Source organism: Dipteris shenzhenensis, chromosome 20 (assembly GCF_047967505.1).
Source record: "Dipteris shenzhenensis isolate YYH24624 ecotype China chromosome 20, Dip_SZ_1.0, whole genome shotgun sequence".
Taxonomy (NCBI): Eukaryota; Viridiplantae; Streptophyta; class Polypodiopsida; order Gleicheniales; family Dipteridaceae; genus Dipteris; species Dipteris shenzhenensis.
In genome coordinates, this window is record NC_141615.1 from 49,497,445 (window position 1) to 49,558,392 (window position 60,948).

Consider the following 60,948-nt stretch of genomic DNA (forward strand, 5'->3'; position numbering starts at 1 on the left):
ATAGCACAGCGTTTCACGCAGACAATACTTAGATGTGAAACTTTATTTAGCATGCTTGAAAATAAAAATGATTTCAATGAGATATCATTGTTTGTAGAGTATTTATAAGTATATAAAACACATAAGAGTGATAAAATTTTATTAAAAAATCATTTTGGCAAGATTGACTTAGCAATTAACAAGAGTGGTTAGCCTAGCGAGTTGCATTGTAAGTCGCATTTCATAAAGAAGCATCGTTATATACTACACATAATAGCTACAATGTGTCATACCTTAACTATAACAATATTATATCCTAATGAAAGCCACCACATCATAGTAAAGGCTAAAACTAAAATAGATTATGTGCTCCTAATCTCAACTACCAAAACAGGCTCCATATTAAACCTCGCTTTTATAGTTTTGAATTATCTTGCATATAAGTATTCTGAATTATCTTGCATATAAGTATTCTGCACATAATTTTTTTTAATTAGTATCACTCATTTCTGATTAAAGGAACCCTATAAGTATAATTTAAAGTCTTAAAGGTTCTTATGATACCCTTAACCCTTGTACCTTGAATTTAGCATGAATTACCACAATGAACAATCAAAATACGGTTTGAATTTGGTGCTCTACATGATATTAGCTCCCCTTAAAACTCACGCTACTCCCTAATATCCTATTCAAGACATATACAAAGAATGGTTGAGTTTGGAGGTTGTTATACGTGTCAAAGAATTTGCAAAAGATCAAATCTTGCCTCGCTATCAGCATTCTCTAAAATTATGATTGAGGCCATAAATCATAATAAGTATGATTATCTAGCTCAAAAGCAATGTAAACATATGTGTTATAGTTACCCTTAGACTCTAGAACTTACAAAATCTAAAAAAACTCATTCTAATGAAGAAGTATGGCAATTTTTTCGAAAACCTAAGAAAATAGCTTGAGATTTTGGTGTTAGGTTGACCTTCAAACTTTTGGTAGAACTCAAAAGTAATAGGTGCAAGTTCCAATCCATAATAATTCCAAGTTTTTTTTAGCATATAAGTTATTATGGTAGATAATAAAAACCCCACAAATGCCAAATGGCAAAGAATTGATTTTATTTCAAAAGGATTTGATTACAAGAAGTTTGACACTTGGGATCTCAGTAAATACAAGACCAATCAAAAGAGCTATGATGCTAGCCTAAGTGGGAGGGTCATCTCCTCCAAGGGCTGCATGGATAGTTGCCCATCATATCCTACTCTCCTCAGTATATTGTTGGTGTTTGGAGGCGAGACCATCGCATTCGGGGGTGGGATTCATCATATGCTCCCTTGCATGCCTTTTAACTTGCCATAACAAGCTCGAACCATGGCATCACTCGATCTTCTCGAGATATTTCCTTGCATCTTCATAAAACTGGATCATTTCAATGATGATCCATCCTAGCATGTACGTGTGATGCATCTACCTTTTAATGCTACATATTGTAGCTCGGGTGCAAGCCACTTTTTCCACAAATGCTCTTGCTCTTTCTTTTGAACTCTCTCAGCAAGGTCGACATCTGTCTCCCCATATTGTCGACATCTGTCTCCCCATATTGCTTCTTTAATTTCTTGAATGCCTTTCAAGTCTCCATGAATTCCATGTCCATCCACCAGTCTATGATGCCTATGGGACATCTAGAATTTCCAACAAAATCTAAGAGAATGGTTGCTCGGATGCGAGTCCCCATGTGCATCCAATTTTTAGCATGCAGTCAGGCTGATCCATCTACCAGGGCATGGATGATATGGATAAGATTCTTGCAAAATACATTGACTCAATCTTTCCCTTCCTTGTCCTATGTAACTTGGAGTCCCCCCCATTGTTGTGGCCATTAAATCTGCCCCTCCCCTTAGAACGAGCTTAGAACTTGGTAGACATAGCGTGTGAACCTGCCCTGATGCATTGGAAGGATTTGAAGAAACTACATCAAACTACCACCATTGAAATATGGCATGATAGTCCACATTGTTGCTTCTGCAGTTACTACGTGATCACATGGACAAGTATTGGATGTCAGATCTACATCTGTGCTTCCCTCCTTGACTCTCATGTGTGAGCCCCAATCTTTCCCTTGTACTTCTTGCTGGCATATTCCACATGATATGGAAATCCTGGGGATCCTACCAACGCGCACTCAAAATATGTTTCCATATGCCCCTGAGCCCACCTCTCACCCAATTCTATCTCTTTCTCAGTGAGGTACATCAAGAAAGGCACATGGCTTATGTTACTTGCCAGGTGTTTGGCTCTTTGAGGTCATCTCCCCTCAACAATGGCTGAGAGGATCCAGAGGTTACATGCTCTTCACCTATGGCTAGGGATGTGTGCAATGTACATGAGTCTTGTTTAATTATTTTGTTATCTATAATTAAAGATTGCAATTTACTTAAAACTATTCCTCTTTATTGTTAATTCATTGCATGTGCATTGTGCATAGTACATGTATGGAGACTGCATGCAACATTCACATCAAGCATCTAGCATCACATGTGGGGATCTCATGAACACTAAATTTGATGCATGCAAAACTTGCATACAACTAGGTCCTAAAGCATCCAATCACTCTATTGCCATAATGTCATAAGAACAAGGATCTTCTCCCTCACCTAGGGAACTAGAAGGTTCCACAAGAGTAGGTAAGTGTCCCTTGATGCAAGAGGAGGCCAAAGAGGAGCATCAATGTGTTGAGCAACAACATGTGCACTTCAAGTGATTGCATAAAGTATCAAGTGCAATGCCCAAACACGTGCCATAGACAATCGCACACACATCAAGATATGCTGACCTTGAAGATCTGGATGTTAATATTTTTGCACATATTGATATTAGAGTTATTATTTTTGCTGGCCTTTTCTAAGTAATATCACCTATGAACTAGTAATCAACACCATATGTACTACTTTTCTAGGTCTGCAATGGAAGGAGGTGAATAAACTCATCTCAAAACAAGAGCTATTGCAACTTTGGCCCTTAGAGGACAATGAAGGTGAAGCCAGCATAGGAGTTGTAGAAGAACGACAGCAAAAGGTGAGACCACCCCTACCTAAGGGCTTGACCAGCATGGCTGTTGGAAGATTGCACACTACCAAGATGAGCGGATTTGGTCAAATGCCAGAGATATTCATATCAGGTATATGAAAAGCCACCTCATCACAACAAGCTAGGCCAGTACTTTGCAAAGTCTCTCTCTGTGGAGTTCATCAAAGGCTTCCGGGTGGACTTATCCTCTTATTGTGACAAGCATACACGTGGTCGCACAGAAATCACAATTATCAGAGGCATGAGAGGGCCACTAGAGCAATATGTGGCACAACTCCATGAGAAGAACATGGCCTAGCTCAAGCATTTTCAACGCCTAGAAAATGAAAGATTGCATATTCATCCTGAGCTATAGAACCGAATAGTAGCTCTTCATGCTCAATTAAAGAGCCTTCAAGAGCTCAACACCCAGTTGCCACAAGAGAACCATGACGCACGTGCATCATTGATTGGTGACATGGGTGCAGAGGTGTGGTTGGCTACTATCTGTCGGCACCCATCTAGCCAACCATATGCCATGCATCCACTTCCCACAAAGCATCCAGGTGCATGTTTATGCACTAATGCTAGTGGCTATTTGATGACTAAACTAGCCACTATGTTTTGCCTTGCCATCGTAGGTTTCATGTTTATTGTTTAGTAGATTACTTGCCAAGACAATCTATATGCCTAGTTTGTAAAGTTTAAATATCAAAGGCATTGTATATTGTCCTAGGCTTAGGAGATGTGTGTCTAGGACCCTGATAATTATCTTAGCATGACACTATGATCTATGATTGTGGATGTACATGGTATTATGTGACTGAAATATATGTTCTTTTAAATTTTTGTTCTTTCAAGTTTACTTGCATCTATTTATAATCATTTCATCATCCTTGTTGTTTAATTTTATCTTAATTAATTTAAGTTTCATCATCCTTGTCCTTTACTCTTATTCTGTAAAGTATCCTAACACTTGCAAAAATTGCGAATAGAATGTAAATTAAAATTGAAATTAAATCTAAACATAATGCAAATTAAATTCAAAGTAGACCATTTGCATCCCATCCTAATACTTAAAACCTAAACCCATGCATCAATTCAAATTTAAAATACTATGATCTATGATGGATGTACATGGTTTCAAGTTTACCTACATCTATTTATACTCATTTCATTTTCCTTGTTGTTTACTTTTATAGTAATTTTAGTTTAAGTTTCATCATCCTTGTTATTTACTCTTATTCTCTAAATTATCATAACACTTCCAAAAATTTCTAACAGAATGCAAATTGAAATTAAATCTTAAACATAATGCAAACTAAATTCAAAGTAGACCATTTTCATCCCATCCTATTACTTAAAACCCTAAACCCATGCATCAATTCAACTTTAAAACACTATGATCTATGATGGATGTACATGGTATTATGTGACTAAAATATCTGTGTTCTTTCAAGTTTATCTGCATGACAATACATAGTTTCAACCATAAGAAACATCTGTGGCAGCTTTTGCAATATGTAAATTGAGAAAAATGTGCAAAATAATGGATATTGCCTCTCAACATACATCATTAAAATCTTTGCTTTACAACACTCTTTGTTATCCTACTTTTACAAATTGTACTATATAGACACTAATAATTTGTTTTCTCATCTTTTTGTAGCCATTTTATTAACATCAAAGAATCATTTAAGAAAGACTAAACATCACACTGCAAATTGAGACAAATAACTATGTAAATTTTCCGATGGCTCCCTAATTCCCTTCACAAAGTAATAAATGCATAGACACCCACTTGGCCATGTGAACTAGATGTGAAGTTGTTCGATGTAGCCATGAAGATGTGATCCGATAGTTTGTGACATACAAGAGTGTCACCAACCCAAAAGAACCAATAGCAATGTGTGAGGTATGCTTTGGTATATCTATAATCTCTATCGAATGATGCGCAGTCAAAGAAGACCACATAGTCGATGTGGTTAGAGGGATCTAGGGGCTACATAGAAGCTAGGGCCAAAGGTGCAGGTGTGATATAGTGCTCTATTGATGGAGAGGCCCATACAAATGATAAGGTATAGAAACCTATCTGACATGTATGCTCAATTTCCATGAGTTGAAGGTCATCTGATGTCTACATGGCTAAACATCCATCGGCATAGGATGTAGCATATGTCGTAGACTCAAGGTGGAGCTGATAGAAAAGGCTTAGAAGCTTGAAATACAACTAAGAATGCGTAAGATATCCTTGATGCATATGCGATGTCGAATGCTGATGTTAGGATAGAACTGTAGGGTGATAGTAAGGCAAGGTCTCCAAAATAGTTGTGTCCCAGACACAAGTTATGAAAGCACAAAAAGCACAAAAGCAAAGGATATTTTTTAAAGAAGTTATGTGACGTGCAAGCAAAATGTAGGCATCTACTATAACTACAAACCATGTCAATGGGACCCATACAGTATTTTTGATGTTCTCCCACTGTGTTTCTGTTTGTCTCACAATTTGAAGCTACTACAATCTTATGTCATGTCTCTCTTGTTGTCTCTCTGAACCTCGACGTCAATATTCTATGCTCTTCTTGTCTACACATCCTCCTCTTTGCCCAAGCACAATATGGAATCACTCGTTAATCTTCCCTGCAACCATGGCCTCGTTGATGAGGTATGCATAGTTTTGAACCTGTAATGTGGAAGATTTTACAGTATCTTCCCCTCTCTCCCAGTCTTCTACATCTATTCTTGCCTGCGCATCTCTAGCTCACACGGTTTATGGAACCTAGCAATGTTCTACATACTATTCATTGCAATCAGAGCCTTGCCAAAGATATCTCGCCAAAATTATAGATTATACAAAAATATGAAGTTGGGAGAAGGAAAAGAAAACTAGTAGCACAAACCAATGACCTTTCAATGGACATTGAAGCAAATAGTCAATAGTATTTTGTAGTTGTCACTTGCTTTTGGTAGGAGAGACAGGTCAGAAATCATTCAATCAGTGATGAATGACGAATGCATTCTGAAATGTCTTGGTGACCAGCACCGATAATTTCACAGTTCTATCAGCATTAAAGAGGTCCTTATTTACAAGAACTGTGAAGAGTCCCAAATTTCTATTCCAAGGGCTTTGAGAGACCCTAGGAATTTATACTCACCACTTAATAGGTTTTCAAATGATGAGGATGGAAGAAAGTTGTCTTTCGATCTTTGCAAATGAAAATCCCATAATGATGTGTTGAGCTCTAAAGCAAGGGAACTCGTCGTCAAATTTTGGAGAGCACAAACAAGGGTAACACCAAACAAGGACATTTTTCATTCATCAAATTGTAAAAAATGAATATGAGAAGCACCCAATACATTTCCTTGATGATTCCCAGGTAATATCAATTTCTATATGTATGGTCTGCTATGAATTGTGGCTGTGTGCTCTATAGTAGTTTTTAATATGCTACATGAGAAGAAATGATGCAAATATGTGTTATATGGATAGCATGTATATACATCTGCTACATATAGCAATAAAATAGGTTGCAAAAAAAAATTTCATAGCATGCACAATCTACCACATAGCATGCATAGTGTGTTGTTTAGCATACTAGGGCACGACAATGTGAGGCACATAGCATACTTGGTGTGCTATATGCCAAGCATTATGTTGTATGCTATACTTGGTGAGCTGAATAGCATAAACCATGTGCTATGTAGCATACATAGTGTGCCCCATCTACGTATACTTAAAGAGTGTGCTATATAGAAGATTCAGTGGGCTAAAGTGCACAAATAGTGTGCTGGGTAGCATATTCAAGAGCTTGAATAGCACAAACAGTGTGCTATATAGCATACACATTGTGCCATGTCTATGTGTAATGAGATTGCCTGCTTTATATAGGTAATTTCATGATTTCAATAGCACAAACAGTGCACTATAGAACATACATATTCCACATCTATGTGTACACTCAAACTATGTGCTACATAACATATTATGTGGGGTGTATGGTACACATAATGTGCCATATAGTAGACCTAGGAGGGTGCCATGACTATGTATACTATAACTGTGTGCTATATAGATGATTTTGTGGTTTGAATAGCTCCCTATTTGAGCTATGCAGCATGCAAACTTCCACATATCTATCTCTGTGCTACATAACATATTTTGTGGGTTGTATAGCATACACAATTTGTTATATAGCATATCTGGTGTGCCACGAGTATATATACTCAAACTATGTGCTATATAGCTAATTTTGTGGTTTGAATAGCACAAACAGTGAGCTAGATAGCATGCAAAGCTCCACATCTTTGTTTGTGTTCTACATAGCATATTTTGTGGGTTTTTTAGCACACATAATGTGCTATATAGTATACCTGGTGTGCCACGACTATGTATACTCAAACTATGTACTCTATTGTTGATTCTATGGTTTGAATAGAAGAAACAATTAGCTATATAGCATGCAAAGTTCCACACCTTTATCTATGTGCTACATAGCATATTCTGTGGGTTGTATAGCACACACAATGTGCTATATAGTATACTTGGTGTGCCACGACTATGTATACTCAAACTACGTGCTATATAGTTGATTCTATGGTTTGAATAGTAGAAACAGTGAGCTATATAGTATGCAAAGCTAAGTAGTAGATTTTGTGGGGTGTATAGCCTTGTATAGCACAAATGATGTTATATAGTCTGTGACCCATCTCCACGTATTGAAATTTTCTGCTATGTTGTTGTAGTGTGCTACATAGCGTCAATGTTAGGTTGAACAAGAAAGGGGGTGAAAAGGTGCAAAGATTGATCAGTCAAGGAGATTCCAGTCAATGGCATGTTATCCATGTTAAAGAAATTCACAACCACTTTCATCAAACACAACTTCATATACAAATGGCAGGCGGACAAGTTTAGGGATTCTTTGAAGAGTTTCCCTTCAAATATCATTGTGTCTGTTATAGATTTTGTAGAGAATTTCTCATTCAAATTCCAAAATGAAATTCATTCCATGCATTGGCATTCAGATCAATGTACAATCCTTGTTCATATTAATTATCACCACAACTTTGTGGATGACCAAATTATCAAGGAGTTCCATTTCTACATTTTTTATGATAAAACACACGACACTCTTTTTGTACAGCATTACCTTTTGCTTCACTGCAAGTGGCTTGAAGAACAAGGGGTACAAGGTGTTGTACTATATATACTAAGTACTTGTATTGTTTCATTTGAACATTTCTACTGGAGCTTTCTTGTGTGTGCACTCTTGCTCACTTGTGTTCACAACCTGTCTCCACTTTGTTCCTACATTTGTTATCAGAGCACTTCTGTCTCTAGAGCCCATTCCAGTGCTTGCTTCCAAACTCCCGCAAGCTTGGTGCTCCAATGCACGTTCCTAGTTCTCACATTCATCTCTCTAGCTTTTGTTTGAGGTGGTTCGGGCCAAGGTGCACTTTCAGTAAGTGTTTTGAGCTATGTATTTTGCTTTGGGACTGTTTTTGTAGCCCATACTCTTGCACTCTCGTGTGCATTTGCAGATACTCTGCATTGTTGGGTGCATTTGCAGTAGTTACTTTCCAGTTGTGGATGCCTTTAAGCTCCATTGGATGCATTTGAGCACTCGTGGGTGCACTATTTCAGATTTGGGTTGTGCATTTTCAGTTTGGGATTGCACTTCAGATTGCAGCAGAATGCAGTGATTGGTTTATGCCATTTTTGCAGTGATTGCTGTGCAGTCAGTGGCATTTTAGAGCAACCAGTCGTACTTTGCTTTGCAGCAAGCATTTGTTTGGGATTTGCAGGCACATTTATAGCCAGTTGCACTGTTGGGACTTGGAGTTCTTTTTGCAGGTACATTTGTAGCTTGTGGGTATCCGATTTTGCATCATGTCGACTCTTTTAGATAGTTTTGGCAATTTGTCCGAGGGTGACAAGCTGGATGGACCAAACTATGCCTTGTGGCCATTCATGCTTAAGGACATCTTGGTTGGTAAGGGCTTGTGGGATATTGTTAGTGGGGATGAGGTGAGGCTAGTAGGCTCATCTACATCTAGCACAGCTTCTTCGAGTCAAGACAACAAACTGCTACAGCCCCTCCTGCTAGTCCCATAGCATCGACGAAGGAGCAGAAGAAGTTTGACTGCCGCAGTGCCCAAGTGATGTTTTTGATTGCCACAAATGTGAAGAGGCACATTATGACAGCTATCAAGTCATGCAAGGATGCAAAGGCAGCATGGGAAAGATTGGCAAACATGTATCATGTTAAGAATGAGGCAAGGGCCATTGCCTTGACAAATCAGGTCAAGGATCTCGAGATGCAAGAAGGCCAGGCCATCACTGATCATATTTCCGGGATCACTGATCTATGTGATTAGCTCGCAAGTATTGATGAGGAAATAGAAGACAAGAAGCTCATCTCTATCACTCTCAATAGCTTAGTGCCCTCATAGGGCACATTCGTCACTTCATTGAACATTGTTCTCAGGGGAGCCCCAATCTTGTTCAATGAGTTGGTTGGGCTTTTGCTGTAGGAAGAGAAGAGATGCTCAAATTTTGCCAAAGCCTCTCGTCAAGGTGAGCAAGCACTTGCCATCGGTGGAATGGGCAAATTTCAAAAAAAGTTTGAGTCAAAACACAGCCATACAACTCAACCCAAGGAGGGGAATGCAAGCTGTTCAAGCAAAATTCAGAAAAAGGGCAAATACAACTATTGCAAGAAGCCAGGACATTACATCGCAGAGTGTCAGAAAAGGATTGCCAATGAAAAGAAAAAGCAAAGGGATAGCTCTAGCAGTAATCTTGTTGCCCCCATTGAAACTCATGCTTCAAATGCACATGGTGAAGCTCATCTTGCCCAAAGTGATAGAGATTTTGTGTTTGCTGCATTTAAGGAGAAGATGGATGCCACGGGGGATTTGAATGTTGAAAATCAATCAAGGGATGCTTCCCTTGTTGCAAGTGATACATGGTATATCGACAGTGGTGCTACTAAGCACATGACTCCTCGCCAGGAGTGGTTTGAGAGCATCACACCTGTTCATGGCAGATAGGTTACATGTGCCAATGATGCTTCTCAAGTCATCATTGAAGTTGGGCACATTCCCATTCAGCTTGATAATGGGAAAGTTAAGTATATCCGAGATGTTTGGTATGTTCCAGATTTGAGGCAAAATCTAATTTTAGTTTCAAACATTGCCCATGATCAACATATGCTGGTCGAATTTCAGGATAACCAATGCAAGATCAAGGATCCAAAGAAAGGGTATGAGGTTGTAGCAATAGGCACATATGACAGAGGCTTATACAAGCTTGATGCTCAATGACATTGTTTTCATGTACTCCCATAGGTTGCATATCCATCTAGATGAATTTGTGTAACCATAGTACTTTAGGTACTGCAAGGTACACCTGAAGCGTTTCCAGGATACTTTCAGCCATATCTTTGAGGGGGGATTTGTAAGACATTACAAAGATATGGTGTTGTAGGCATAAATTCAACCCTATGGTTGAGCAGTAGTACTTGGGTACTATATATACCAAGTACTTGTATTGTTTCATTTGAACATTTCTATTGGAGCTGTGAAGTGATTCACAATGACATTGTTTTCATGTACTCCCATAGGTTGCATATCCATCAGGATGAATTTGTGCAACCATGGTACTTTAGGTACTGCAGGGTACACCAAAGGCGTTTCCAGGGTACTTTCAGTCATATCTTTGAGGGGGGATTTGTAAGACATTACAAAGATAAGATATGGTGTTGTAGGCATAAAGTCAACCCTATGATTGACCAATAGTACTTGGGTACTATATATACCAAGTACTTGTATTGTTTCATTTGAACATTTCTATTGGAGCTTTCTTGTGTGTGCACTCTTGCTCACTTGTGTTCACAACCTGTCTCCACTTTGTTCCTACACCAGATTCTTTGCAGTAACCAATGTTAAGATGACTTGGAACTTCTTTGGATCAGGCCATGACAAAGGAGAACACGATGGTGTAGTTGCAGTGATTAAAAGGGCCCTTATACGTGAGAATCTCAAGACTAATAGTGTGGTATTGAAGGAGGTAGCTGATGTATTGCATTTTTAACAAATTCATTGAGTACTACTGCATCTACTGATTCCAAGCATAAGGAAGGACCATCCAAAAGAGTGTTTTGGGAGATCAAGTTGGCTGAAGTGGATAGAACCAAGACATGGGGTTGTGCAAGGGTGGAGGGGTTGTGAGGATTGCATAGCATTTGAGGATTTTGCAAGCATGATGCAACACAATTCAAGAAAAAGGAATTGTCCTGCTATTGCCATGCATGCATGCACAAAAGGTGGAGATCATGTGAGGACAAGTCCTATGTTCAAGCTTGGGCATCGGGCATTCTCGGATGAGGTATCAAGTGAAGAAAACGTAGTGGAAGAACCTATCTATGAGGGCTGTGAGAACTTGCTGAGTGATCTTCTTGTAGAGGGAGACAATTTTGCACTGAAATGTTGAGGAGGGAAACGACGAGGGTGTGGACTTCTTCATTTTGAAATGTAGCCATGCAAAGCAAACAACTGGCAAAGTGCTTAGAGACAAGTGGGGCACTAAGTGTGGCAAAGGCTCACGCTATGTCACTGGATGGTACTATGACAATGCAGTGACCAGCATTATTGTTTGCTCGAAAACAAGCCAGTTGGCCATTATCTTTTCTCATCTTCTTAGAGCCATGAAATTTGACATGGAATTGGTGGATCCGAAAAAGTAACATATTCTACCTATCCTTGCAAGTGCACAAATTGATCTAAAATGCATTACCCTATGAGGTGTGAATGTGAGGCGAATGTGACCTGTGAACTCTGAAACATTTCATCAACCTTTTTAGTAACAACCAATCCAAACCCTTTTTTGAGCATGGCTCACAGGATTGTGCAAAATACTGTCAAAAGATGATCTGTTGTGTTTTATTTTAGACCTATTTTGTTCTACTGTTATGTTCCATCTCTTCTACTCAATGCACACAAAGCTAGAAAAAATAATAGAACCAATGTAAAAAAAATCAACAATATTGTCATCCTCCAATTTCATTGCTCTTCTTTTCTAAAGACAACCATCCACACAATAGCCATGAACATATCTTAGTCTACGTGATCATAAGGTCAATCAACATGAGCAGGAGCATTACTCCCAAAGTCCCGCATGAACAACCGGTAAAATCGCAGAGTCTGCAACTCAACACATGTATATCCTTAAAGAAAAAATACCAACCAAGCCCACTATTGCAACCAAAATTTTTGGGCTTCTTATATTTGATTGTGGGTTCAACATGTTTGGGCAGCACAAAGGAAGAAAGTGTTTTAATCATGGTGCAACATAATCATGAAATCAAATAGTCAAAAGGAGCGACCAATTCAGTGCTATATATACTAACTGATTTGTTGCTATATAGCTAATATATGGACAAATAGTAACTGATTTCGTGCTATATGGCACAGACAATAACCAATTTAGTGCTATCTAGAAGATATACTAATTGTTTTGGTGCCATATAGATTATCTATTAACAGACAGTAACCAATTTAGTACTATATAGCACAGACAATAGCTAGTGTAGTGCTATGTAGCTTTATTGACAAAGACTAACTGATTTAGTGCTACATAGCTGATTCATATAGCTGATGTGGTGCTATATAGCACATAGAGTAACTTTTATCCATGTGAAAGAGAACTCATACAACTGCATAACATTAAGAGAGAACTTGTGGATGTGCAATGTACTTTACAGCATAGACAAACAACATCAAAAGATAACAATTGAATATAGGTTTAATTACAAAAAATTATTTGGTAGGTACATTGGTCTTACAAAAGCTCTTGCTCCTTCACAATGTAGTTTTTTACATCATGTGAACCATAATATATGTACAAGACTAATGACGAGAGTGCCCCTCACGTTGTGTACTCACAAATAGATGCTAGAATTACGATGACTGATACCTATACGATCCATGAGCGAATCCATAGCTTTATTTAGGAATGAACTCCCATGATCAGACACTATCTCCATAGGTGTTCCAAACTGTGTGCACATGTGCTCAAAAATGAAATTAGATACTACCTTACCGTTTGCTACTGAAAGAGCTATGGCCTCAACCCACTTGGTGACATATTGCATGGCCACCAAAAGCTAGTCTACATTGAAATACAAGGTAGCATGCATGTACATCTATGCAACAAGACATGAGGGAAATTTTTTGCGGTCTGAAAATTGCTTCTAAAGTTCTTCTCATTTTCATAGTAACCATGTTTTTGAGTTGGAGATTTAGAAGCCTCACAAGAGAGGTTCGTTTTATATTGCCATCTTTTGAAATTAATGAATGTGGAGTTGCATTTCCTCCTTTACGTTCTTGAAACACAAGGGGTCACCTTCTAGGTGCATGGCTCAAGATTTTCATACTTATAGTGAGGAAAATATAGTCTATTGAATCTCTCTTACATTTTGGTCAAATCAATTACATGGCTAGTCATTGCATTACGTCTAATATCGCATGTGGGAACTTTGACTCTGAACATTAAGAAATTAATATTGAAAGTTACTTAGAGATCAAACCAAATCAAACACATTCACCAAAACATTGCATGGGAATATCAAACATGAAAAATATCCCCTACTTTGTAATGCACAATAAACATCGTCCTGACACTCCATAGAAAATGTATCAAGAAAAATATTTATGCATTTAAACTCATCAAGAATGAGTACCAAAATTTTTACATACAAAGGACCAAAGCAAAATATAAAGAAAGTATTTTGCATTTCACTTCGTTAAGTGAAGCACAAACATCGTGCAATAAAATTCAAGATATAAACACCTCTAAAATCACAACTAACTTAATACATTTGTGAACATTTTGCCAAAAAGAGGAGCAAAGGGCCAAATACAAGATACACATACAAAAATGGACAAAGAACTTATTACATTTTGCCCAAAAGAGGAGAATGCACCAACTAAGAGATATAAACACACAAAAATAAGCAAATGAACCAATGCAACAATGTGGAAAGACATGCAAGCATTGACAACATATCTCACCAACACATGACTAGCCTTGGGCGAGGGAGATGATTGCAATAGCAAAGAAGCCATTGGGAGTGTATAAAACATGTAGGAAATGACAAAAACTGTAACCTTTAGGTTTTAAAAAGTTTTGATTGAAAGGGTTTTTTATCATACATTATTATAGCAAGTTTTCCCTATTTTTGGGTATATTTTTAAACAAATACAAAAACTGATTTGGGTCATTTTATATGCAATTAAAAGGCTATTTAATGCTATGTAGATGACAAGTCTAAGACCCCATTTTTCTCCTTTTAGTAGATCAAAAGGTGGGGAACAAAATAAACCATTTGATGGTAAAAAGGCTATTTAATGTTACGTAGATGACAAGTTTAAGATCCCATTTTTCTCCTATTAGTAGATCAAAAGGTGGGGAAGAAAATAAACCATTTCCATAAAAAAACAAGCATGTATTTATTTCTTGTATGTTTTTATTGGGCGTTGTTCTTTTTATTAAGTGCCAAGCAATGCCCCATACGGGCTGTGACCAAGACGAGGTCTTGAGCTGTCCCTGGGGCTTGAACTCAAAACTCACCCAAACACACCCACACATTTTTGCCACTTGGTCTACATATTATTGGTGTTCGTGTTTCTTGTGTTGAAACAAATATAAATTGAATCGAATAGAACATTGCAAGGAAGTTCCACTCCAATCCGTTTTTATCTCCCCTAACCCCTTCTTTGCCTCCTACCATCACTCCCACCTACTTACCTTGTTTCTCTTACAAGTAATAAAAGTAATCATCATCGTGTAGATTGAGGCGATGCCTCTATACTCTCCCCAAATAGCCAAAGGAGGGCACCAATCACTCCATGGCACTCTATTAAGCATGGGACCTTGTTGGAGCAATTCTCCTCTTTTTGGCCAAGCAGATATGTTTGTTGTATGAGCACCCTTCCGTCTCGCTACAATGCACAGCAAAACAAGGATGTTTGCTACCTTCTTCCTTCCAACTGAAGGTTTCTCAAATGAGCTTTAGCATGGCATGCTCTATGTTCCTCTCAGACCTAGTTTTGGCTCCTATATTTCATTATTAGTGGAACATTGGTCTTCTACAACACATTGAACCTCAGGTTCATGCAACTCCTTATGCAAATTACTTTAAGGAGCTCAATTTTCAAGTCTATTGGATAGAACTTCTACAAACGATCAAAGATTATTCTCATGTTCTTGACTAAGCTTTGAGAGGATAGGGATTGAGATTGCTCTCCCACCTCTGTCATATGAATTGGTTTTTAAAATTTTATTTGGGATGACATCATTTTGTGTTCTTCATTACCCGTTCTACAAGAATAAGGATAAATCTTAGTCTCTCACCTCATGAGCAAGCTTTGAGAGGTTAGTTTTTTGGGGAAGATTGGGATGGAGATAGGTGCTTTTTCTTTTTAAACAAATAAAGCTCTATTTTGATCATTTTGTACACATTAAAAATTGACCATTTAATGCTACTTAAATGACAAGTTGGTGAATCTTTGCTACATGAGATTTGATCTCAAGGATATATGCAAACCCGACTTAGAAGCTGTAACAGAGGTAGTATAAGAATAATTTTTATTTAACTTAATTGAATCAAGCAATAAAATTGAATCAATTTTAACCTAATCGAATCAAGCAATAAAATTTTACACAATACACAATTCCAATACTTGTGCAAATTTATAACATAAAGGATCCATTGTAAAAAGTAATCGCATGTTCTCATGAAGGTGAGTGAAAAGAAATTGTAGGGAAAGACACCTATTCCAATCCTTGGTTTTCAATTTCTAAAACATCATCATCCTCGCATGTTTCCTCTATAGAAGATCTTAAAGCTTGAACCACAATGAGTGTAAATTGTGCCTCATCTAGAATAACAATTTCATGAATTTGACTCCTTATGCGCAACATATGCAATTCATTTTGGCTATCAAGATCGCGAATAGCACTTCTTGCCATGGTTGCCAAGCTTGGAAGTTGTCTCGCATACAGTAGAGCAAGTTTTTCCTAGAAACATATTGTCATTAGAATTTATAAAAGTGAAGAATGCTCATATAGATGGTATTTTCTCAAGTAAAATAAATGGATAAGTCAAGAAGTTCAATACTTACCAAAAAAAGGTGATATGTTCACAAAACGTTTTTATAAAGCAGGCTACTTCATGAGTGACAACTGGACTAGTGCGAAAGATGAGCCTTCAACTATGAGATCAGATCAATCCTAAAACCCTTTAAAACTCTTAACTTTATAAGATGATCATCATTACATGTGTCTATGTCTATGTGTGTTTGTATGTGAGTGCGTGCACATGTATGTTAGGTGTGGGCTAAGCCCCTTGGTGTACTACACTTGTGGCTTGTAAGGTTTAAAGGATAATGGGGCTCATGTGTGTGCTATGTGACATGTGTGTGCAATGGGAAAATTGTCCCATAAATCAATATTTTCTTGACAAGGCCTTGGATATAAGGCCTAATTGGAAGACCTCCTTCCACCCCTGGTCAACCCTTTTCGGGTGCAAGGAAGGAGGCACAAATATGGGGCGGATTGGGACCTACACCCAGCGCATTTAGCCGCGAGAGCCTACTTTGAACAGATTGAACATGTCTATCCCAAGCAAGTGTGATCTACACGTGGCAACACCTGACTCTAACAGACTTTGACTACAATGAAGTGTCATGATTCACAACACACGTCTTAAGTGCACTTTGCGTTGTTGACGACCATTTTCGACCGGCATCTAACTATCTCAAGTTGGCGTGGACTTTGAGACATGGCAACTTTGGTTTGTCATATCCATGCATTGTCTTGCACACCTCAAGTTTGTGGGCTAGTCTTTGATTTGACTAAGCTCACCTTTCAAGGTGCTTAACCCACAAGGGGTGAGGTATGGACTAAGCCCCTTGGTGTAACCCCCTTGTGGCTTGTAAGGCTTAAACGACAGTGGGCACTTGTGTGCGCTGTACGACACCTGCGTGCAGTGGGAAAATAGTCCCAAAAATCAACCTACACTTGATGGGGCCTTGGATTTTATGACATGGATGTTCTAAAAAGGGGAAGTATCTTAGGTACAAGATCACATTAAGGAAACTTGGAGACTTGGGTATGAACAACAGTCGAAGAACTTGAAGGCATAAGGAATAATGATCATTGTAACTAAACAAGTTGAGGTGTATCTTGTTGGTAGGGATGCCAAGGCTTAGTGCATGAAGCTTGAAACCAAATGAGCCTCTTTCCAAGTTTGGGGTGAGCTTGTATGATTTCTATAGTTGGGTGGTGAGTACAATGCCATGGACATCATACTAAGTCTCATTGCCAATTTGTGATAGCCATGATACTTACTACAAAATGGCAGTGCAATGTATGGCTAACATGTCAATATGTGACATGAAAGGATGGATGCATGGTTCAGGAGGTTGATAAGATTAGCTTTGCCGATCTTATCCATGTATTTGCTTGATGATAAAATTTTGAAGTTTTGGATTTTCGGCTGTTAGTATAACACTCAACAAGGGTCCTAGTGAGCCCTTGATTCATCCCATGGTGGCTTGTATGAGAAGCTATTTTTGGGTATACTTCGTCTCATAGGCCCGTGAGGCCCCCGGAGGACTTGTCGGATATAGAGAGGGCTCGTGTGGAGCGGCTATAGGTTCTCGTGCTATCACGAATGATTCACCGTAATCCATCCGTTCCTCACCAGATCATTCAGGCTAAGTTTGGGTCATCCCCATTACAACTAGATGCTGCATTTCAAGTCATCATTTTTCTGTACCGAGCCAAGGAGTATGGGGATTACATTTTTGAGCGCAGCAGGCTACCATTGCTAGCATTGTCCTCCTCTATGGCTCTTTCAACAGGAGGTGACCAAAGATGCTGGTATGCACACACACAGAGATGGTTTGAGTGACTGGGGTTCGACATGGATAGACTCCCTCCCTTCCAGTACAGTATGGACGCTCTGTTTTCTCCCATCCTGTCACACGAGATCAACCAAGTCATCTGTGAGGATCTCTTACAGCTACACACATTCCAGACCTAGCTAGGACCAAAGGAGCTTCCAGTGAAGCCCATCTTCTACAGGGATCACTACCTGCATATCACAGAGGAGGGGTTCATTGACCCACCAGGATACACGCAAATCCACTTACCCCACTCACTCAGGATCTCTATTGGGCAGTTTCGAGTCTCTTCACATATACTCCGTCTCGAGAGCAGCAGAGCGGAGGGCTTACCCAGGGAGAGGCACATATGCATGTTATGTAACATATAGGAGGTTGAGACGGAGGAGCACTTCATCTTCAGGTGTCATGTTTACTATGAGATCCGAGGGCGTTTCTACTATCTCTTTAGAGATAGCTCTAGGGTTTTGTCCCCAATTACTCTCCTATCCAAACCAGAGATACTTTGCGGCTTTGATTCATGAGGCAATCAGACACCGCAAGAGGCTACTTCGACACGGAGACAAGAGCAGACTTCTTCCTTGGCAGATCCCTCTCAGAGCTCTATCACAGAGTTCTTCCTGCCATATCACATGGACCCCCACAAGACGAAGCCTCGACATGATCGTGACCCAGAGCCAGTGACTCGACAGCTCAGACAAAGGGTTGACGCAAAGATTACACTTGGGGATAACCCCTCCCTGTTCAGAGTCGGAACTCGGCCGACATGGGTTATTGTAGCCCTTGTTAGGCACAAAGTTATGACCATGAGACATCACAGGGCCGCACTCGTGAGCGACCGACAATACTCTATTGCCGCTTTCATGCCTCCATTGCCTCATCCACCCTGATGTCCTGATGATGATGATGATGAGATTGATATGTAGTCGACCACTGACATGACTATGTTGTACTTAGTACTTAGTACTACTATTTTGCATTTTTTCATTCTGCATTGGTGAACTCCACCCTCACAGCTCGTTTGTACGAGGATTTCACAATCTCATAGACCCATCGGTCTTCCCAACACTTTAATAAACTCTCTCTCTCTCTCTCTCTCTCTCTCTGTCAACCCCCGCCGCCACCTACCTGACACGGGTGCCAACAACACCATAGCCCTCCTGCTGCCCACCTTCCAAGCTCCCGTCTCGCGGCTCCCAGACCCCCGTGTGGGCTGCCTTCTCTCCCGCTACCTGTGCGCCAGCCCAGCTAGGGGCTGTGTGGATGCACCAGGTCTCATTGAGGGGCAGCTGTCCTGGCGACCACCCCTAAGGGGTCGCTGCTGCTCACCAAGCCGCACCCCCTCTGGCAGCGCGTCTAGGCCTCCCCCGCCCTCCCCACACTCCCCCTTTGTGTCGCGGGACTACACCAGGACACAGAGGCCTCCAGCTCGCCCCCAAAAACAGCCCCAATCGCTCCTGAACCTACACTTGCGACAAGAAAGCACCACGAAAATGAAGAAAATCAAGAAGCGTCATGAAAAGTAACCACAGGAGGCTTGGCACTCAGAAAATACCTCTTTCGAAGTCCTTTTTATATCCAGGCACTAGCTGCAAGCAGACATATAAACATGTGAAGAGGAAAACAACATGGAAGGCATGGAAGGCATGGAAGGCAGTGGTAAATACAGGACAAACGAGAAAATCAATACAAAAACAGCAAACACAATATGCCGGGCAGGTATGTGGGAAGAAAAGGGTTCTATTGCACTCAAAAACAGTGAGGATTTGCAGAAGTATTTGACACAATGCCTACACGAGGTTGTGTGGAAAAAGCAAGCTTTGGAAGCTGCAATAAATGCCTACACAGCAGGAGGAACACCCAAAGGTGGGAGCTCTGATGTCATCTCTCACCTTCACAAGATGTGCCTAGTGTTGATTGAGAAGGTCGATGGTCTGGAAGCCACTAGTGGCATTGCTAAATGAAAAAGCGCACGTAGACAAAGCATTGGCTGAAAGCAAGAAGCAAAGAGGACGAATGCAGGAGGAATGGCAGAGGAACAAGAACAAGAAGAATGAATGGGAGAAGGAAAGAGCAATATTGGAATCAGAGAAGACCAGCCTCAAAGACGAAATGCAAGCTATGAGGACCGAGCTACGACAGCTTAGAGATGCTAGCACAAAGAGCCCCGGAGGGAGCATACAAAGTAATGGAAGAGCTGAAATCTGAGAACGAATAACTCAGGAAAGACCTGGCATCCTTGCAAGCCAGCATGCAAGGTAAACACACTTAATTCACATACAAAATCACCAAAGGGTAAGCTGCAATCCAAGAATGGAAAGAGTTTATTTCAGATGCTTTGGAGGAGGACAAAAGGAGTAACAGCAAGGCTCTAAACATTTTTGTTCGAGGCCTCACAATGGGAGACACTCCTATGGTGTATGTCAAGGCTCTTTTCACCAAAATGAGTGTAAACCTCATGCACGAGCCAGCTTGGAGAGTGGGCAATCCTGAGGCACCGGCAAGGCCACCAGTGATAAAACTCTGGACAGCTATGGATAGGACTACCCTCATGAGCATGAGGGCAACATTGAAAGGAACCCGGATCTATTTGGATGATGACCTCACTCTCCTACAGCAAGAGCACTGGAGGGAAGGTATGCTGCACGTGATGGTAGCAAGGGAAGCAGGGAAATGGGCTGCCTATAGGGATGGTAAAGTAATCATTTGAGACACAGTAGATAGGGAAGAGAAGGAAGACGGGGAGTTGGTCTCTAGAGAAGACCATCATCTAGCAAGCTCACTTGCTTCCCACACGGTGGAGGGACCAATACAGTGATTTATCTAATGGGTCCTTTGGCCTTTGTACCACTGATACACGCTTTCACTGTATCTCCCCCCCCTCCCCCCGCTCGGGTGAGTGGGGCTGACCACTTATACCTAGCCTTTAGCATTTTGGTTACCATGCAAGAAGCAAGGAGAGCCCCCCCCACATGCGCCCGTTATCTACTTTGACCTTGCTGTTGATCCAATCTACGTGAGTCATTTAGCTCGTGAGCTCCCAGATCGACTTGGAGATGGTGCAGACCTACCTCACCCGTGCTTCGGATATCCTTGTCTCAGTGGTACTGGATGTAGCAGGGCTAGATCCCCTTCCCCACAACTGATCTGTAGCACATGCCCCAACTGAGACGATGCCTCAAAATCCTTGGTGTGATGTGACGAGTGCAAAGAGATGAGATCTCACCTTACACGTGAGCGAGACTTGGGCCATCTTACGACACATGAGGCGCAGCAGATTGCACGACGATTGAGACATCGTAAGTGCCTTCCTCACACATGGGACAAAGGAGTGATCCGATCATTTCGAGGGCGGGACCCTACCATTGGATGGGGACTTATGTCTGAGGGGAAGCCGCCTATTCCCTGTGAGAAGTGCAGCAGAAATGAACAGAAGAGAGAGAGAGATAGCACGCCTCACACACACAACACACTGACAAGGAGAGAAAGGAGAGAAAAGCACAGGAAAACTGCAAGTGATCTCTGGAGAAAACCCCGCTACAACTGGGGGAAAACCTCGAAAACAACGAGCTGCTCAAGAGCTCGGAACCAAGTGAAGGGAGCACTAGGGAGTGGATGAACTGCTCACACGTGCAAGACTGGGCTGGCTCTGCTCCTCTGCCAGGCCCTAGAATGTGTGATGAAATGATCAAGTCGGGGGAGAAAGGGGGGGGGGGGGGCGCTATAAATAGCCCCCAACCCCCTACTTGGCCAGCAAGGGGCTGGGCCGACCCAACAGCCTTCTATATAGGGTTGTACAAGGTCCTAAAGTGTGGGCCTGCTAGCCGACAGGCAGGGCCCTAGGGCCAACTTCCCCTAGCCCTCCATAGGGAGCTGCACCAGCCAACCGCCCTCTGCCCTCCTGCTCATAAGGGACCTGCACCGAGCCTGCTTTGTTTCCTCGTGGCAGCCCCTATTGAGGCACCTAGGGAGTTGGCTAGGAAGGCCCTGAACATCCTCCACATGGCCGGCACGCTCTCCCACACTAAGCATCCTGCCAAACCCTACTCTACCTATACCTATACCTATGTCTCTCTACGGTGACATCAGGAGATTTTGACCTCCAACACCCCCTCTCAGCTCTTGGATGGAATAGAGACGCCAGGGAGCTAGGTGTGCCGTTGGAACAACTGAAGGAATCCATCTTGTGATGCTCCACCGCTGAAGACCACCACATGTATTGTTGAAGAAGCCCCCTTGTGGCACAAACCACCTCAACACGATCACTAGAAACCTAGAACTGGTGTTTCCAGGCCACAGGTGCTAGGTACACTTCTCTGGTCTGGTACTGGGTAATCTGGTAGAATAATCCAACTGCTGGTACTAGGACATCATGTCAATAGAGGATCCTGGAACAATAATCCAATTGATACTACCTCCGGTGCAAGGTCTGCATCCCTACATGGGCACTTCTATCTCAAAGCTAGATAGCCCCCTCTCAAGTCCAAACTGGTACACTGTCGCCAAATCGATGAACTTCAGTGCTTTAAGGACAATGGGCATATAACAACTTACAAGGATCAATCAACTGTGTCTGGGCTCCCGCACTGGCAACCTACTGACCCATCCGGATCTCTAGCAGCATCAGACAATAGATGCAGTAGAACACTAGGAGACCCCCTCTGGATTTGCAAGGTCATAACATCCAAACAAAATAGAAATTGGTAACAAATTGCCACCTGAGTCAGCGGGAACAACTCCTCGTGGCTCGAGGTCCTACCTAATACCTCAAAGACACCTCCAAACAGCACCCTAATCCTCCTCTTTGTGTGTTGGCTCAGCACTCCCTCCGCTCCTCGGGTCTCAAGCCAACCATGGCTCTGATACCATGTGAGAAGTGCAGAGGAAATGAACGGAAGAGAAGAGAGAGAGAGAGAGAGAGAGAGAGAGAGAGAGAGAGAGAGAGAGAGCATGCTTCACACACACGCCACACTGAGAAGGAGAGAGAGGAGAGAAAAGCACAGGAGAACTGCAAGTGATCTCTCGAGAAAAACCCGCTACAACTAGGGGGAAACCTCGGAAGCAACGGGCTGCTCGAGAGCTCAGAACACACAGCTCAACAACCAAGTGAAGGGAGCACCACAGAGTGGATGAACTGCTCCACTACCCTGCTCCACACGTGCAAGACTGGGCTGGCTCTACTCCTCTGGCATGCCCTTAAAGGCTTAAGCAGGGGAGGGGGGGGGAGGGGGGGGGGGGGGGGGCTATAAATAGCCCCCAGCCCCCTAGTCGGCCAGCAAGGGGCTGGGCCAACCCAACAGACCTACAACGCAGACCCAACAGCCTCCTATATAGGGCTGTACAAGGCCCTAAAGTGGGGGCCTGCTAGCCGACAGGTAGGGGCCTTGGGCCCGACTACCCCTAGCCCTCCATAGGGAGCTGCACCAGCCAACCGCGCCCTCTGCCAACCTGCTAATAAGGGACCTGCACCAGCCGACTCCCTAGGTGCCTCAATAGGGGCTGCCACGCAGCAACAAAACAGGCCTCAGGAAGGCCCTGAACAGCCTCCACATGGCCGGCACACTCTCTCGCACTGAACATCCTGAAAAACCCTATTCTACCTATGCCTCACAAGAGGGGCAAGCACACCCACAACACTGGCCCTCACTCATCTACCCTAGCCTTACGGGTGGGCACACCCACAAGCAAGGCCCTCTCTCTCTACGGTGACATCAGGAGCTGTTGACCTCCAACATTCCCATCACGGATCCAAGGGTTTGGCACACTTATGCGAGTTCACATTATGATGTTTCGATGCAGACGGCACCAAACATGTCCTCCGTGCCCAAGCCCACCACACGCTGCTTGTTCACTACACAAAATGTATGAGGCGGGCTCCGCCGGCTCCATAACCGGAGAGCACAAGATCGCAAGGGACTACGGACTGAGCACTTCGCACATGGGCAGGAGGCCCTAGCCCCGATTTTAGCAGAGATGTTCAACTATGTTGTATGCCCAACTTCCCCTTGGAGCACTACCACTACTTCTTCCCATACACAAAGTAGGAGAACCCGAAGGACACTAGAAATTACCCCACTCTTATGATTGGCCATACTCTAGCCAAGATCTACAGGTCACTACTAGAGAAGGAGATCAGCAATCACACAAAGGCACACAGGCAGCGTGCACTAGGATAGGTAGGTTTCCGACGACAGCACTCCACACTTGACCACATCTTCACTCTGAGGGCCATCATTGAGGGGGCACCAGAAAGTCTACGCTTTCTTTGTAGACTTTTGGAAGGCTTTTGACACTATACCATGCTCCCGCATGATCAAAGAGGCTTCAAGAGATGCAAATTCCAAACGTTTTGATTTGGGCAGTGATGAGCCTATACGAGTCCGTCAAAGGGAGAGTTCGGGTCTATCAAACTGGGTTGAGAGCACCATTGGGGTGAGCAAGGATGCCCTCTTTCACCAAAATTCTTTGGGCTCTACTCTAAAGAGATCATATCCTTCATTGATTGCTTAGGAGGCGAGGGGGCACTGTTGGCCGATTGATGATACAGATATTGCTATATGTGGATGACATAGTCCTTATATCATCTTCAGCAGAGGGGCTGCAGAGACATCTGGAGGCACTAGAGATATTTTGCAAGGAGAGAGACTTGGTAGTCAACCTTGGGAAGACCAAGCTCAAGATCTTCAACACCTCATGTATTGTACTACACCGACATAGTTTCACTTACCAAGGTGAGTCAGTAGAGATAGTGCAATCATACACATACTTGGGGGCAGTTTCACACGGCCAGTTAATAGGATGGTACACGCAGCTAGAGCATGATCACATGTGGACAAGGGGCTTTAGCCCAACTATAGAGGTAGTGCTTTCAAACGCACTTTCAGGACCAGCCAATGAAGGGCTAGCTTTTTAACACCCTAGTGAGGCCAGCTGCCATGTACACAACACCTTGGGGAGCGACACACTAGATAGTGCAGGCAAAGGTGGCCATGACACCTCTCCAAGCTCATATCATCTTTTCAGACAATGACTTTCCTCCATAGAATATGACCCCTACCCCACTAGAGACTACCGAGGCTGTCACTAGAGTCTTCCATATGGCTAGCAGAGAGCCGGGCTCACATATGGTATGCATGCGTATCCACATGGTTTGCCAGTCACGGTAGCCAGATGGACCGCCGGCTGCCCCCTTTCAGTACAGCATGGACGTACCTCGTGAGTCAATCCCCCAAGATGAGATTAACCGTATCACAAGGTTAGATCTCCTCCAACTCTATACATCTCGGACTTGGGGGGGGGGGGGGGGGGGACCAGGAGCTTCCCACCAAGTTCCAGTTCTATCACGATCACTTCTTGAGAGTGTCGGAGAATGGACTCATCATCAAATCCCAATACCTTGAGGATCAAGGAGTCTCACATGCACTGAGGATTGCCATTGGATAGATGCGGGTCTCATCACATCAGCTAGGGATCGAGGCAGGGAGAGCTACTGGTATACCCAAAGAGCAGCAGATCTGCAGGTTATGCACACTAGGGGCAGTTGAGACAGAGGAGCTTTTCTTATATGTCTGCCCAGCCTATTATGAGATCCGGGGAAACTATCATTGCCTCTTTCATGAGGGGCATGGTTTTGGTCCACTCTCCAGACTGATCCATTTCCATGATTAGGTTTGCATTGGGCTCTATCTGATCGAGAAGCGACGACATAGAGAGACGCTACTATGACAGATTAGAAAGCAGTAGACATTGATAGCACCAACAAGATGCTAAGGTAGACCGATCACAGCGACATTTCATGGACTTCTATGCATTCGAGTCGGTCCGGGCCATAGAGGAGTGGAGGAGGAATTAGAAGGCATGCGAGCAGCATGGATCAGCGGAGAGAGACGACCTGGTACTAACGAGCAAGGGATGCAGAGTCCATGCATGACACGAGTGTAGTGACCAGAGCGCACACACAATTGAGGTCCCACCCATCTCCACCTTCCTTAGAGGAGACTACGCCCTCTACCACAGCGGGAGACAGCCTGATAGACGCATATCCGAGATATCTTTGCAGCCCACCGGAGAGCCACCACGGTGCCGTGCTTTGGCTACTAAGTTCCAACTTCTCGATTCTTCAGCTCCAGTTTTGTGTTTTTGAGATTTTGAGCTACATACATAGTTTAGCTTAGCAAAGCACTCGGCAAGGGCCCTAGCGCGCCCTTTGCTTCAGCCCTCTGTGGCTTGTATGAGTATCTTTCCAGCTGTGGTACTTTGTCCCATAGGCCCGTGAGCCCATCCGAGGACGCTAATCTCTCTCTCTCTCCATTATGTGAGCCTTTCCATTATGTCTTGATTTGAGTATCATTTCCTTTCCCCCCCCCGCCCCCTCCTCTCTCTCTCTCTCTCTCTCTCTCTCTCTCTCTCTCTTTGGTACAAGCCTTGTACTCTCTCTCTCTCTCTCTCTCTCTCTCTCTCTCTCTCTCTCTCTCTCTCTCGTCAGATAGTCTACGCATCGCTGTATGGAACTGCAATGGTTCTTTTACAGCACAGCCAGGCAATCTACGGGGGGCATTCTTTGGGAGATATATCATCTTTTTCACGGAGACACACGAGAGTCCAGAGAGACCTTTGCCACGAGTGACAGGGTATACATGGAGATCTGCCTTCAGGCAGCACACTCGGACATTTGGAGTGAGAGGATCTGGAGGAGCGGCCATTTTGTACAGAGAGCATCTCAATCGGATCATCACAGTGGAGAGAGCGGATTCACATGCCCGATTCTTGTGGGTACGCATCCGCCGCAGAGCCCCTCAGCGAGATCTTTTTGTTGCAGTTTGCTACTTCCCCCCGGCGCAGTCGATCTATTCTTCCACTGGACCAGGCCAGTCCATATTTGAGGATCTCTCAGCGGACATTGCAGATTTTTCACATCGCGGAGAAGTCATCCTTTTAGGAGACTTCAACGCGAGAACCTCAGACAGGCAGGGCCTCACTCATGACTTCATGGAGGATCCGGTCATACTCCCAGCATTTCACGATGATAGCCTCTGTCGGACTTCATCAGACTGCACAGTACAGCCCACAGATCAGGGACGTCAGTTACTGGAGCTCCTCACCTCGCACAGTATGGTCATTTATAACGGCTTGTCCAGGTGGCCAGAGTCTTCCATGCCTACATTCTCTTCTGCTTCTGGGCGTGGTACTAGCGTGATCGACTACATCATAGGTCCCCCGACTCTAGTCCCTTCCATCCATAGCCTTACTGTTAGCCCCTTCATGCCCTCTGTTGACCATGCACTCATCCACTTTACTCTGACTCATGTCTCCCATGACCCACCCCCCCCTCGTTATCATGACCGCCAACCCTATTATGAGGTTCATTTCGACCACCAGTTCGATGATGTATATAGCCAGAACCTCAACCGCCTACTCCATCCTCATCTATTAGACGCTCTACCATCCATGCAGGATCAGTGGGAACTTGTACATACTTCACTCGTTTCTGCCGCTCACGTCGTTCCCTGCCACATGTCATTCGTCTAGTCCCCCACCGGTTGGTCTTGTTCCTTGCAACGGTTGGTATGATGAGGAGTGTAAGGAACTCCGCAGGAAACTTCACCTTGAGACCAAGGAGAAGTCTCCCCTCCTTGCCGAAACCAAGAGAGACTACAAGTGGTTGGTTAGGCGTAAGAAACGCCAATTTCTAGCCCGGAATGAGGAGGAGCTGAGAAGCTTGCTTTTCAGCTGTGACTCCAAGGAATTCTGGAGAAAATTCCTCCGCTCGAAGTCTCAGAGCCCCCTCACAGATCCACGTGTCTGGTCTGCATACACTTCAGCTCTATACGATGTTCCAGATCAGCCAGCCATCGATTTATCCCATTCCCCTAGGCTAGCTTCATCTAGTCTCTTCACACCTGAGAGTGTCCGTGCCAGCAGTCCACCGATTGAAGAACGGGAGAGCTAAGGATCATGATGGATTGCAAGCGGAGTATGTAATCCATGGGATTGATGCCTTAGATTTTGTTCTTTCCCGTCTCTTCAATGAGTCTGTTTGTACAGGCCTACCACAGTCCTGGTTAGGCAATACCATAGTACCTATCCACAAGTCGGGGGACCCTATGGAGCCGTCGAATTACAGGACCATCATGATTGGCCACGTTATGGCCAAGATCTATGCATCAGTTTTGGAAAGCCGTATAAATGACCATGCCGAGACGACAGGACTCAGAGCCAGAGGGCAGGCTGAATTTCGCAGGGATCATTCGACACTTGACCACATCCTCACACTCAGGGCACTGGTAGAGGAGGCGAAGTCACGAAGGCAACGGCTTTATTGTTGCTTCGTGGACTTCAGGAAGGCATTTGACACAGTTCCGCGATTCAGATTGTTTCAAAGGATTCGTCAGATGGGCTTCAGTGGAGAGATACAGTGGGCTATCATGGCTTTGTATGAGAGGGTCACTGGTCGGGTTCGGACACGTGAGGGGCTCTCAGAGGAGGTATGCAGCACGATTGGGGTGAAGCAGGGTTGCCCGCTCTCTCCTACTCTCTTTGGATTATATATTGATGAGCTAGAGATGTTTGTACAGATGACAGGCGGTGTGGGCTCTACTCTCTCAGGATCCTCCATTCCTATCCTCCTGTATGCGGACGATGTGGTTCTCATTTCCTCTACTGCTCAGGGCCTCCAGGCACATATTGAGGCACTCCACAGGTTTTGCCAGGACAGGGGGTTGACCGTAAACCTTGGCAAGACCAAGGTTATGGTTTTCAACACCTCTGATCGTATTTACAGCACGGATGAGTTTTGCTTCACTTATGACGGACAGCCCATTGAGCTTGTTAGAGAGTACACTTATTTGGGGGCAGTTTTCAAGGGACCGGTCTTCACCATGACATATGCAGCACGAGATAGGATTAGTAAAGGGTATGCTTCGTTGGCTCATCTTGAGCGTCAGTGTTTTCAGTCCCACTTTCAGCATCCCGATACGAAATCCTTGCTTTTTGATACATTGGTGAGACCAGCTGCGATGTATGCAACTCCTTTCTGGGCAGGAGACCTCGGCGCTGCAGATTGGAGACGAGTAGAGAGGTACAGATCATCATGTTCTCTCGGCTCATTAGGGCCAAGGCTACAGTTCCGCATGAGATCATACTAGCAGAGTTTGGAGCTACTCCCCTTGCATTGGATGCAGTGTTTCAGTCGGTCATGTATTTGCATAGGGTTAGGGAGTTTGGAGACTCAGCAGCAGCAGGCAGAGCTCGGTTGCCATGGTTAGCACTTGCATCTTCTATGGAGTTGGCACGATCTGGGGCCCGATACTGCTGGTACTTCAGACTCACTAGGTGGCTCACATCTCTTGGACTAGACATGGATAGACTGCCTCCCTTCCGATACAGCATAGATGCCCCTCATCTCGAGTTGACTCGCCACAAGCTTAGCCAGGTCACGAGAGCAAACTTGCTGCAGCTTCATACGTATCGCACTTGGATTTATCCCACGCAGCTTCCGACGAAGATGGCCACATATCGTGACCACTTCCTTCGGATCTCAGAGGATGGATTTGTCATTCCACCAGGCTATACAGGTATCCACATGTCCCACTCACTGAGGATTGCCCTTGGCCAGCTTAGAGTCTCTTCGCATCAGCTCGGGATAGAGACTGGTAGGATGCGACGCATGGAGGATGGACGGCGACCAGGCCGAGAGACCAGGATCTGTCCTTGTTGCACCATGGGAGAGGTGGAGTCAGAGGAGCACTTCATTTGCAGATGCCCGCTATATTATGAGCTCAGAGGTAGATTCCACTGTCTCTTCAAGGATGGCTTTGGACCTCTCTCACGAGTGATGGACTACGAGGATCAGCATTGCCTAGCTCTTTATGTCAGGGAGGTCACTATGCTTCGACGAGACTACCTCAGAGACCATCAGCACAGACCAGAGCATGATAGAGCCCAGCTTGATAGAGCTCAAGCACACGCTATACCAGAGGACAGAGACCAGGAGGAGCACGAGGAGGTTAGAGCTCACACAGGACACATGCCTCCACCCTGTGGATGTACATATGAGATGGTTTGTAGACGCCGCAGGATCTTGTTACATAGGGGACGTACTCGCCGCTTCATCTCCAGATGATCCAGGATGATGGCAGCTTTTCGGAGGAGACTTACTCATGGAGATCTCGCCCCACCAGCCGCTCACCTCACCTTTGCTCAGATTTGTACTCTCATAGCAGAAGGCAGAGTCGATGGACAGGATTTTCAGTATTATTTTGGTTCTCAGACTCCGTGACACCTGGACTTGTATCTTTGCATTGGCATATTGTACTCATCCCCCCATTTTGCACCCAGGGGCAGTTTCCTTGCATCTAGTTTACTTTGTATTTAGGCTCAAATTTGACATTATGTACTTTCACTTGCATTGTATTGCGTAGCACTTAGATGATATTCGACGATGCCTCTTCTTTGTGGCACGTTGATTTTGTGCTATCTTGTATGCAGAGTTCTTGATGTCCCATGGGCCCATTTTGGTCTTTAGTGGACAATAATACACTTTCTTTCTTTCTTTCTTTCTCTCTCTCTCTCTCTCCTCCTCCCCCGCCCCCGCCCCCTCCCCCGCGCTCCCTCTCTCAACCAGCCCGTAAGCCCTCTTCCCCAGCCCGCACCCTCCCTCTCAACCCGCACCCTCCCTCACAGCCCGCACCCTCTCTCTCAGCCCACAAGCCCACCCTCAGCCCACACCCTCCCTCTCAGCCCGTAAGCCCTCTCTCCCAGCCCACAAGCTCACCCTCAGCCCGCAAGCTCACTCTCAAGCCCCCCTCAGCCTGCGCAAGCCTCTCCCTCAGCACGCAGAAGCCTCCTCTTCAGCTCGTGCAAGGCTCTCTCTCAGCCCCCCTGGAAGGTGCGAAAAAGTGGGCTGCAAACAGCCCGAAAGGGTAGTCCCAAACACAGGCAGAAAAGTGGTCGTGAAAGGGCCAGAAACTGGCTGGAGGCAGTCCCAAACACAGGCAGAAAATAGGTCGTGGAAGGGCCAGATTCTGGCTGTTGGAGGGGAAGGGGGTTTAAGGAAAGTCTTAAACTCCTCTCCCCCCCGCCCCCCCCCCCCTCCGTGTGAATAGCCCTACAGCAAGTGCCCTTAACAGGGAGCAGGAGGGTAGGTCGTGGAAGGGCCAGATTCTGGCTGTTGGAGGGGAAGGGGGTTTAAGGAAAGTCTTAAACTCCTCGCCCCCCCCCCCCCCCCCCCCCAATATGCGGCGACTTAAAACAGGGTGTCCTTAAAGTGCAGGAAACAGTTTCCAGAGAGTAAAAAGGGGCAAAAAGAGGCAGTTTTGAGCAGAGAATTCAGCACTTCCAAGACTAAGGAGATGCCACAAACAAGGAGCTCCACCATGGCCCTCCAAGGAGCAAAAGTAGAGAAAGATAAAAGCATAGGCAGCAGTACAAGAGCTGAAGAGGCAAGTTCTTCTTTACCCTTAACATCTCCTTCCCCACCACCTCCAACGACCTCCCTTGCCTCCACCCCAACCCTTTCCTACCCACCTCCTTTACTCAATCCTCCTGTGGCTCCTACCCCATCTCCTTTACTTCCATCTCCCCCATCACTTCCGGTTACCTCCCTTGCCTCAATCCCAACCCTTTCCTACCCACCTCCTCTACTCAATCCTCCTCCTCCCCCTCCTTCAGCTTCACCTCCTCCTCTTGCTCCCGTTCATTCCTCCCTAGCCCTTTCCCTTGCTTATTCCTCCCCTCCCCTAGTCCCTACCCATCCTCTTCCTTCCTCTTCCTCCCCTTCCCTATTCCCTACCCAGCCTCTTCCCTCCTCTTCTTCCCCTCCCCTAGTCCCTACCCAGCTTCTTCCCACCTCTTCCCACCTACCCTCCCTTTCAGCCCCTTCCTCCCCTAGTGTAGGCTCTTCTTCGGGGTCCCTGACTCCCTACTTCCTCCTACCGGATCTCTCTCTTCAGGACCTCCATTTTCTGCACCCCTCCTTTACTCGCCTTCTTACCCTCTTACCCCCTCTCCCCTTCACCCTCCACAGCGGAAACAGTCCTGGCAGATAATCTGCGCTTGAGAGATTTAGTTATGCAGTGCATGGAGACTTGCAGACTTCAGGGCGCTGCGATTCAGTCTCTCACAGCACAGATACACACACCTGCTCAGCTATCGACAGTTGAGAGTCATAGATCTGATCAGGACTCCCATATTCGCCAGCTTCATACCAGAGATATTGATCGGGACATCCAGTTACGGACACATGATGCTGAGTGCATAGTGCAGCTGGAGACACGCATTCAGGAGCATGTTGTGGCATGCAATGATCGCCTCCAGCAGCTGCATGTAGCTCCTCCAGCTAGTGCAGCAGTTGAGGAGAGGCTGGCCACACTGCAGACAGAGGTACAGAAGACCTCAGAGTGGGTGGACGTTGTGCGTAGAGCCCCACAGGCCCAGCAGACCACAGTCTCTGAGACTATTGCCGAGAGTCAGCGGCGAGCTCAGAAGGCCCTCAACATCCGCATCCGCGGAGTTGAGCGATCAGATACGAGATCAACCATGGATCAGGCGACAGATTTCATATCTGGGACACTCGGAGTTCAGGATCATGGCATAGTAGCTGCATATCGAGTGGGCCGGGATCCAGCACGACACCAGCCACTTATCATTAGATTCAGAGATGCTGAGGCCCATCTCGCAGTATTACGGAGGAGATCCAAATTGAGGGACCATCCACAGATTCACATGGATGAGGACCTTACAGCTCTTCAGTGGGAGGAGCATAGACGTCTCATTGCACAGAGGGATGTTGCCCGTCGTGAGGGCAAGTGGTCCGTGATCAGAGAGGGTAGACTTTTGATAGGAGCTATGCGATCTAGACCGGCTGGAGCCCACAGTTGACGACACAAGGCCTATGGGACACGTAGCCTGCCAGATAGCTTGAGTTTCGCAGTTTGGAACTGTAATGGTTCCCTCACAGCTCAGCTTGGCAACTTACGAGAGGCCTTTTTTGATCAAGACATCGTCTTCTTTACAGAGACCCATGAGAGCCCAGAGAGAGGCTTGCCGCAGGTGACAGGGTATGCCTGGGAGTCTGTCTTTCGACAGCAGACTAGACGATCAGGAGGAGTCAGAGGATCTGGTGGTGTGGCAGTTCTTTATAGAGAGCATCTCAGATCGATATTCACAGTCGTGAGGAGAGACCATCGGGCCAGATATCTTTGGGTACGGATCAGGAGACCCCCCCTGAGAGACTTGTTTATTGCAGTATGCTACTTTCCCCCGAGACAGTCTCGTTATGCCTCAGATGGACCAGGACAGTCACCTTTTGAGGATTTGTCAGCCGATGTATTGGAGTACTCACGCCGCGGAGAGGTCATCCTTTTAGGAGACTTCAACGCGAGGACATCAGACAGACAGGCAGAGATTTTGGACTTTGCTGAGGATCCAGTCTTAGTTCCAGCTGCCCCAGATGAGAGTTTTTAACGCTTATCTTCAGATAGAGGGGTAGAGGTGACAGATCAGGGACATCGCCTATTGGAGCTTCTCTCATCGCATGGCATGGTCATTCATAATGGACTTCGACAGTGGCCGCATTCATCCACAGCCACATGTTTTCCCTTCGCGGGTGGTGGTACGAGCGTCATTGATTACGTCTTGGGTCCCCCGACTTTAATCCCTTTTGTACATAACCTCACAGTCGACCCTCTTATGCCTTCAGCCGATCATGCACGTCTGCACTTTATTCTTACCCAGATTCCTCATGCCCCCCCTTCTAGACATCATGAGCGTCAGCCATACTATGAGGTTCATTTTGACCACCAGTTCGATGATATTTATAGCCAGCACCTGAGTAGTCTTCTCCGTCCGCACCTTCCCGATGCCCTACCCTCCACACAGGATCGGTGGGACCTTGTACATACCTCCATCATCTCGGCAGCCCACAAGTCCTTCCCCGTCACTTGCCACACATCCGGTCCTCCACCAGTCGGTCTTGTGCCTTGTAATGGATGGTATGATGAGGAGTGTAAAGAACTCCGCAGGAAGCTTCGCCTTGAGACACAGGAGAAGTCTCCCCTCCTCATTGAGACCAAGAAGAGTTACAAGCGTTTGGTGCGACGCAAAAAGCGCCAATTTCTAGCCCGGAATCAGGAGGAGCTGAGAAGTTTACTTTTCAGCTGTGATTCCAAGGAATTCTGGAAGAAATTCCTTCGCTTGAAATCTTAAACTCCTCTTACAAACCCGCAGGTTTGGCTTGCCTATACTTCCACTTTATATGATATTCCAGACCAGCCACAGATCGACTTATCCCATGTGCCTAGACCCACCTCCTCTGCCTTATTCTCATCCAGTAGTGTCCGAGCAGCAGTTCATCGTTTGAAGACTGGGAGAGCTAAGGACCATGATGGATTGCAAGCGGAGTATGTAATCCATGGGATTGATGCCTTAGCTACAGTTCTCTCCCGTCTTTTTAACGAGTCCATTTGTACAGGTCTTCCACCTAGTTGGCTAGAAAATACTATAGTACCCATACACAAGTCGGGGGATCCTTTGGAGGCGTCGAACTACAGGACCATTATGATTGGCCATGTCATGGCCAAGATTTATGCGACCATTCTAGAAGGACATATAAATGACCATGCCGAGGCGACAGGTATGAGAGCTAGAGGGCAAGCAGGATTTCGTGCAGAGCACTCGACTCTAGATCATATCTTCACACTCAGGGCTTTGATTGAGGAGGCGAAGTCATGTAAGCAACGGCTCTATTGTTGCTTCGTGGACTTCAGAAAGGCATTTGACACTGTGCCGCGTTTCAGACTCTTCCAGCGACTTCGTGACTTGGGATTTAGTGGGGAGATTCAATGGGCGATCAGGGCCTTGTATGAGAGAGTCACAGGTAGAGTCAGGACACGGGCGGGGCTGTCGGGGAAAGTACGCAGTACGATAGGGGTGAAGCAGGGGTGTCCTTTGTCTCCGACACTCTTTGGTCTCTATATCGATGAGTTAGAGATGTACATACAGACGATGGGTGGTACAGGTTCTTTTCTGGCCGGATCCACGATATCGATTCTCCTCTATGCAGATGACGTGGTTCTTATTTCTTCCTCCCAGCAAGGTTTACAGGCACATCTCCATGCACTCCACAGCTTTTGTCAGGACAGAGGGTTGTCTGTAAACCTTGGGAAGACCAAAGTCATGGTCTTCAACACGTCATACCAGGTTTATAGGAGAGGCGAGTTCTCTTTCACATTTGATGGGCAGGAGGTGGAGCTAGTCAGGGAGTATACATATTTGGGTGCCACATTTAGAGGTCCAGTCTTCACCATGACGCATGCAGCACGAGATAGGATCAGCAGAGGGTATGCCGCCTTGGCTCTTCTCGAGAGGCAGTGTGCACAATCACATTTTCAGCATCCCGACACGAAGTCCTTACTTTTCGATACGCTGGTGAGACCTGCAGCCATGTATGCTAGCCCCTTTTGGGCAGGAGATCTCAGTGTTGCAGATTAGAGACGAGTAGAGAGGTTACAGATCATCATGTTCTCCAGATTGATCAGAGCGAAGCCCACGGTACCGCATCAGATTATGCTCGCAGAGTTCGGAGCTACACCCCTAGCGCTAGATGCAGCATTTCAGTCAGTTACATACTTGCATAGGATCAGGGCGCTCGGAGACTCAGCAGAAGGCAGAGCACAATTACCGTGGCTAGCACTGACATCCTCGCAGATGTTAGCGGAGAGAGGTCATACTTTTTGTTGGTACCACACACTCTCCACATGGCTCACCTCGTTGGGCTTGGATATGGATAGGCTGCCATCATTTCGATACAGCATAGATGCCCCTCGCCTCCCTCTCACTTAACATGAGCTCAGTCAGGTTATCAAGGCAGATTTGTTGTAGCTACACACGTTTCGCACTTGGGTTCATCCCACGGAGCTTCCTACGAAGATGGCCACATATCGTGACCATTTTCTCAGGATTTCAGAGGATGGCTTCATCATATCCCCAGGATATATCGGCGTTCATATGTCGCACTCACTCAGGATTGCCTTGGGCCAGCTCAGGGTATCTTCCCACAGATTAGACGTTGAGGCCGGCAGGATGCGTCGTACAGCTACCGGACATAGACCCACGCGAGAGACTAGGATATGCCCTTGTTGCACTATGGGGGAGGTGGAGACTGAGGAGCACTTTGTTTGCAAATGCCCTTTATATTATGAGATCCGTGGTAGATTTCACTGTTTATTTGGGCACGGATTTGGACCTCTCTCTCGGATTATGGAGTATGAGGATCAGTATTGCTTAGCGTTGTTCATCAGGGAGATCACCAGATACAAAGAGAGATTCCTCAGAGAGCACCGTAGCATCCCTGCCAGAGACCTGGTTATTCATGAGGAGCAGGACGAGGCGCAGGACCATGAGCACAGAGATAGCCCATCTTGCCAGAGAGCACCGATGGTTCCACCCCGAGGATGTACATATGACATGATCCGGCAGCACCGCAGGATGATCTTACACAGAGGCCGTACCCGTCGCTTTATTTCTAGACGACGGAGGATGATGGCAGATTTTCGGAGGAGATTGGTCCATGGAGACTTGGCACCGCCAGCAGCCCACTTGACACTTGCCCAGATCTTCACACTCATGGCAGGAGGCATGGTCGATGGCCATGACTTCCATCATTTCTTTGAATTACAGACCCCTTAGGGAAGACGATGTTCCTCATATTTCATATTTTACATTTTGTATCTAGGCATTTTTGGTACTCTATTTCATTTCATTTTGTATCTAGGATTTTTGTAGCCATTTTTGGCATCTTAGCTGTATCACGATGAGGCCACCTAGTTGGCGCATCGTTGATGATGTATTTTCCTTTCGGATGATTTTGTGTCCCATAGGCCATGTGTGGCCTTCCGTGGACCTTTAATAAAATTTCTTTCTTTCTTTCTTTCTCTCTCTCTCTCTCTCTCTCTCTCTCTCTCTCTCTATATATATATATATATATATATATGTGCCCACAATTGCAGTCGTAGGTTTTGAAAATAGCAAAGCTTTAACTTCAATTCCCTTTGGACATGAATATGACTAGACCTTTTCACATTGCCATTTTCAGACTACAAAAGAGGGAACCTTGGAGATTTCATCGTCATGCTTTATGGACACGATGAGTGATTTTGAGTGCTTATTCAAAATCTGCAGTAAATCTTTTCCATCAGGGCCCCACACTTACATCAGAAAGCTTTGAACGCAGGATGTTTCCCTCTTTATCCACAATGATTGTCCCTACAACATTCTGTAGACTAATGTTATCAACATTCTGCAGACTAAGGTTATTTTTATTCCAAGCCAAAGATTTGTGGTTCTCTGCGGCAAGTTCAAATTTCCTTCAGAATACCTTAATTTTCAAAATGACTGCTACTTGTGAGAGCTGATAGGTTTGAAAACAAAATGCATACTATGTCAATATTCGCTTGCATTTTGAAATACTACTTTAAGAAAGAAAAACATACCTTGAGATTGTTAATCCTCTGGAACGCTCTCTCAGCCTCACTCTATGATGTAAAAACACATCACAACACAACATAGCCACCATTAACAGAACGACATGGCAAGCTTCCTTTAAAATTACACATTTACCCTTTGGAACCAAACTGAAAATGAAAATAACCACTACCAGGAAATACTTTGTAGGTATCAAGGTTATGACAAAGAAGAAAGAGAACATAAAGAAATGGCAGTTACACCCACATGATAAGAATTGGTTTTACTAAATAACCATTTACAAAATGTTGAGGATCGAACTAAAACATAAAAAGCTTTTTACAGAATGATACACGCATTGCGCATGGAAGCTACCAAAAGAATATATGTTTCCGTCCAAAGCTATGGACACAATACAAAAGAGAGAGAGATCCAAATACCCACCAAAGCATGGTCCTTCAATCTTACCACAAGGTACTTCTACTATTTGCCGGATATCTCTAGACTTGAGCCAGCGTGCTCTACCTCGAGCGTATGTAGACTCTCTATCTAGATCACAACACCTTGCTGCCCTGAGAGACAGCCAAGGTTCAGCCCCTAAAGAGCTCAGTCTGCAGCACACCTTCAACTCTCCTTCACCTCCAGTATGAGGCCCAAGGGAGTGGCTTCTGGCTGCTCCTGTTTTTGCTGAGTTGCTGGATGAATTATGAGGCCCAAGGCCTCTCCTTTTATAGGCCCAAGGCCTGGTCAAAATAGCTGACCAGTCAGGCTGCCTCTGGCCGGACCCAAACAGGCCAACCAGGCCCTGACCTGGTCTGCTCTATAAATGCCCCTTGGGAGCTCTCATTTTCTAGGGCCTTTGGCCCACACTTCCAGGCATGGCCTGGCCTAGTTCCAAGCCTCTAAATAGGCCTGGTTGGCTGGCTATTCCCAGCCCAACCAGCCCACTTACACAGGCCACTTGTCTGCTGGTTTGTCCCGCCATCATTGCGCCACATTCTGGCTCTGTTGCAGGTCGCCTTCCTGCCCACAAACTCCATCTTTTGGCTTGCTACATAGGCGCTACTTCCCTGGGATATCCTTGCCATGTTTGCTGCTCCAGATCTGCCTCTTCCAGGCCAGATCCATGCTCTGTGCATCTCTTTCTTCTCCTGGCTTTCAGCTCCATCTGTTCCAGCCATTATGGTCTTTCCAAGTACATCTCTTTTCTTTTCTCTTTGATTCCTGCCCACATGGCAGACATACATGTGTCAGTCTCTCAAGACCCAGGTTCACCACCCCCATGCTCTCCTCATATGGGGGCTTACAGATGGGGAGGTGAACTTTCCAACACCCCCTCTCACCGACACATCTCGGCCCAATGCCAACACGTCGATGATGACGATGCTCCAGTAACTCCCTGGTAGTAGTCCTTTGGAACATTTCGATGTCAAAATCTTTTTCTGGCTTTTCATCCAATCGCTCTTGCTCCACCTGGTCTAGTTCTGCTTCCGCACACCATCCTGGTCAATCTCTGGTAGCACCTCTTGGCACCACCACCTTCCGTCATGTTCCCGCCTTCAAACTCGAGCAACCCAAACGCCACGATCTTCCAATTGTCTCCCTCATAATGAGTGAACAACCTGGAGTCTTCCAGGCACCATGCTGAGGGTCTGTTTCAACCCATCCTTCCTAGAAGCTGAAATACATCATGTGAAGCATGAGAGAAAAAGTGTTGGAATATGAAGCCAAAGTGAGTCTAAAATGAGTGTTCTAGATGTGTTTTATAGTCTAGTGAGTCCTGGACATGCCACGTGTCATATTGGGAGTTATCCCATATACACTATGGCTTTCTAGAGTCTAGTGTCACACTATATGATACCAAAGAGGCTTGATGTTGATTGATGTAATAGACAATAGACAAGTACAACACTATATAGTGTGACACTAGACTCTAGAAAGCCATAGTGTATATGGGGTAGCTCCCAATATGACACGTGGCATGTTTAGGACTCACTAGACTATAAAACACACCTAGAACACTCATTTCAGACTCACTTTGGCTTCATATTCCAACACCCCTTCATGAAGGCAAGGTGAGAGACTACTGGAATGGAACCAAGAATAGAACATGACAATGATAGTCATCAAACTGTGCACCCCATGTAACTCAGAGGCTAAAATCTGAGCGTGTTTAGAGGTTGATCCAAGCACTCTCATGGCTTGAGACTCAACATGCTCAGAGGTTCACGTTATAGCATGGCTACATGACCAGCTCATAGGTCTAGGAATACACCACCATCTTGGAACTCGGCTAGGCCTGATAACGAGACCTATCAAAGCCAATACATATGGCTCCCACAATACATCCCTCCTTGGCTTCATAACAGGACATGTTAGGAAGCCACACACCAAAATATGAAAACCAATACATCTTTTTAGGAGGACTATCCAAGGCAGAGGACCTTTAGACTCAATGAAAACCAAACACTCAATCATATCATTTTAGGGGGACTACCCAGGGCAGAGGACCCCAAAATACATCAAGCTGTAGGAATAATAGATGTCCCGATCATTAGGTACATAGACCTCTGAATAGAGAGAGAGATCTCTGATGTTGGCAGTAAGAGCATGAGTCAGTGTCAAGAAGCATCATCTTCTTCGTCGTCTTCACTTGTTGCCGCCCCAACCAAGTTGACATGATCCTTGTGTTGTTGCTTGGCAAGCTTCTGGAAGCAGCGATTCTCGGTGTGACCAAGCTTCCATTGCATTTGAAAGGCTTGAATTTGCCTTTGCCTTTACCCTTGGAGTACAATACAGTGGAGTCCGAAGTTTCTACATACCGTCTGTCATGATCAATAAGCATAGCAACCATATCATGATAACCCATTTGTCACACGCAATGCTGGTATGATCTCCCGGTACTTATAATTTTCCTCAATGCTCGAGAGGAGCACAGCAACTTGATCATCTTCCCCTACAGGGGCGGCCAGACTAGCAAGCTGAGGAATACCTTTGAATTGATGATTTTGTTGCCGAACAATTCCTATCCTTTCCATTCCCAGTGTTAGCTTGCTTCTCTCCTTACCACTATGATCTTTCAAAAAGGCTCCTCAAACAGAGCTAAAAAAAGCCATGATGAAGGCTGAAAATGCCACCTCAAGACACGTATCGGAGGTGCATGAAAGGGATAGCTGGGACCTGGCTGCTCCTGCTACCCGCCATCGCCATCGCCATCGCTGCTTGACCTTCCATCCGCCTCACCCGCGCCTCCATCCCGGCTGCTGCTCCGCCTCACATCTCCTCTGCCTAGGCCGCCTCTCTGCCCTCCCTCCCGACGCCTCCCCTTCCGCCTGCGCCTCCCCTTTGCCCCCTGCTCCACCTCCTCCTTCCCTCCCCCGCCTTCTCTTCACCGCCCTCCCGCCCCTTCACCCCTTCTTCCCCACCTCCCCCCCTTTTTTCACCCCCTCCCACCTTCTCTCCGCCCCCCCGGGCTTCCTTTCCCCTCCACCTCCCTTTTGCCTTCTTCCTGATCCCCCCCCTCCCCCCCACTGCTTCATCTCCCCCCCCCCCCTCTCCACTTCTTCCTTTCTTCCACCCTATTAGCCTCCGCCCGCCCGCATTGTCCTCCCTTCGCCCCACCCCCCCCCCCTTTTTCCCTCCTTTCTTCACCAGCAGCAGGAGTATTCGTGTTTGTCAGAAGGAAGAGGATCTTGGTGGCGACCTTTGGTCTGGCCAAAGGGGCTCTATGGTAGCACCCTCGAATCCCACAGCCGGTAAGGTTCTTCTTTCTCCATCTGACAAGCAACAGGTACAGCAGGCAGTTCAGTCCCTCCAAGACAAGGTGCTTGTGGGCAGAATTGTAGGCCTCACGCCTACACGGAGACAGGTGTGAGACTGGATCCAGGCGAGCTTGGCATTAGAGGGAGACCACATCCAGGAGATCACCATCTATGAAAGAGGCGTTTTCCTCATCCAGCTGAGCTCCCCCGACACTGCCTCGACACTTGTGAAGCAGAGCCCCATCCTCCTTGGCCCACATCTTGTTTACCTCTTTCCTTGGTATCATGGGTTCATAGTGGAGGACATGGATACGACACACCATGTTCCACGTTTTCTAGTTACACTCCGCTTCCCAAGGCTCCCCAAGGAGTATCGAGCCATCCTCCCTTCCATTGGTCGGGCATTTGGCACACTGCTCGAGTCCTCGCCAAAGTTGGCCGCCTCAGTTCTAGCAGATGATGGAGTCCCCAGGATTAGACTGATGGTTGAGAGCCCAGAGCCTCTCCCAAAGTTGATCCTTCTCAAGGCCCTTGAAGGGGGCACACTTTGCCAAAGGGTAGAGATTTCCGGGTTACTAGGCCAATGTCTTTGGTGCAGACAGATGGGTCACTTCGCCAGAGATTGCCCCGTGGCCTCCCTCATGCACCTCCCCCCCCTCCTCTGTAGAGTAGACAGAGTCAGCAGGCCTGAGTCCAGCATCCTCTCAGGCAAGAGCAGCAGGAGTCTCACCCCCCATGGGTTACCCCCTAAGAAAGCGGACTGGACCCAGGTTAAAAAGAAAAAGAAACCAAGCAAGCAGGCCCGCAAGCGCCGCAGGCAGAGGGCCAATCGCAAAGAGAGGAACAAGGTTGACCAAGAGGCCTCGAAGGAGGAACAGCAGGAGCCACCTCCCCCAGCGGCAAGGGCCACCGCCCATCCAAACAATCCTCCAACTTCGAAGGTTCAGTCTCCGCACCCACCCTTGCAATAGCAGCGAGCCCCAGGAGCTTCAGATGTGGCAATGGCGGAAGCCGCAAACGCTAGCCCGACGGGGGCTGAGAAGGAGCCGATTCAAAGCCCCGATGAGCCTGATCAACAAGGGGAGCATGAGGTCATCCTTATCCCTCCTCCTCCCCCTCCCGACCCCTCCTCTTCTTCCTCTTCACTTCCCCCTCCCCCTCTAGGGTTTCCCCCGCCCCCTCCCCCCCCCCTCAACCCCCCCTTCTATGGTCACTCTCACCACCCGCCCCCCTCCCTCTGTCCCCCGCGTCCCTACCCCTTCCTCTCCCGCCGCCCCCAACTGCACTTCAACAGCAGGTTCTTCCGCTTCGACATCCCTACCAGCAAGCAAGGGAACGATGACGCCCCCTTCTGCTTCCTCATCGCAGCAACAGGTCCGTTCAGGAAGGGATCCTGAGGGACGAGGCTCATCCTCTCGGTTAGCAACTCCCAACCTCTAGCCTAGGCGTCCCTTACCGCGGGACTTATGGAGGTTAGGACCCTGGAACTATCTGAAGATTCCGGACTCATATCCTCTACCATTGGAGGTAATGCTCATGGTCCTTCACCCCTAGAAGGGGGGTTTGATCAGTGCATGGGATCTCAGACACACCCCGTTTGGAGATTTCCGTTTGCCTCCACAGGGTCAGAGAAGTGGTCCCTGGAGGTGTTCGATGCTATTTTGGAAAATCAGATTACACTCATGATGGACTAGTGGATGGGGCCACAAGGACTAGACCTTTCGTACGCCGATGGCGCAGAGGTGAACTTTCAATTGAGCTTCACGCGCAAGGAGCCGGTGAGTGGTTCGGCGACAAGAGTTATCAAATTGCCGCTAGAGGCAAAGGTGGAGCAGGCACACTTCTGGCCCCTCCAGAAGTGTGCGGAGCTGTTCGGGGTGGAAGCCTCCTTCATGATGAAGTGAGCACGGAAGATCGGTATTGAGCCGGTATCCACCCTAGTACGGCGCCGCACAGACACTGATTACTCACCCTCCAAACCCCCGACAAAATCACACAAGGCAATCTTTCTGGGACAGGCACCCACTCACAAGAGAGCCTTGTTCCCGACTCCCCCGTCCTCATGAGCTGGACCATAGTGAGTTGGAACGTACACGAGCTCCACGACCGTGTTTGTAGCCAACCGCAGTACTTGATACTCCGGCAGGAGTTGCAGAGAGGGCAATGGTAGGGCAGGCAGTGGACATCCTTATGATTCAGGAGCACATGTTTTCAACCGCAAACATCAGACGACGCCATCACCTTCTCCCAGGGAGAGGTCCAGAGGAGTGGTCCCCCGTAGTAGGACGGAGCGGAGGGGTCTGCATCTCAGTCTCACAAACTTTGGCTCGAGAGGTCTACGATCAGGACGAGCTCATTCCAGGATGGGTAGTTTGGATGGGAGTTCAAATGGGAGAGTCCAGGATTGGGATCCTGAACGTGTATGCCCCAGCGTGTAGACAACACCGCCTAGCCTATTGGAGGAGGCTGTTAGAGTGTCTTCCAGATGTAGACTCCTGGATTGTTGGAGGTGACTTCAACAACCTAGAGTTTGGGAAAGACAAGCAGAGTGGTGCCTCGTTCTCTGAGATGCCAGCAGCAGAGCGTAGCACCTAGGAGCAATTCATTTTCATGATCAGTGGCAGAGACCTGTGGAGAGAGAGATTTCAACAGGACACCTGGCAGCTTTCTCTTCTCCTTTGGACAAAGGAGACACGATGGATTGCTAGAGAGATTAGACCGCTTCTATGTTGGGGAGTGGGCACTACACAAAGGCGGATCTATCCGGATTCTAGCAGGTACCATGATGTCAGACCACTCTCTAGTGGTATTTCACTTGTATCAGCCCCGCCGAGGTCTCCCCTAGAAGGAGGTCCGCATTCCAGAGGACCTCCTGCAAGACGAGGAGATTCAGCAAGTCATGGCAGGGATTTGGGAGCAGTCAGAGATGACATCGTGTGAGGGCTGGGCTGCATGGGTGGCCGATGCGATTCAGAGGAGCAGTGAGGAGCTACAGGCTCACGCCCTTAGGCGGAGGAGGACCCTTCAGGAGCGTGAGTGGGCTTTGAGGAGAGACCTCACCTCCATCGAGAGGCTCAAGGAGCAGGACCCAGGTTCTCAGTGGCTTAGTGACAGATTTGAGAGCGCTCGTCTCGAGCTTCAGGACAAGGAGTTGCAGTGGGCTGAGTTCTCCTATCACTCCTCTCGGGCCCGATGGGTGCAGCAGGGGGACAGGATGACGAAGCAGTTCTTTCAAACCACTGGGCCCCAATCGGCAAGCACAAAGCTACAGAATCTCCGGGTGTCACAAGGCATCATGCACACTGACCCGCAAGAGATTCTGGACATGACCACCAATTTTTACAGCCAACTCTTTCAGACGGAGAGGATGACCCCATCTCGTCTTGTGGCCCGAGAGCTAGTTTGGGATCACGTTCCGACAGTAGTCTCACAGGACTTATGAGGCTTGCCCATCGGACCGTGGTTGTAGCAGATGCGAGTGGAGGGGCAATGCCATTGTTGCTCCGATGGTGTTCTGGAGACTATCCCGCATTGCCTGTGGAGCTGTCGTAGCGCAGCGAGGATCTGGATGGGAGCCCTCAGAATCATGACACGTATGCAAAGTCTTCATAGAGACTACAAGGATGGTGGCTTGGTTGACAGAGAAAGGACACGCGATTCAGATTGATGAGATCTCCCCAGCCTACCGGATACAGGGTCAGAGCATCCAGAGGATTGCACTCCACGAGGCAATCCCTCCTGACAGCTTAGCTTCTCCTCCTACTAGGGAGGACAGTGTTTGGGAGGTGGTAGCCAGCATCACAGCTTGGAACATTTGGGTGGCTCACTACAGTCTTGTGATGGGTGAGCACCCGGTTCCACCCTCGGCTACCCTAGTTGCCATCTAGCAGGATATCATTTACACTCTACGGTCCACCTGGGAGCGTGGGACCCAGGCTCCAAGACGACTATCGAGAGGCGTGCTCGTTTCTGCAAGGCTTGGCCTGTAAGCGTTTTCTACATCTTCACTCCACGAGGGATTCGCTGGCTATATAGTCCCCCCACTTAGCTGTTAGTCCCAGTTCCACATATCCCCTAGGCAGTGAGCTGTGCTTCTCTAGAACAGGCCGGTTTCTTTCTTTCAACCTTTTCCGGTTTTTTCCATACTCAGCACCTTCGGGGTTGCTGTCTTGTATGAAATCTTTCAAGCATTAATAGAAGGTTCCTTTCTTTGGGGGGGGGGGAAAAAAACATCCTTCCTTTGGCAAGGTCCGCAATAAAAGAAATGATTTCCCAAGATTATTTCTAGATAACCTTGACCACGAACTCTCACTAAGCTCTCAAGCAGATACTTTTCTGGCTTCAGTTACCTTGTCCATCACCTTCCAGCAATCTGTGTCGAAGCACCCCACACTTCCCCTTCTGCCTTTGAAGAAGGGCCATTCCTTCCAATCTCGCATTACCTAAGACATATGAAGAGAAGATTCTCTCACAGCATGCTATAAAGGTTTAAATTAAGAACATCAAGTACATACCAAACCGTCGTACTACCTCTGTGCTTGCGCTAAAAGCAAACCATGCACCTCATCGAGGCACATATCAAAAACCTGTGCAATCTTGAAATCACAACAACCATCTGAACATGAAACACTAGAGCACTCCATCGAATCTACCCTTGTGGTAGTATCAACAGCCACGCGCCTTGAAGATTCCAAGCATCCCATGTTGTCCACCTTCACAAAGGTTTCTAACTTCCCGTCGGCCCACATCTCAATGTCAGACATCTTCACAGTAACACACAGAGATGTCACCAAGAACAGTTCTTTGATTACCACATTAGTGTTGGCTTTTGTGTCACCCTCTAAATCTGAGTTGGACTCCTTGTTGTTTTTCTGATTTGCCTTCTTCTTTTTGCAATCCTTTGCAAAATGGCCTGGCGTGTCGCAATAGAAGCACTTCTTCTTCTGCTTCCTCTTGGAAGTGTCCTCATCATCTCCAGAGTCATCCTTATTGGACTTGCCACCGTTAGAATTGCCCTTTTGTTTGCTAGTGTAATCCTTTGCCAACAACACCTTGTCATCTTTGTCATTGTTGTAGAGGTTCTCCCTATCTTCTTCTTGGAGCAGTAATGGACCCAACTCCTCAAAAGTCGGAGGTTTGGTCCTCTATCCTACTGTCACAATCGTAACGAGGCTTTTGAAACTCCGGGGTAGCCTCCTCAGTACCATCAAGGCCAACTGGCACAAGTCCACCTTCTGACCAACCGATGCTAGTTGATCCCTCACCACCTTAACCTTTGTCAAGTGGTCATGCACCGAATCTCCTTCATCCATATCTAAGTTGTAGAGCTGATGCTGAAGAAGCAAGATTCAGGATGTGTTATTTGTCTCGTATAGATCCTTCATAATGGCCCACTCCTCTACTGACGTGTCGGTCATCTGGATGTGAGGAAGCACAGAGTCCGCCGTAGTCCCTATGATCAATACCAGGGCGTGGCATCTCTATCTTGCCAAGCTTCGAGCTCCTCTCCATCCACTGGTATGAGTATCTCCCCCTTGTTGTCCACCATATCCTCCGGCTTCGCTCGCCTCTGCTCCCGTTGTCAGTTTTCATAGTTTCCGAGCCACTAAATGACTCCGGATCTTCACCTTCCAAATAGGGTAAGTTATCCCATCCAGTTTCCGAGACTCTCCTAAGTTAGGGATGGTGAAAGAAAGAAATATGGAGGAGGAAGGGAGAGAAGGGGCTGAAGAGGCTTCTAAAATCAACATCTATGTTGCTTAACCACGCAGCAAAGTTGAACAAACTCAACCTTCTGTAGAGCAAAACTTTGTACACACTTGACTGAACCTGAGTCACCCTCCTTCTCGCAAGGGCACTGTCCTCCAGTTGTGGGAGTCGATTCCCTAGAGCCTCTGAATCAAAGTCGTCCTTGAGCAAGGCCCCTGCCTTCAGGCTCTCACACTTGTGAGCCTCCTACTTGGGCTCTAATACCATGTTAGAAATCGATCAACAGAGGGTACGCACAGCAGAAGACTAATAGAATAGCCTAGGAGCTCACACAGTGTGTGGGGAGTGGAATCACAAACTTCTTAAACTTATGTGCATCACATAGATGTGCAGACTCATCAATAGACAATGAACCAGCCAGATATAGAAGCTACCAAAAGAATATATATTTCCGTCCAAAGCTATGGACAAAATACAAAAGAGAGATAGATCCAAAGTCCCACCAGAGCGTGGTCCTTTGACTTTACCACAAGGTACTTCTACTATCTGCCGGATAACTCTAGACTTGAGCCAGCGTGCTCCACCTCGAGCGTATGTAGACTCTCCATCTAGATCGCAACACCTTGCTGCCCTGAGAGACAGCCAAGGTTCAGCCCCTAGAGAGCTCAGTCTGCAGCACACCTTCAACTCTCCTTCACCTCCAGTATGAGAGCCAAGGGAGTGGCCTTGGCTGCTCTTGTCTGCTCCTGTTTTTGTTGAGTTGCTGGATGAATTATGAGGCCCAGTGCCTCTCCTCAAAATAGCCGACCAGTCAGGCTGCCTCTGGCCAACCCAAACAGGCTGACCTGACCTGGTCTACTCTATAAATGCCCCTTGGGGGCTCTCTTTTCTAGGGCCTTTGGCCCACACTTCCAAGCATGGCCTGGCCTAGTTAAATAGGCCTTCTGTAGAGCAAAACTTTGTACACAAAGTTTTCTAAAATCAACATCTATGTTGCTTAACCACGCAGCAAAGTTGAACAAACTCAACCTTCTGTAGAGCAAAACTTTGTACACACTTGACTGAACCTGAGTCACCCTCCTTCTCGCAAGGGCACTGTCCTCCAGTTGTGGGAGTCGATTCCCTAGAGCCTCTGAATCAAAGTCGTCCTTGAGCAAGGCCCTTGCCTTAAGGCTCCCACACTTGTGAACCTCCTACTTGGGCTCTAATACCATGTTAGAAATCGACCAACAGAGGGTACGCACAGCAGAAGACTAATAGAATAGCCTAGGAGCTCACACAGTGTGTGGGGAGTGGAATCACAAACTTCTTAAACTTATGTGCATCACATAGATGTGCAGACTCATCAATAGACAATGAACCAGCCAGATATAGAAGCTACCAAAAGAATATATATTTCCGTCCAAAGCTATGGACAAAATACAAAAGAGAGATAGATCCAAAGTCCCACCAGAGCGTGGTCCTTTGACTTTACCACAAGGTACTTCTACTATCTGCCGGATAACTCTAGACTTGAGCCAGCGTGCTCCACCTCGAGCGTATGTAGACTCTCCAACTAGATCGCAACACCTTGCTGCCCTGAGAGACAGCCAAGGTTCAGCCCCTAGAGAGCTCAGTCTGCAGCACACCTTCAACTCTCCTTCACCTCCAGTATGAGAGCCAAGGGAGTGACCTTGGCTGCTCTTGTCTGCTCCTGTTTTTGTTGAGTTGCTGGATGAATTATGAGGCCCAGTGCCTCTCCTCAAAATAGCCGACCAGTCAGGCTGCCTCTGGCCAACCCAAACAGGCTGACCTGACCTGGTCTACTCTATAAATGCCCCTTGGGGGCTCTCTTTTCTAGGGCCTTTGGCCCACACTTCCAAGCATGGCCTGGCCTAGTTAAATAGGCCTGGTTGGCTGGCTATTCCCAGCTCACTTATACAGGCCACTCGTCTGCTGGTTTGTCTTGCCATCATTGCGCCACATTCTGGCTCTGTTGAAGGTTGCCTTCTTGCCCACAAACTCCGTCTTTTGGCTTGCCACACAGGCGCTACTTCCCAGGATATCCTTGCCATGTTTGCTGCTCCAGATCTGCCTCTTCCAGGCCAGATTCATGCTCTGTGCATCTCTTTCTTCTCCTGGCTTTCAGCTCCATCTGTTACAGACATTACGGTCCCTCCATGTACGTATCTTTTCTTTTCTCTTTGATTCCTACCCACATGGTAGACATAACCTTGCCCATATGTCAGTCTCTCAAGACCCAAGTTCCCCCCCCCCATGCTCTCCTCATATGGAGGCTTACAGATGGGGAGGTGACCTTTCCAACAGAACCAGGACATGGGAAAATCAAAGACTGCAAGCTTGGCACAGAGCATTCCAACAATGTGAAGAGCTACGCATTACCTTCCAATTCTCAATCATGTACTCGCAGGAATTTCAAGAAAATGTGGTTTGTGTAAGGGTTATTAATCCAACACTGAGCATGGATAGGTTAGTATGCATGGTTTAGTTAGTTTGCATTAAAAAGAATATGTGTCAATCGTGCAACGTCTTGGCCAGCCCTGAGCAAGGTCAGAGCAACCTGTTGGTCCTCACGACTTCTCAAGGTTATATTCAGTCTAGTCCCAGCCTTCAAAGGCCTAAGGTGGCCTATTAGGGTGGTGCAATCACCACTAGTTGGAGAGATATATAGAGCAAGATGGTGTATGTGAGTGTTAGTCTTTGTTTTTTAGTACAATGTAAGCACAACAAGGCTGGATAGACTGCATGTGGTTTCTGAGTGCTTTTGAATAAGTGATCTGGAACTATGGCATTCCCTTTCGCAATTATAATTTTTAAATAGCTTGACGTCTATATGTACTTCATTGTAAATAATTCATATCAGTTGGCATCAGAGCAGGGCTTTGATGTGCATGCAGACTAGTTTTGTGAGTAGTAATACTGAACAGCAACCATAGGTTAGTTGCTCTATTCTGCGCCACGGTTCTATCGTGTGGTCGGTGGCCTATTTTGGGACCGACCTCCAGTCGGCCGTTTTGGGCCGACTGGATCGGTCACCCAATTGGGTCTAACCGACTACGACTGGTGGCTATATAAGAGCAAGCCCGTGAAGCCCATCATCATCACTGGCTACAGCAACCCTGATTCCTTAGCATCCAGCCTCCGTCCTCTACTGTTTCCAGCATGCCATCGAAGCTTCTCACACAGGAGCGCACGGCTGGGAGGCAGCGCCATCTATTGTATGAGTTTTACAGTAATCAAATTTTTTATTGTCCATACTATCTCTTGCATACGAGATCCCGTTATCTATTGAGCACAGACGTTGTATTGTTTTCTTACAGTTTTTGCCTCGAGTGAGTCATGCAATCGCCAAGTTCGCGATGGTGACCCTTTCCAGCCTGGCAATTTGATACCAGACTTTTCTTTGAGAGGGCTGTATGGCCGATGGTTTTCCGAAAGGAAAAGAAGCCAAGCAATGTTCACGGTACTTAGACGAGCAACCTGGTAGAAGAAGGATGAGAGAGCCTTAGGACTTCAGGGAAGAGCTATGGGAAGCACCACGCTCACCACCTTAATCTGACAAACTGTCACAGAGAACTGGGAGAACGTTGAGACTCTTCAGAAGGAATTAAAAGAACACCAGGTTTCTCCTGAAGCAAGACATGTACAGGCTGCAGATGAATCAAAATGAAGGCACATGCCAGTATCTACATTGGCTTTAATGGAAGACTTGCACAAATTTGAGTCAACTTATTGCGTAAACAAGAGTTCGATAGGCAACAATTAAGGCAACAGAGGGATTAAAAATGGCATGCTGAAGTTCAAAATGCAATCAGGGCTTAGTGGAGATAGAGGATGAAATTTGATCGAAGGTGTGAATGGACGCTTGGCCCGTGGGGTCCTGGTGAATCATGGAGTGCAACTGCGGCAAAGGTGCAAGAGAGAAGTTGTAGAGGAAGAATTGCTGCATAGAATGGCAGTCAAATCTATGTCAAAGAGCAACAGAAACACAGACTAGCCAATGCCTACTCCACCGATTGATCCACCAAAGAGAAAAATGAAATTGTGCACCATGATTCTGGCATACTAAGAAGATCGATCAGATTCACACTATTGGTCCTCAAATCTCAAGAGCTCCACTTGGAAGAGCCTGGGCCCTATGGCCATGGAGTGTGATGTTCAAGAAAGTTGAGAAACTTACACCTACATGAATCCAAGAACTTGCTCAAGGTAAGTTGAGAAACTTACCTTGAAGAAGCTTTGGGCATGCAAAAAAACAATCTACAGCAGCATGGATACGTTACTTTTGTTAAGGCAACGAGGTTGGATTCTCCAACATAAGAACGATCTTAATTATCGACTGTCGTCAGTGTTTTGTTGGATGGACAGCACAAAAAACAAGGATGAGCAATGAAGCTATGAATGAAGAAAAGGCTTCTCTAGCCATAAAGTTACCTACTATGGCAAGGATGGGCATGAACAGCAGCAGGGCATAAAGAAGGTCTTTGATGAGTGGGACAAGTGAAAGGTGCAAGAGGAGCACAAGCAGCTGAGGAAGTTGAGTAAGCCAATTCTGTAGAAGTTTCTAAGACATGAAGAGCAAGAACAAGACGCACATTTATTGAGAATGATACAGCCTATCTCATGTTGAGCAACAGTCTCTTTTATTTTGAGGTTAGTATGCATGGTTTAATGAAAATAAATTAATGGCCTCTATTCTATGTATTCACCAATGCTGACTAAGTCAAAGTGACCTCATAAATTTTCTATGAGTACCTACTAATCCAGTCATCCACCCCTTGATTGTAGCCGAGCCTTAGGTTTTTGAAGCTGGTCTATTAGAAAGGCATGACCGCTGTTATTTGTCAAGATATATATAACGAAAGAGACACATGCCGTTGCCTTCAATCCATGTCTTGAAGTTGTGGTGGTGCAATGCTTTGCAGATGGCCATATCTTGATGACATCCTTGGAGTGATGTATGTTGCATTATACCAATACACATTCTTCTTTCGCAAGGAGGCCTACCTTTCCCCAGCATGCATTTGCTTACCTAAATCCTCATGAATCGCAATGAACTTGCTATGAATGACTCAACTGGATGCCACTCCTCGAAAAGCGAAGGGAAAACATCTGCCATGACTAAGAGTTCTTATAAACCAAACAGTATTGCCAAGGAGCTCACACAGTGTCCGTGTAGAGTGTGGAATCACAAACTTCTTAACTTATGTGCAAGCCAGTAAACAGACAATGCTCAGAGACAAATATAGAAGCAACACTTTATATTTCCATCCATCCAGAAACTAGGACAGGATACAATACCAAAAGGTCCTTCTACTACAAGCCTGCAGCAACACCTCTCTCCTTCACTTCCTGTGTAGAGGCCCAAGGATGGTGGATGTGCTGCTCCTTTCTGCTCCTCCCAAAGCTGCTCTGCTGGATATGAAATGAGGCCTAAGGCCTTTCCTTTTACAAGCCCCCAAGGGGCTGTCATGAAACCGACCAGCCAGCCTCATCCTGGCAGACGAGACTGGCTGACCAGTCTGCTTCCTAGACGACCTGGTTGGCTGGTCCAACCAGCCCTATATAAGGGCCCTAGCCCAGCCCTTTTGGGCTGCTGGTTAGGCTGCCCTTAGTTGCTGTTGGAGACCCTCCTGCAGGCCATATACCTGCCCATAGACCTCCGCCATGTTGCGTCATGCTGCAGCCCTTTGCCGGTGCCATGCCCTGCCTGTCCACCTTCCGTAAACTGCCCTGCAGCAGCCCGTACAGATCCGTACTGTGGCTGACGCCATCGCGCCTTCGTTCCTTGATGGAGATGTTGCGCAGATCTGCTCTGCTCTGTCCTTGACAACCACCTGGCCATTCTCTGCCAAATCTGCCCTCGAGGCAAGCTTTCTTCTGCCAAGAACTCTCCTTTCTTTGTGTGAGGTGCTACCCATGTGGCAGCCCCCTCCCTCTTTCTTTTCCTAGGTTCACCCCCCCCATGCTCTCCTCATATGGGGGCTTACAGATGGGGAGGTGACTATTCCAAAACCCCCTCTCACCAACACATCCATGCCCAATGCCAACACGTCAATGAAGATGCTCTAGTAACTCTCCCTGGTCATAGTCCTCTGCAACTTTTCGATGTCAAAATCTTTTCCTAGCTTTTCATCCAGTGGCTCTTGCTCCACCAGGTCTAGTTCCACTTCCGCACACCATCCTAGTACACAGGTCCATCTTTGGTAGCACCTCCTGGCACCACCATCTTCAGTAATGTTCCTGCCTTCGAACTCGAGCAATGTAGCCGTCACGATCTTTGTCCCCCTCATAATGAGTGAACAACCTGGAGTCTTCCAGGCACCATGCTCTGAGGGTCTGTTTGAACCCGTCCTTCCTTTGGCAAGGTCCGCAACAAAAGAGCATCTCCAGATAACCTGGACCACGAACTTTAAACGCACTGTCCTCCAGTCGTGGAAGTGGATTCCCAAGAGCCTCTGAACCAGGGTCATCCTTCAGCAAGGTCCCTGCCTTCAGGCTCCCACATCTGTGAGCCTCCTACTTGGGCTCTGATACCATGTTAGAAATGACCCAATAGAGGATACGCACAGCGGAAGACTGATAGTATTGCCCAGGAGCTCACACAGTGTGCATGTGGGGTGTGGAATCACAAACATCTTAACTTATGTGCATAGATGTGCAAGCTTGTAAATAGACAATGCTCAGAGACAAATATACAAGCAACACTTTATATTTCCGTCCGTCCAGAAACTATACCAAAAGGTCCTTCTACTACAAGCCTGACACTTCTAGATCTCTGAGCCCGCGTGCTCCACCTCGAGCATATGTAGACTCTTTGTCTAGATCCCTTCCAAGTTGCTGTCCGGAAGCCAGCCTAGGTGGGGAGCCACTCTAGCTCAGTCTGCAGCTTCTCCAAGGTCACCTTGTCCTTCTGAATGTAGGTCTAAGGCTCCCCCTTTGCTGCTCCTGTCTGCTGTCCTGAGGGCTGCTCCAAGTGATTATGATCTCAGCAACCTTCTGCCCTACAGGACAGTCTAGGTTCAGCTAAGTCTACAGCAACACCTCTCTCCTTCACTTCCTGTGTAGAGGCCCAAGGATGGTGGATGTGCTACTCCTTCCTGCTCCTCCCAAAGCTGCTGTGCTGGATATGAAATGAGGCCTGAGGCCTCTCCTTTCATAGGCCCCCAAGGGGCTGTCATAAAACCGACCAGCCAGCCTCATCCTGGCAGACGAGACTGGCTGACCAATCAGCTTCCTAGACGACCTGGTTGGCTGGTCCAACCAGCCCTATATAAGGGCCCTAGCCCAGCCCTTTTGGGCTGCTGGTTAGGCTGCCCTTAGTTGCTGCTGGAGACCCTCCTGCAGGCCGTATACTTGCCCATAGACCTCCGCCATGTTGCGTCATGCTGCAGCCCTTTGCCGGTGCCATGCCCTGCCCATCCACCTTCCGTAAACTGCCCTGCAGCAACCCGTACAGATCCATACTGTGGCTGATGTCATCGCGCCTTCGTTCCTTGATGGAGATGTTGCGCAGATCTGCTCTGCTCTGTCCTTGACAATCACCTGGCCATTCTCTGCCAAATCTGCCCTCGAGGCAAGCTTTCTTCTGCCAAGAACTCTCCTTTCTTTGTGTGAGGTGCTACCCATGTGGCAGCCCCCTCCCTCTTTCTTTTCCTAGGTTCACTCCCCCCATGCTCTCCTCATATGGGGGCTTACAGATGGGGAGGTGACTATTCCAAAACCCCCTCTCACCAACACATCCATGCCCAATGCCAACACGTCAATGAAGATGCTCTAGTAACTCTCCCTGGTCATAGTCCTCTGCAACTTTTCGATGTCAAAATCTTTTCCTAGCTTTTCATCCAGTGGCTCTTGCTCCACCAGGTCTAGTTCCGCTTCCGCACACCATCCTAGTACACAGGTCCATCTTTGGTAGCACCTCCTGGCACCACCATCTTCAGTAATGTTCCTGCCTTCGAACTCGAGCAATGTAGCCGTCACGATCTTCCAGTTGCCCCCCTCATAATGAGTGAACAACCTGGAGTCTTCCAGGCACCATGCTCTGAGGGTCTGTTTGAACCCGTCCTTCCTTTGGCAAGGTCCGCAACAAAAGAACATCTCCAAATAACATGGACCACAAACTTTAAACGCACCTGACTGAACCTGAGTCACCCTCCTTCTCGCAAGGGCACTGTCCTCCAGTCGTGGAAGTGGATTCCCAAGAGCCTCTGAACCAGGGTCGTCCTTCAGCAAGGTCTCTGCCTTCAGGCTCCCACATCTGTGAGCCTCCTACTTTGGGCTCTGATATCATGTTAGAAATGACCCAACAGATAGTACACACAGCGGAAGACTGATAGTATTGCCCAGGAGCTCACACAGTGTGCGTGTGGGGTGTGGAATCACAAACTTCTTAACTTATGTGCATAGATGTGCAAGCCAGTAAATAGACAATGCTCAGAGAGAGATATAGAAGCAACACTTTATCCGTCCAGAAACTATACCAAAAGGTCCTTCTACTACAAGCCTGACACTTCTAGATCTCTGAGCCTGCGTGCTCCACCTCGAGCATATGTAGACTCTCTATCTAGATCCCTTCCAAGTTGCTGTCCGGAATCTAGATCCCTTCCAAGTTGCTGTCTGGAAGCCAGCCTAGGTGGGTAGCCACTCTAGCTCAGTCTGCAGCTTCTCCTAGGTCACCTTGTCCGCCTGAATGTAGGTCTAAGGCTCCCCCTTTGCTGCTCCTGTCTGCTGTCCTGAGGGCTGCTCCAAGTGATTATGATCTCAGCAACCTTCTGCCCTAGAAGACAGTCTAGGTTCAGCTAAGTTCACTTCCTGTGTAGAGGCCCAAGGATGGTGGATGTGCTGCTCCTTTTTGCTCCTCCCAAAGCTGCTCTGCGGGATATGAAATGAGGCCTGAGGCCTCTCCTTTTATAGGCCCCCAAGGGGTTGTCATAAAACCGACCAGCCAGCCTCATCCTGGCCGACCAGTCTACTTGCTGGCCGACCTGGTTGGCTGGTCCAACCAGCCCTATATAAGGGCCCTAGCCAAGCCCTTTTGGGCTGCTGGCTAGGCTGCCCTTAGTTGCTGCTGGAGACACTCCTGCAGGCCGTATACCTGCCCATAGACCTCCACCATGTTGCATCGTGCTGCAGCCCTTTGCTGGCGCCATGTCCTGCCCGTATACCCTCCGTACACTGCCCTGCAGCAGCCTGTACAGATCCGTACAGTGGTTTACGTCATCGTGCCTTCGTTCCTTGATGGAGATGCTGCGCAGATCTGCTCTGCTCTGTCCTTGACAGTCACCTGGCCATTCTCTGCCAGATCTGCCCTCGAGGCAAGCTTTCTTCTGCCAGGTACTCTCCTTTCTGTGTGTGAGGTGCTGCCCATGTGGCAGCCCCCTCCCTCTTTCTTTTCCTAGGTTCAAAGCTCCCTAGATAGACGTGATACCTCATCCCTAAACAACTTAATCCTTAAATAACTTAATCCACCACCTATCAAAAAACATTGGAGTTTTCTATGGTGTTCACATCGTCCTCAAGTTCAAGAAATATCCTTTCCTTTTCTCTACTTCAGTGCCAATTTACAAGTGCATGCAGCTGATTTTAAAGTTCTTTCTAACCCTTGTTTGCCTGCTACTACTGAAGCATAACCTAATGAGCTGAAGTCTTCAAATTTCTAATTTTCATTGTTAATGCTTGTGCCTCAGTACCTAATGCCAAAGGCCTCGATACAAGCCATATTGGATGAACTCCTGATACTACAAAGTTTGCACGAAAATGCTCTCCCTCTACTTTAATATCTTGAGCATTTTCTCTCTCCATGTCAGTAGGTTTTTTCCAAAAAAATAATTCCCACTATGCATATATTCATGTTACTAGTTTTTTTCCCCAAGGGCCTCGATACAAGCCATATTGGATGAACTCTCGATACTTCAAAGTTTGCACGAAAATGCTCTCCCTCTACTTCCATTTATTGAGCATTCTCTCTTTCCATGTCACTAGTTATTTTTCCCAAAACAATAATTCCCACTATGCATATATTCAAGCAAAACACACTTCCCAATACTTGGAAAACCACAACATATTACACATTCAACAAAACTCTCCAACTATTACTTCCATCTAACAAACTGCCACCAAAAACACTACAAACAAAAACCAAAAAATAGGAAATGTAAAGACTGCGCGAGAGAGAGACAAAGAAGGCTCCCTGAAGATAGATGTGCCTACCTTCAATTATAGTTCACCACAGATCAACTATCCAAACCAACTAGGTTGGTTCTATTGAATCTACTCAAAATCCATCTCACAAACCTTGGTTGCAATCAAAATCAAACAAAAAGCCATGCTTCTTTAACCTCAAGCTTGTTCTACTTTATGGCTGCTGCAAGGGGCTGACAAACCTCGTACGTCTTATTCTCGAGGCAACAAATTCCATGTAACATCCATGTAGACCTTCTACAATGATATGGCACATTCAAACTTTCCCCTACGTAGAAGCTTGCCCACTAAAACAAGTTTCATGTGCCATAAGATCTTCAACAACAGTTTTTTTTTCGACCCTGCATATCACACCAACCTCAATGACCGACCCAAAAGCATGAACAACATGCTTCACAATTATCTGTTGCTGCTATTGCACCCTTGTGGTACACATTCCACGGGAAGAAACCTCCTAGAGAGGGAAAATTGCCCCAAACAACTAACTCTAGTTAGGTCTAGTTAGGTTCATTAATATCACTACTATAAGTCTATAGATCCCCTGATCCCCCTTGGACTGATGTTGTGAACATGTGCAGGGATCATGTGACAGATCAAGTCCCCAAAAGGCAGCCGGTTCATAAGTAGCAAAGCTTCGAACTTTCTTGAGTAAGTGCCTTCATGAAGAAATCGTCCACATTGTCATGTATAGGCACATACATCATGCTGATCTCCCCTATTGAGAGTCTCTCCGTAACACAAGCATGAAAAACAGGTTGCTTGCAATGGCCAATCTGAGGCTGCTTCTTTTTTTTCTTTTTTCTTTTTTTCTTTTTTTCAAAGAAAGGAACCTTCTATTAATGCTTGAAAGATTTCATACAAGACAACAGCTCCGAAGGTGCTGAGTATGAAAAACCGGAAAAGGCTGAAAGAAAGAAAACCGGCCTATTCTAGAGAAGCCCAGCTCACTGCCTAGGGGATCTCTGGAACTCGGGCTAACAGCCAAGTGGGGGGACGATATAGCTAGCGAATCCCTCGCGGAGTGAAATGTAGAAAACACCTGCAAGCCAAGCCTTGCAGAAACGAGCACGCCTCTCGATAGTCGCCCTGGAGCCTGGAGTCCCATGCTCCCAGGTGGACCGTAGAGTGTAAATGATATCCTGCTAGATGGCAACCAAGGTAGCCGAGGGTGAAACCAGGTGCTCTCCCATCACAAGACTGCAGCGAGCCACCCAAATGTTCCAAGCCGTGATGCTGGCTACCACCTCCCAAACACTGTCCTCCCTAGGAGGAGGAGGAGCTAGGGTGTCAGGGGGGACTGCCTCGTGGAGTGCAATCCTCTGAATGCTCTGACCCTGTATTCGGTAGGCGGGGGAGATCTCATCAATCTAAAGTGTGTGTCCTCCCTCTATCAACCAAGCTACGACAGCTCCATAGGCAATGCGGGATAGTCTCCAGAACAGGCTGCTTCTTATTGAGTCATCATATGCATGCATTACCTAGGTAAAAGAAAAAACCTGTGATGGGCACCCGCGTCATAACATCCATCCCAATCAGAATCACTAAGGGCATGAAACTATGATCCACCCCCCTCGGATGAAGGGGGGGGATTGTTTGCACATGTGACAGGTCCTCCTTAGGAGCACCCCCAAGAGAGAGAAACGAGTCATGCTGCGAAGTGATGTGCGTGCTAGCACCACTATCAAAATACTTAAATTATGAATAGAAAGATCATAGCTGCATTGCACGATGAAAACCCAATCATTATGTGCATAGTTCATTGATTCCTCCTTTTCGCCACTAGGTGTTGATGCAACTATTACTGCCATACTGGCTTCCTTCTTCTTCTCCTTCTCAAGCCTCTTTTTGCACTCACTGATGTGGTGACCAGGCTTACGATAGTACTTGCATTTGCCTTTCTTTTTGGGTTTTTCATTCTCTGTCTATGCATCCTTGCTCCAGGAATGGGCTGCATCACTCTTGGGCTTGTTGCCCCCATGTGATGAGGCTCTACCCTTGCCTCTCTGACTGGCGGCATATGTTTGATCTCAGATTCCATCAGGATTCTGAAAAGGGTTCAAGTGTTAAAGGACAGACTTTGTTACAAGTGCATGCAAAAGTCATATGGCTTGTAATTCTATAAGATGCCAAAGCAATGTTATTGAAGTTTTAAGGAGCATATTTATGCTGAATGTGGTCCTTTACATAAACATATTATATGCATGCGTGATGAGTAGGCATGGGTCATGTCGTTCCCCATTTTTGTTCATGTTCCCCTTTTTGGTCCCATTTTTAAAGAGCTGTTCCAGTTTTAAAACGCAACTAGGATACGAATATCATGCAAGGATTAAATCAAGAACTCTCAACCCAAATTGATACTTGAGGGGAGCAACTGTCTATCTCGACAACCTAATTCTCTTCTTTCGACTTTCAATGAACTCCCATACTTCCCAAAATATCAATGCTACATAGAATATTGAATAACAAAATATCCATTGATACATAGAATATTGAATAACAAAATATTGGATATTGTTGCATGAGACAAAAAACTCATCGAAATGCACCAACCTGAGATATGATTGCTCCCACCTGTGCAGCAAAGTCCTCTGAAGCCATTATGAAACTAGGAATGAAAGTAAGTTTTACATGGACGCTCCATATAAGCATATCAAAGATACCCCCTCGATACAAACAACTATCAACATATGATACATATGTGTGTATATTAATTACAAAAGTGAAGTAAAGTTTAATTTTGTCTTTTAAATCGTTTTTATCAACTATATTTTAAAATGCATTTATTACCTTTTTTGTAATGAGATACTTTGACGGCTACCTTTAATTATGGAAGACTCCTTATCCTAGTACACGACAATAGACATGATATTCATTGTTATTATAACACGCAAGGGAGCTAACTCACTCTCTGTCTCTCTAGCCTATTATCAGTCGAAGCATGAACTGAACTGAAACTCACGTGCTTGCGTCTGTGAGTGTGCAAGAATGAATGCACGATATGATTATAAAAAAGTGCCCTAACCTTCCTAATTAACTATATATTGGCGACTGCTTAAATATTACAATATCTCCAACACCCCCTGCAGTGAAAATGTCTTGGGAGTACAGGGAGTGATCTCAATCACCAAATGGACGGAAGTCCAAAGCTTTGTGGAAAGCTTCAAACTTTTCTCTGGAGATGGCATTGTGAAAGATCTACAACGCTCTGCTATGTAGGAGAAGATCGAACTGATCTCTCTGTCAAGTACGCAGCGGAAGATAGCGTGTGGAAGACATCTAGAGAGAGAAAGACTTGCGATTAGAGAGAGGGTGTGTTGCACAATGAGCTGCAAGTGACTGCAAGAAACTCGTGCTGGAAAAGCCTCTACCCTTTACTGCTGAGCGAAAAACCACAACTTCGAAGATACAACCCAGGGCAGAAACTCACCTTAGAACACTCCACACACAGGCTGAAATCTGCACCTGTGAGTGACTGCAAACTAGTAGAACTGCACCTCAGAATGGACTCCAAATAGTGGCAGAACTGCACCAGTGAGTGATTCAATACAAGGGCACAAATGGCCCAATTTATAGAGGGGTTTGGCTACTGACCTGGCCATACCTGACTAGGTCTGGTTGGCAAGTCTGCTAACTCAACCTATAGAAGCAGATGGCTGCAAACCACTACGAAGATCTACCATCAATCTCCTGAGCCCTATACTTAAGATGACAATGCCACAGTGGATTGTTTCTTGCTCAACCAAGAAATGTATAAACTGCCAATAAGAATCAATTTCCAGTGGTGGAATGGAATATCTAGTATCATAATCAC

At 46.2% G+C, this 60,948-nt stretch overlaps 1 protein-coding gene across 1 annotated transcript; it reads right to left on the reverse strand.

The window, feature by feature from the left end:
* Positions 1 to 15,830: 15,830 nt before the first annotated feature.
* LOC147889788 (uncharacterized) lies at positions 15,831 to 59,976 on the reverse strand. The gene is made up of 4 exons (XM_087392091.1): positions 59,925 to 59,976; positions 59,688 to 59,814; positions 37,494 to 37,535; positions 15,831 to 16,117 (listed from the first exon to the last, which is right to left on the reverse strand). Exons 2-4 carry the CDS (start codon positions 59,784 to 59,786, stop codon positions 15,872 to 15,874), a joined length of 387 nt encoding a protein of 128 aa, XP_087248217.1. The 5' UTR covers positions 59,787 to 59,814; positions 59,925 to 59,976; the 3' UTR covers positions 15,831 to 15,871.
* Between the last annotated feature and the right edge of the window lie 972 nt (positions 59,977 to 60,948).

Excerpts from the sequence above, each read along its gene's own strand:
- LOC147889788 (XM_087392091.1), bottom strand. The coding sequence starts at position 59,786 with ATGCTTATATGGAGCGTCCATGTAAAACTTACTTTCATTCCTAGTTTC. Across the intron at positions 37,536-59,687 it reads TGGGAGCAATCATATCTCAG|AGTGAGGCTGAGAGAGCGTT; the intron begins GTTGGTGCATTT and ends TTTACATCATAG. Across the intron at positions 16,118-37,493 it reads AGAGGATTAACAATCTCAAG|GAAAAACTTGCTCTACTGTA; the intron begins GTATGTTTTTCT and ends ATATGTTTCTAG.